Source organism: Sorex fumeus, unplaced genomic scaffold (assembly GCF_029834395.1).
Source record: "Sorex fumeus unplaced genomic scaffold, SorFum_2.1 ptg000021l, whole genome shotgun sequence".
Taxonomy (NCBI): domain Eukaryota; kingdom Metazoa; phylum Chordata; class Mammalia; order Eulipotyphla; family Soricidae; genus Sorex; species Sorex fumeus.
Window position 1 is genome coordinate 5,299,784 of NW_026606078.1, and position 72,089 is coordinate 5,371,872.

Consider the following 72,089-nt stretch of genomic DNA (forward strand, 5'->3'; position numbering starts at 1 on the left):
ATTGAATGAAGCCACTGGACTGAGCGCAGGCAAAATCATCAGAGAAATGACCTAACCAACCCATAAAGTCTTAAATAATAAATCTTTGTTGTGTTAAGTCACTGATCTTTACACTGGTTGACTATGTAGCAAAAAAATTTTTTTTCTTTTTGGGTCACACCCGGCATTGAACAAGGGTTACTTCTGACTCATGCACTCAGAAATTACTCCTGGTAGTGCTCGGGGGACCATATGGGATGCTGGGAATCAAACCTGGGTCAGCTGCATGCAAGGTAAACGCCCTACCAGCTGTGCTATCACTCAAGCCCCTGTAGCAAATTCCTACTGAAAGATTTTTCCAAATCCTACCTCTAAAATATCTTCTCCTTCAGGTTCTCTTGACTTTTCCCCTAGCCACACCTGGCAGATAATTCAGTGAAATGACTGAGACTATGTGACAACAAAGAGCTGTAATCAGCCTGTTCATGAAGTCATTCTCTTGACCACGTGTTGGAATAGTTCATCAATTTCATCACTAGGAAGCAGCTACTTATCTACATTTATGAGGTTTAATGAGAGTGACATTTAAATTATAATAAAATAGGCTAGAGAGAGAAGGTATACTTACCTTGCATGTTGCCAACATGGGTTAGATCCCCAGCATCGCATATAGTTCCCTAAGCTAGGAGTCATCCTTGAGCACGGGCCAGGAATAAGTATTAACACTACCATGTCTGGCCCAAAAACAAAAGAAAAAGAAAGGAAAAAGGAATAATAGGTACAGAAAATCCTAAAGAACCATTCCTGGCAAACTTTAGAAACCATTAGCAGATCAGTGCAACTATAGGATAAGCAAGAGGAAGAGAAGTAACAGGAAAAAGAGTTGACAAGTTAAACTATTTAGCACCTTATACTCTAATATAAGGACTTAGCCTTTTGCTCTAGTTATATGAATAGCCACTAAAACATTTTTATCAAAATTGTGATATGATCCTATGTCCATTTCAGTAGTACTGTTCTCGATAGTATAGTAATTTCAGACTGAAGACAGCCCTAGAAGGATGCCTTAGAGCCTAAAGTTTGTTTTGTTTGGGCTTTGCGTTGAGGGTTTTATTAGTTTGGGAAGGGTTTCTTTGGATTTTGGTTAGGATTTTGGTTCAGGGGCACACTCCACAGTTCTCAGGGGTCTACTCCTGGCTTGATGCTCAGGAGCCATCCCAGTGGTGCTCAGGGGACCATGAGATGCCAGGGATCAAACTAGGATCTCCTGCATAAAAAGTATGTTCTCCAGCCCACTGAGCTATCTCTCCAGCTCAACATAGCATAACTTTTAAATCTTCCCAAGTTCTACCATGAAAACTGATAGTACTGAAACTATATACAACATAGCAAAACAAAAGACTCGTGAACAGTAAGTACCCAGTTTTAATTGATAGAGTTTCTATGATTCCCCCAAAATAAGAAGGTAGGTGAAACCACCAAGAAATAGAAGCCTTGAGTAGTATTGCCACCTGCATAATAGGAAACAGCTAACCACGAATGTGACAAATCTAAAAACCCTAAAATACCTCACAGGTGCCTGAACAAAAACCTGAGAAAGCAATTAGAAAATAACAGCTGAGGGCCAGAGTGATAGTACAGTGGGTAGGGAACTTTCCTGGAACAGGGCTAACCTGGGTTTGATTCCTCCAGTATCCTACATGGTTCCCTGAGCCCCTCAAAGAGTAATCTCTGAGCACAGAGCCAGGAGCAAGCTCTGCTCATAGCCGGTGTGGTCCAAAAAACAAACAAACAAACAAACAAAAAACAACAGCTGGAAGGCTGAAACAATAGCTAAAACTTTTGCCCACTCAAGTAATGTGTAGGTTCTAGGGTGTTGGTAAAAGTGCAAAAAGGCTAAAGTTATTCAAGACAAAGAGTCAAATGGAAGAACCATTTAAAAAAGTATAAAGACCATTTAAAAAGTATAAGGAGATAGTTCAAAGGGTCAGAGTGAATGCCTGATATGCAGAGGACTCAAGTTTGATTCCCATCATGGTACGGTCCTCTAAGCGCCATCAGATTTGATCCTGGTATACCCTAGCACTGCATCACTGGACCTGTGCATTGAGTCATCCAGCCCACATAGGCCAAACCAAGTATCCAATGCAGTGGGGAATGGGTTCCTGAGATCCGAAGCATGGCAAGCATGGCTTAGAAGTCTAAAAGTTAAAAATATAAGGGAAACAGAAGAGGGCAGAGACCTCAAAAAGTAGAAAATAAACACTACATCAAGAGAACAGAAGAGGAAATTCAGTAAAGTCAGAGAAGTCAGGAGATTCAGAAAAACCAATTTCTTATAAAAAATTTTCAGCACATAGCTATAAATCAAATAATAAAGTCATTTAGGAAAAAAATTAAAACCACAAAATCACATCCTCTACAGACCATAAAAGATTCCAGAAAGATATTCACAAAACAAATAAAATCTACTTAGTTTAGAAACATATTTCTTAATGGTGATGGGAAAGTGTAATGGTGGTGGTATTGGTGTTAGAATATTGAATGGAATAGATCATCGTGAACAACTTTAGAAAATAAAATTTAGAAAATAAAAAATAAAGACATATTTATATGTGCTATTTCTATATACTACAAATAGAAGACATATTTCTATAAAATGTAAATTTTAATTTTGCAGACTGGAGAAATGGTGTAGCAGGTAGAGCATTTGCCTTGCAAGCAGCCAACTAGGTTTAATCACTGGCATCCCGTATGGTCCCCCGAGCATCACCAGGAGTTATTCCTGAGCACAAAAATAGGAATAAGCCCTAGGCGTCTCTAGGTGTGGTCCAAAAATCAACAACAAAACATTTATTTTCAAAATATGCTAAAAACTGAAAAGCACATCAAAGTTGGGGGAAAAAAACAAAAGAACAGTATTTAGGAAAAAATTAGGAATGATTTTTCAATCATATCAATTAGACTAAATTTAAAAGAAAAAAAAGTTGTGATGTTGCACTATAATAAAAATTATAGATTTAGTCATCCCAGTTCCTGGCACGGAACTGCTAAAGTCTGTATAAGTTCCAGAGTGATGAGTAGGAGGAAAATCTTTGATTATTTATAATAAGTCCCTTCAGCTCTATTTCCTGACCTTCAAGGAAGAGAAAGAAACTAGGGATTGAGTTCATCACCAATGATGAGTGATTTAATTAATGACATGAATGACATGTCTATGTAATAGGACCTCCATAAAGCCTAATAAAGGGGCTCAGGGAACTTCTAAGTTGGTAAACACATCCTTGCTCCCTTGTTCCAGGATGATGGTGCACCCCAAATTCCTCATGAACCTAAGCTCTGACCTCCAATACCCTTATATCTGGCTATTAAATATTAAATTATTGGGGGTGGAGAAAGAAAACACACCAGTTAGGGAATTTGTCTTACATGTGGTTGGTTTGGTGCCCATATGGTCCCCCAAGCACCACCTGGAATGATTCCTGAAGTCAGAGCCAGGAGTAAATCCTGAGCAATGTCAAGTGTGGCCCCAAGAACAAAACACAAAAAATATATTTATTAAATATTAAATATGTATTTCCTTTGTTTCATGAGTTATAGTAAATTATGGAATCTGGGGAGAGGGTCCATGGGAACTCCTAATTAAAAGGCAAACTGAACATAAATGTATGTGATCTAGGGATCAGGTTGGTATCTGATGAGGAAAGCAATCCCATAAAAATTAACCCTCTTAGATCACAGTGTTTGTACTCACTTCAGAAAGTCAGAATACGTTAAATTGTCAGTCAGCCTGTTGGTGTTGAGAGAGACCTGGAGAGTTATTTGTTGTAGATAACTCTCTATATCAATAGCATGCAAGCCACCAGTGCTGGAAGTCATGTGAATAGAAACAGATCATAACAGGGATAAGAGTACATTTGTTCAGCAGATAATGGTTTGAGAGAACTAGAAAGCATAAAAGAAAGAAAATTAAACCAAAAGAAAGAATAAAAGAGAATTTGAAAGTAACAAATACAGAAGGTAGGAAAAAGAAGTTTCAGCAATTGCATAATGAGTCCATGAAACAGAAATTCAAAGCAGAGAACAAAAATTAACAACTATAACCAAAAAATATTTTTCTGAAATTAATCAGGACTGGTAATTTGGCTCAGAGGTAAAATACCTTGCACATGCAAGGCCCTGGGTTGAATCCCTAGTGCCCTGTGTCCTCCCAAGAATTGTCAGGAGGACCTCCAAACATCACCAGCTGTGGACCCCCACAGGATCTGGGGGAAAAAATGAAACTACACATAAATTAAAAATAAACTCAGAGCAAATAATACCAAAAAATATTCTAGTAACATTTCTAAACTTTAAAGAAAAACTATAGAAAGATAAGTATAATTGTTCTAGAATAGGATAATCTGCTTAAGGGCTAGAGGAGATAGATCAAGTGGTAGAGTCATGCCTAGTAGTTAAGAACCCAGGACTTTATCCTCAGCATTGCATGCCACCCTCAGAAAGATGGAGTGTAGCCCTGGTGGGCCCCAGCATCTGTCTCACCCTCGAAGCCCCTTAATCTTCCTCATTTTTCTGCCACTGATAGATTGCCTATTCTTGTCTCCATTGCTGCATTAACAGATTACCTTAAAACTCAATGACTTGGCAAACACAACCATCTTATTATATACATGGATTGGATTCTGTGGGGCAAGAATTTAGACAAGGCACAGAGTATCATTTATCTCAATCTTCTACATCTAGACCTCAAGGAGAAAGATTGTAAGGCTGAGGGTGAATTGACAACCAAAGTCTGCAATCATCTGATTGTTTCTTCACTCATGTATCAGGATTCTGGGCTTAGCTAATACAAAACTAGCTTTGTGAACTAGAAGTCTCCATATGGTCTCTCCACATGACATAGTTTCCTCGTAGCATGACAGGAAGAGAGAGAACGGATACTTCACTACGTTTCAGAGATTTAAGAGAATTGTCCCAGCAAACAAGACAAAGCTAACAATCCCTTTTGTGATCTAGCCTCAGAAACTGCACGGTGTCATTTCCCCCATCCACTGGTTCTCAAAGTCACACCAAGTCTATCAAGAGAAAAGACATATCTCTTAATGGGAAAAAAAAAATCAAAGAATTTTGTGACCAAGTCCTGCCATATTGCCTGAGATATATTCTCAGTGTGGATCTATTCTTCTCAAGTTTGTTACCAGCTGCCTGTTGAAAGGATTGAGTTCCTTATTGTTCCTCTGTCAACTTAAGAATGTTTTGCTCTATCTCCCCTACCCTCCACTATGTGAATGCTCAGCTGCTCCACTATATATCAAGAAGTCTTCACTTGTTATAAGATCCTGAGTCTACAAGATGGAGAACATCGTGTTTCCCTCTTTAGAGCAGAGCCTCTAAATCTGTCAACAGCCCCTCCTCCATGATGGATAGCCCATCTCCAATTTACAACCTGGTCCCTGTTAATCTTCTGTAACTTCTTGTCAGGACTCCTTAAAGGGATGAAATATTTTTCTGAACATTGAGAATACCACAAAAACACAACAGAAGAGTTATTAAACAAGTTCACAGTGGCTTCTTCACAATACCATTTGATTGAAAATAATTGGACCAGGAAAATTAATTCCAGACTAAACTGAGTAGTTATTTTCCTAAATGGAAAGAAATGCTTCTCCTTCCACCATCAAAGCCCCTAAAAATGCCACCGAGATTGTTGAATAACACTGACTTGAGACAGGAAACCATAAGACTGGAAATCCAGCTGCCCCTGGTTTATTCATATTTACACCCACAGATTCACCCTTTGGCCTGAGCACGCTTGACTCAAGAGCAGAGTTGCATGTGCCGGAGTATCTAGCACCAGATTTTAGTAGCTTTGCAACTGACTGAGAAGTATTTCCCTTGAAGTCAACCTACGGGCTCGGCATGGAATTGTGTGAAATAATGGGAAAGAAAGAAGCAAAGACCACATCCCATAGGGAGATCAAATAAAGCAAAACAAAGAAAGAGAAGGACCAGACCCAAATCCAGACCCCACACACAGGCTAGGATATGGCTTGGGTTGTCTGGAAGTAGTTCCCAGACAGAAACCTCAGTGTGATGAATCAGTTTCCTTGGACATTGAGGGGATAAAGAGTCTGTTGTAGAGACAGAGAACATTTATTCAAGAAATGGCTATGAGAACTGGGCAAGGGCAGAGGCGGGAGTGTGTGGAGTATGTGGTGGGGAAAAGCCACCATGAATCCCCCGTCTAGACACTGAGACCATAATGCCCAAGTTGAAGCAAACCCTCTCAAAGAAAGGACATGTTTGGGAGAAGCTCAGTGAGCCCGATGTAAAATGAATGGTTGTGAGACCAAAAATCAAATGTAACAGACAAGTTCTGATAAATCACAGAGGGGAAAGAGGAGAGATGTCAACGAAAGACAACCTTCATAGAAGCAAAATTCAAATCAAAGCAAAGCAAAACATCAGATTTCACTGTCCAGCTCTTGAAAGAGCAAAGGTTCCCAATTACTAAACCACTTGTCTTTTTCACTAAACAAATAACAGCTCATGTTGCTATTGCATTTTTGTGCCTGAGACTACAACATTTTTACCTATATTTTCTCAGTTGATTCACACACACACACACACACACACACACACACACACACACACAAATCCTGTAAAGGGAAGCATGATGGCACAATTTGGTCTGACAACAGAGACACATCCTTAGTCAGCAGCTCTGCTGTCTCTCATCAGGGAAGGCATCAAAACATGCATCGTGGGACCAGAGTGATAGCACAGCGGGTAGGGCGTTTGCCTTGCACATGGCTGACCCAGGTTCAATCCCCGGAACCCCATATGGTTCCCCAAGCACCGCCAGGAGTGATTCCTGGGTGCAGAGCCAGGAGTAACTTCTGAGCATCACTGGGTGTGACCCAAAAAGAAAAAAAACACGCATCCTCCATAGGATGCTCTGAATGAGGAATTCCTTGGCCTTCCTGAAGCTTTTATGGCCCTAAGGATGTAGGTGCTACTTAATTTGACTAGGGAGATCCAAGAGCAGATCTTTTGTGAACAGATCCAAAGTCAGAGATAAAGAACCAAAATCAGAGAAAAAGATCCAAAGTCAGAGATAAGAGTGAACAGTTTTCCCAAGAACAGATGACTGGTTAAAGAAACTTTGGTACATCTACACAATGGGATACTATGCTGCTATTAGAAAAGATGAAGTCATGAAATTTGCATATAAATGGATCAACATGGAAAGTATCATATTCAGCGAAAAGAGTCAGAAGGACAGGGAGAGACATAGAAAGATTGCACTCATCTGTGGTATATAAAATAACAGAATGGGAGATTGACACCCAAGAATAGTAGAGATAAGGACCAGGAGGTTTACTCCATGGCTTGGAAGCCAGCCTCAAATGCTGGGTGGAAAGGCAGATCAGATAGAGAAGGAAACACCAAGTAAAGGGTGTTTGGAGGCAAGCTTGGGTTGGGAGATGCGAGCTGAATGTAGACTATAGATGGAACACAATGGCCACTCATTGCCTCTAGTGCAAACTACAACACCCAAAAAGAAAGAGAATGCCCTGCCTCAGAGGCTGGATAGGGTGGAGGGGACGGGGTGGGGTGGTGGGAGGGATGCTGAGATCATTGGTGGTGGAGAACGGGCACTGGTAGAGGAATGGGTACTCGATCATTGTATGACTGAAATGCAAGCACAAAAGTTTGTAAGTCTGTAACTGTACCCCACGGTGATTTACTAATGAAAAATTTAAAAAAAGAGTGAACAGTCTTCACTCCTCTAGGTGTAGGGGCCCAAAATGGTTGGAGGTGAGGGGACAGAAGCTGGGAATGCAGCAACAGTGACGTGGAGAGGCCTTGAGAGAGAGTCTAGGATGCATCTTGATTTCAAGGCAAAAATCAAAGAATCACCAGGGAGGGCACCAGGGGTAGCCCTGTGGAGTTGGGGGTCACCCCTTTTCCTTGAGGAGGGTCGACATCCCACTGGTACTTCTAAATCCCCCTACCCTATATCACATTGCTTAGCCACCACACTATCCCAGACACTTATCAGCCCTAGGAGAACTCTGGCATCCCAATATAGATGGGAGGAATAACTCCCACTCCAGTTCTTTTTTTTAAGATTAATTAATTTATTTATTGGGGGGGTCACATTTGGTGATGCACAGGGGTTACTCCTGGTTCATGCACTCAGGAATTAATCCTGGCGGTGCTCAAGGGACCATATGGGATGCTGGGAATCAAACCTGGGTCGGCCAGATGCAAGGCAAGTATCCTACCCGCTGTGCTATCGCTCCAGCACTCCACCCCACCCCATTCCTGTTCTTGAGCCAGAGATCACCCCAAGTCAGGAGCCCGCAGAGTGGACACCTCCCCCGCAGGGGCACTAGCACTGCTCCTTCTTTACTGACAAGGGAGTAGGGCCCAAAGAAGCTGAAAGACCTCAAAGTGATGCTCTTTTGTTATTCTATGTCCTGTTCCGAGTGGCCTATACTCCCAACTACTTGAAGGCCTCGGTTATTTATTTGTAAAATGAGAGAAGCCCTGTGCTCTCTCCAGCCAGGCCTCCCTGGCCCCATGGTGCTAGGCTGGGGCCTGACTAGAAAGAGTCAGCCTGCTCCTTGCTTTTCTCCTGCATGAGGAATGCCTTCCTTGAACCTCCTGGGCCTCCTCTCACAGACTTCCTCTCCTGGGCCTGCTCTGTTAGGTGAGAGACCTCCTCTTCATAACAAAGCCCTTTTAATGCTGGGGGGGAAAAAAACTAAAACCTTTGCTTGGAAAGAGTCCCAGACAGCCCTCACTGTCTCACACAGAGTTCCCCGGAAGCTGGGAGAGCGTTTCCGTGCACCCCAGGTGCAGCCACCCAGGACGTGCTTTGGAGAAGAGGGCCGACTTTGTGAACAGACAGAAGAGGCCTCTTCTGTCCTCGCCTGTGAAAGTAGCAGCTGGTTTATGTTCCTCTGTCCAGGAAACTCATGAACAACTCAGGGAGAATTCAGAGAAAAGCAACAAAGATGATTAATGAGCTCGAAAAGCAAGTGACGGCCTTGGGGGGACATATTGGCAGAACCGGATGGGTATCATGTGTGTGAGAGGGAGCCAGCCTCAGAAAGAGAGAGAGGAACTATTTAGCTGGGCCCCAGGGTGTCTTAGTACTATAGGAGTAATGGGAGTGAAATGGAGAGAAAAGGAGGATGTCAGCTGAGTATCAGGAACAAATTCCTCATGCAGGAGCCCCCCGGGACGGCAGTGGAGAGCACATTGCTGTGTTTGTGTCATGGCGGGCCAGAATAGGCCTTGGAGAATGGAGTTCCAGACAAGCGTGGAAGAGCCCCGCAGAGCGAGGGAGAGTTACAGTCCCACAGTTACAGCCCTGAGGAGACTGGAGCCTCCGGTCAGGGGTGGCTGGTTAAATAGGATAGTGAGAGCCAACAAGCGTCCAGGCACCCCAATTTCTCCCGAGCCAGCGTCCCTCCAGGGTCCAGCTCTCAGAAGGCTCCTTCACAGTCACTGTGATTGACGTGACAATAGCCCACCCCTAGGGAACAAATCTTCCTTTCTTGGTCCACTGAAGTCACTGGAACCCATTAGAGAAGTTTCATCCCTGTCGATGAGTAAATCACCGCCTTAGTCATGCTATGTAGCTCTTAAACAACAGAGGGAGAGTGTTTGTTTTTAATTCCCTTAGATGCTGAAGCATATATGCAAACACTGGCCTGAAAACAGCCTTTGTTCCTATTGTTCTCACGCACACAATCTCCTGGTCTTTGCTTTCCTAAGCAGGCTGCCAGTACCCTAGGGCTCTTGGCGCCTCACAGTGAAATGCCCAAGAGAAAGGCCAGAGGTCTAAGATTTGCAGACTGCTTGAGATCTGTGACCAGACCCTGGGCACATGAAGTTTATTTCTGCCACAGCTCTGACCCTGGGCCCCCTGCCCTTGCTCCCTACATACCCTCCTGCACAGCCGCTGCTCCACCTGTTGTCATTTGTCACCGTCGGCAGAAGTGTGTGCTCTGTGCAGCCCCAAGCTACTGCTGTCTTTTTCCCATCACTCCCCTCTCACTCGTCAGGCTGCTTATAAGAGTCAGGAGAACCAGGTGGGAGAAATAATACAGGTGGAAGGTACTTGCTCTGCACACAGCTTTGCACACATTCCATCCTTAGCACCGCATATGGTCCGCCAACCACCACCAGGGGTCACTCCTGAGCACAGAGCCAGGAATAGCCTCTGAGCCCTGCCAGGTGTGACCCAAAAACCCAAATAAATAGATCAATGTAAAAAAAAGTCTGGGCTAGAGCCATGGTACAGTGGATAAAATGCTTGCCTTGCACAGGCTGACCCAGGTTCGATCCCCAGTACCACATATGGTCATCCAAACCCCACCAAAATAGATTCCTGAGTGCAGAACCAGGATAAGGCCTGATCACTGTCAGGTGTGGCCTTCCACAAAAATATTAAAAGTGAAAGTCAGTAGAACCATAAGGAAGGCTCTTGGCCTACACCTAACTCTCCTATTATTTTTCAATCCAGAAAAGCCTTCTGATGACACCTTTCCTCTGGGAAAGAACACCAGTGTTGCCTGCCCATCTGGAAAGATGTAATTGGGTAAGGATGATGGTGTTCAAGTTGTGGGGTTCCTTGCTTATAATCCTCAATTGGACTTTTGAGAAATCGGTCCCATCTCAGAGAAGCTTCTGGCCTCTCTGGAGGAAAACTTTCCTTGTATTATGTCACATCTAACACAATACTAAGCAGAGGCAGAAGATTCGAATAATTTTGCATGAAGAGAATTTCCAGCTTTCCTATATCCAACGAAGTCTTACTCAATGGACATTTGTTTTCCATTAATTAGAACATAGTAACTGTGCAAATGAGGAAATTCAGAGGTTCAGGGAACTGAAGGAAAATGCCAAAGAGCACAGACTATGGTGAGTGCTCAGGCCAGGTTTCTAGCCCACTCAACCCTGTCCTTCTCCAAAGCTTTTCACTTAACCAATGCCCTGTGCTCTGCAATTAGTCCAACAAAATGTGCTTGTTTCCACTCCTTGGATCAAATTCCCCGAGATACAATGCTTATCTGAAGAGAGTCTTGTTCATCAATGTTCTTAATGGCAACTAGCTTAAGCAAAAAAATAACAACTCAATGAATGAATAGCTCCACTGCGGACAAGTCTGAAAATGAATCCTTGTCATGGCTTGGCTTTGCCCTTGGGGACCTGCATGTTTAAAGGTCTGCTCTGCTTTGCCTATTTGGTGTTATTCTTAGACAGGCTTTCCCCCAAGGAAAGAGAATAGTGCAGATTCATTCTCACCAAGAGATCCAGAAGGAAAAAAAACTCTGGTAAAAACTTGGGTCAGAAGGAGAGAGAGAACAAAAGGGAATGCCCTTCCACAGAGGCAGGGTGGGATGGGGGGATGGGGGTGGGAGGGATACTGGGATCCGTGGTAGCGGGAAATGGGCACTGGTGGAGGGATGGGTATTTGATCATTGTATAATTGAAACCCAAGTACAAAAATTTGTAAGTCTACAACTGTACCTCATGGTGCCTCACTAATAAAAATTTTTTAAAAATTTAAAAATTTAAAAAAAAAACTTGGGTCAGGGCTCATAGAACCAGTTGGCTCATGCTCATCTCTTGCCCTGAGTGGAAGGGTGAAATATAGTGAAGGGGGAGATGGACAATAAGGTCAGCCTGGGCTGGGGGGAAAGGATGTGTTAGGTAGAGGAAATCCAGGCATAGGCATTTGGATCTGGGTGGTCTTTCTTGGGAAGAAGCCCAAGAAAAACACTTAGGCATGAAAAATACAAATTATGAATTAATCAACTTCACTTGTAATCTTTGAAGACCATGGCCATGAGGTTTCTGTAAGTGGGAAGTGTGTGTACAAGGTTCCCGAGAGTACTGCTCCTATCCCATCATTACATAGAGGGAAAGTGAGGCCTTCCAGGTGAAGTGAGATGTCAAGGTCACAGCTAATGATGAGCTCAGCAGGGTGGCTTCTTGGGTTCATCTTTGGAACATAATTGCATCCCCATCTCAAATCTTTGCCCATCTCTAATACCAGAATGTCCAGTCAACTTTACTGACAGGAGTATCTTGCCTTTATCAATTTCTTCCACACTAACCCCAAAACCAAGCCATCATATCCCATTTCACTGAGAACACAGTGGCCCCTGCCACCACAGCAGAGCACCCTTAGTAGCCCAAATCTCACAGTCTCCCCACCACACCTACTTCCTCTCTCTGTGTCCTGCAGCCACCTTGGTCTTCCCCTGTTTCTCTGCTCCCCTGCCCTCTCAGACCTTTACATCCACTGGACTCTCCACTCTTCTTAGTCAAGATGACGCCATGAACTTTCTCATCCTGGGCAACCAGAATGGAACAGGGGAGTTCCTCTCCCCACCCAAATAGAGCCCCAGTAGCCAAAAACCTCCAGAACTCAATCGCTGCTATGCTCACAGCCGCTCTCCACAGGTTCAGATGAGTCTCACCCATGAGTGAATCTGCTGTAAAACCATACTTTAAATTTTAGAATTCCTGTAGCGCACAGCTGCAAACGCAGCCACACAACATCTCATACTTTATACCACAGATGTACCAAGAGTAGCACACCACATTTAATGGGGTTTAAAGTAGAAGGCCGCCTTCTCCAGATGGAATCCCAGTGACCATGAGCTTCTACAAGCACGGCTCTGGCATGCGAGTACTAGGACACCTTTCCCAAACCACACGGCAACTTATGCAGCCGCACGACATTTCCTTATATGCAAATTGATCAATGGAAAGTAAATCATCCAACATTCCTCCCTGAAAATCAGGCTTGAATGGTGTTGGGAAAATCTGAGCAAAAGATAATGCCCAACCGAAATGCATCTGGACTGTGTATTTAACTATGTTGCTATGCCACCCTGGGAGGGGAAGGGTGTCTCTACCTCCGCCTGCCCCCCTCTGTGGCAGCAACATGGTGTCCTGCATTTTTTTAGAGCCTAATGAATAGCCAGGTATGTGACTGCATTGACGAGGCATGTGGGGCCTCATGGGTTGGGGGGTGGAATCGGCCCTGCTCCTTGCCATGACAATGCTCCAGGTTGCCACCCTCAAATGCCTCCTCCGGTTTCTGACTGACCATGAACCCAGAGGCACACATACTAATCTTGGAATCCAGGGGCTTCTGGCAATAATCCCTCTAGGTCTTTTACTAAAATATTAGAATTCCAAATTCGCGTGGCCGCTATTGTGGCCACACAACATCATATGCTCTTCATAATCAACATTAGAAAACAAATTTTTTTTTTTAGTGAAACACCATGAGGTACAGTTGTAAATTTTCAATTTTTTGTGCTTGGGTTTCAATTATACAATGATCAGATATCCATCCCTCCACCAGTGCCCATTTTCCACCATCATGGATAATATCCCCCCACCCCCATCCCCCCTTCCCCCCCTGCCTCTGTGGCAGGGCAATCCCCTGTGTTCTCTCTCTCCTTTTGGGTGTTGTGGTCTACAAAAGAGGCATTGAGTGGCAAACATGTTCAGTCCATAGTCTACTTTCGACATGCATCTCCCCTCTTGGGAGGATCCTCCAAACACCCTTTATTTGGTGCTCCCTTCTCTATCTGAACTGCCCTTTCCTCTAGGATACCCGGCTGGCCTCTAAGTTATGGAGTAATCCTCCTGGTGTTGATCTCAGCTATTCTTGGGTATTAATCTCATACTTTGTTACTTTATATCCCCCAGATGAATGCAATCTTTCTATGTCTATCCCTCTCTTTCTGACTCATTTCGCTTAGCATGATACTTTCCATATTGTACCACTTGTATGTAAATTTCATGACTTCATCTTTTCTAACAGCTACATAGTACTCCATTGTGTGGATGTACCAAAGTTTCTTTAACCAGTCATCTGTTCTTGGGCACTCAGGTTTCTTCCAGTTTCTGGCTATTGTAAAGAGTGCTGCAATGAACAAACAAGTGCAGATGTCACTTCGACTATACATTTTTGCCTCTCTGGGATATATTCCCAGGAGTGGTATTGCTGGGTCAAATGGGAGCTCAATTTCTAATTTTTTGAGAATCGTCCATACTGTTTTCCAGAAAGGCTGAACCAGTCGACATTCCCACCAACAGTGAAGGAGTGTCCCTTTCTCGCCACATCCACGCCAGCATCGGTTGCTTTTGCTCTTTTGAATGTGGGCCAGTCTCTGAGGTGTGAGATGGTATCTCATTGTGGTTTTGATCTGCATCTCCCTGATGATTAATGATGTAGAGCATTTTCTCATGTGCTTTTTTGCCATTCGGATTTCTTCTTTGAGAAAGTTTCTGTTCATTTCATTGCCCCATTTTTGGATGGGGTTGGATGTTTTCTTCTTGTGGAGTTTAACCAGTATTTTGTATATCCTGGATATCAACCCCTTGTCAGATGTGTATTCGGTGAATATCCTTTCCCATTCTGTAGACTGTCTTTGTATTTTGGTCACTGTTTCTTTGGAGGTGCAGAAGCTTCTTAGTTTAAGATAGTCCCATTTATCTGTCTCTGTTTTCACTTGCTCGGCCAGTGGCGTGGCATCTTTGAAGATACCATTAGCTTCAATGTCATGGAGGGTTTTGCCAACTTTATCTTCAATGTACCTTATGGTTTCTGGTCTGATGTTGAGGTCTTTAATCCATTTTGATCTTACTTTTGTACATGGTGTTAGGCAGAGTTCTGAGCCTATTTTTTTGCATGTAGCCATCCAGTGATGCCAACACAATTTATTAAAGAGGATTTCCTTACTCCTCTTCACATTACTTGCACCTTTATCAAAGATTAGATGATCGTATGATTGAGGGGAGATGTCAGTGTATTCAACCCTGTTCCATTGGTCTGCAGTTCTGCCTTTGTTCCAGTACCATGCTGTTTTAATTATTACTGCTTTGTAGTACAGTTTGAAGTTAGGGAGCTTGATTCCTCCCATTTTCTTTTTCCCAAGAATTGCTTTAGCTATTCGTGGGGGTTTATTGTTCCATATAAATTTCAGGAGTGTCTGCTCCATTTCTTTGAAGAATGTCATGGGTATCCTTATAGGGATTGCATTGAATTTATACAATGCTTTCGGTAGTATTGCCATTTTGACAATGTTAAGTCTCCCGACCCATGAGCAGGGGATATCTTTCCATTTCCTCATGTCCTCTTTTATTTCCTGAAGTAGCGTTTTGTAGTAGAAAACAAATTTTCTAATGATGTCTTTGTGGCAGGTCTGAATGTTGGGGAAAATTCCAAATAACAGTGGTGGGTCTTTTGTCGTAATATTGAATGTGACCAACATAGAGAGAGAGAGAGTAAAGAGGAAATCTGCCACACAGGTGGGAGGTGGGTGGGAGGGGGGGTTATACTGGGGTTCTTGGTGGTGGAAAATGTGCACTGGTGAAGGGACGGGTGTTTGATCATTGTATGACTGACCAAGATTATCACAACAAGCTCCCGGGAGAGCACAAGGCAGAGTCTCCTACCCTGTGCCTGAATATCCTCGCCAGGGCCCAAACAGCTGAAGACCTCCAGGCCCCAGCCAAGGCCATACTGAGGCCACTCTCCACACACTTGGATAAGCCTCAGGCATAACAGAACTGGGAGAGGAACCCAGGTGTGTGGGACCCAGGGCTGAGATCTCCAAGCCTGCACGGTTTGGGACTGGACATGTCAGTAGCTAGACAGTTACACCCTCCAACTGCCGTGTAACCCCAACAACGGCCAGGATCCAGAGATTATCACAATAAGCTCCCGTACATTCATGGCCTAGAATGGAATGAACAGGGTGACAGACTGTCTGAGTTCATCATGTCAACCAAAACCTTCCATGGTAACTCACAGTTCCAAAAGGCTCAATCTAAACGTTGGACATGGGAGTCTCCCGATGGACGGTTCCACAATGAAATAGGTAAAGGTAAAAGGTAAAGGCCCTCCCGTTGATCATCGATTTGCTCGAGCGGGCCCAGTAACGTCTCCATTGGAGAATTTGTTGTTATTGTGTCTGGCATATCGAATACTCTCGGCAGCTTGCCGGGCTCTCCGAGAGGGGCGGAGGAATCGAACTCGGGTCGGCCATGTTGGCTGCATGCAAGGCAAACGCCCTACCCGCTGTGCTATGAAATAGACCACATCATATTCAATCGACGGTTTTGCCTAACCGATGTTGCTGTTGTCCCAAAATTCCAAACGGGATCAGACCACCGTCTTCTTCGTGCAAAATTCTACCTCACAGAACGAGGAGAAAAGAATGCAAGGTTTAAGAAGAGGACTCCCAGAACGACCACCAACTGGGAGCTCTTTAACTCTGTTGCGGCAACATGGGAAGATGCCGTCATTGACAACATTGATGAGGAATACGATCGAATGATTCAGCACCTCCATGATTGTGCGAGGAATGCCAAGAGAGAGATAACCACAAAAAACTGCCTTTCTTCGAACACTCTTGAACTTATTCGCCAACGTGGCTTGGCACATGCCTCAGGCAAACACAAGCGAACATCCGAACTGGCAAAACAGTGCAGAGAAGCCATCAAGGATGACCTCAAAAACAGGAGAGCAGCAATACTGGTATATGCGGCAGAAGCTGGGAAAAGCATTCGTAAAGCCCGCCTGTCCTTCACCAACTACAAAACCAAGATGACTGCCCTCCGACATCATGATGGATCTATCACATCTTCCAGAAGGGCAATGGAGAAGATTATTCATGACTTCTACTCAGATTTCTTTAATAGCCACGTCCACTTGCCCACATACCACATACCACATGATGGATATGTCGTTCCCAATGTTCTCCCTTCCGAAATCCAACATGCCATCTCGTCAGTAAAGAAACAAAGAGCGCCTGGCCCAGACAAGATCAGACCTGAACACCTGAAGAACTTACCATCAGTACTCATCAATACATTGGCTCGGCTCTTCACACGCTACCTGTCTGAATGCAAGGTTCCATCCCAATGGAAAACCAGCAGGACTATACTACTATACAAGAAGGGAGACATCCACGACATTGGCAACTATCGCCCAATCTGCCTATTGTCTGTCGTCTACAAACTGTTCACTCGAGTCATCCTGAATAGGATTAGCAGAACACTAGATGAAGGACAACCATGTGAACAAGCCGGATTCCGAAAAGGATTCAGTACCATCGACCATATCCACACGATTACTAAGCTCATTGAGGTTTCTCGGGAGTTCAAGATGCCACTCTGTCTAACGTTCATTGATTTAAAGAAGGCCTTTTATTCTGTTAAGACGGAAGCGGTCATGGAAGCCCTAGCCAATCAGGGCGTACAAACTCAATACATCAGGAACCTTCGTGAGCTCTATTGCGGATTCACTACCAAGATCTCATCATTCTACAAAGAAGTAATCATCCATATCAAGACAGGGGTTCGGCAGGGTGATACCATTTCACCAAAACTCTTCAGTGCCACCCTTGAGAACATCATGCGACGACTGAAATGGGAAAGCATGGGAGTGAAGATAGATGGTCGGCAACTACACCACCTCCGCTTTGCTGATGACATCGTTCTAATAACACCAAACATCAGCCAAGCGGCACAAATGCTGAACGACTTTAACCGTGAATGTGGAAAGGTCGGACTACAGCTGAATCTTACGAAGACAATGTTTATGAGAAACAGCCTTGTTCCTGACGCTCCATTCGCTCTCAACGGAACCACCATCTCCGAATGCAACAGTTATATATACCTAGGTCGAGAAATCAACATGATGAATGACCTGGCGCCTGAGTTGCGCAGTAGGAAGAGAGCAGCTTGGAATGCCTTCAAGAATGTTGAAGAAATAACTAAAAGGACAAAGAACCTCCAGCTACAAGCACATCTCTTTGATTCCACTGTTCTTCCTGCATTAACATATGCCTCAGAGACCTGGATCCTACGAAAACAGGATGAGAACGCTATTCGGGTCTCTCAAAGAGGAATTGAAAGAGCTATGCTTGGAATATCACGATTCACTCAAATGAGAGATAGAATCCGGAGTTCTGATCTTCGTCAACGCTCAAGAATCAGGGATGCTGTCTCATTTGCCAAGACATCAAAAATCAAATGGGCTGGACACGTAATGAGGTTTACAGACAACGCTGGACTAGAGCCATTACTGATTGGATTCCACGGGACATCAGAAGATCACGTGGACACCCACCTACAAGATGGTCAGACTTCTTCGTCAAGACCCTGAATGATCGGTTTGAGGTTCTGCATGTTCCTAGAACGAACAGATACCATTGGGCTTCACTAGCACGCAACTGGGATGAATGGAAACGTTACTGGCACCCGCTTGAGTAAATCGATGAATAATGGGGATTAAGTGATTAAGTGATTAAGTGATGACTGACCAAGACTTGAACTGAAAGGCTTTGTTACTGTTCTCACGGTGATTCAACAAATAAATAAAAAATTAAAAATAAATAAAAAATAATAAAGTAGAAGGCAACTGGGGCTACAGAATAGCACAGAGAGAGGGGTGGGGGCTGGAGCGATAGCACAGTAGGTAGGGTGTTTGCCTTGCACATTGCCGACCCAGGTTCAATTCCCAGCATCCCATATGGTCCCCTGAGCATCACCAGCAGTGATTCCTGAGTGCAGAGCCAGGAGTAACCCCTGAGCATCACTGGGTGTGACTCAAAAAGCTAAAAAAAAAAAAAAGTAGAAGGCACTAATCTCAGGGGGGATATATATATATATACATATATATGTATACACATATATATACAAATATATACATAAGGGTCAACATTTTTTATAACGCAGGAGCACTGCTATTTATTAAGGGTCAACCTTTAACAACATGTTAGTAATTTCTTATAACTTAATGGCTTCAAGATGAAATATAACAATCTTTACACACTTTCCTCTAAGGAAATTTTTTGGATCATTTTTAGCAGATTATTCATAACAAGCAATACCCAATAAATTATTTTAGTTCTGCTTTGGGGGCAGGGTTTGGGGTTCAAGGCTGAAACATTTAAAATATGGTGGTGGGAAGGTGTAATGGTGGTGGGATTGGTGTCAGAATATTAAATGTAATAAATTATTGTGAACAACTTTATATAAATAAAATTAAATTAAAAATATAAAAATATGATGTCATAAAACTTGTACCCTCGGGAACTCCAGTATATGGAGGGTGAGTTAGTATCAGGTAGCTGGCATGGGGGAAACGAAAAGATTTCCCACCCCCACTCTGAGAAAGTCTGGGGTTTTTAGCAAAAAAAAAAAACCCAGTGGAAGATGTGAGGATTTATAGTGAGCCATTTTATGGACACTTAGAGGTATGTGGACGGACAGTGGGAAAGGGGTGGGAGAATACTCAGGGTCTATTCCTGGCCTCATGCTCCGGAGTAACTTCTAGCAGCACTCAAGGAACTGTACTCAGTTCTAGATATTCAAACCAGGGTCTTGGTCACCAAAGTCACATGCAAAGTCACACTCATCTCTGTACTAGCTCTCTGGCCCCATTTTTACTGATACTTTTCTTTTTTTTTTCATCAAGAGTCTCCTTTACAAATCATTGGATGAAGCACTATGATAAGGCTTCTTCCGTAAAAGTCTCACCAAAACCATACAAGCTGAGGACAAATATCTGCCTGTGAGATGAGGAAAGTCTCAGAAAGTGGGTAGAACTCACCAGAGGCATGAGATCGCATGGGAATAGGCCAGAGCAGGGTACGGAGCCCACTTTCCCGAACATGCTGAACCACGTGCCTTCCCTGGATTTACACTGAGTGCCTAGGGAATGCCACACCTCACAATCATCTCAGATACAAATGTAGAGAAAGGAGCCAATAGAAAAAGAATGTGTCCCTTCATCATTGTGAACTAGAAAATGCCTTCTCAACAGACCAGAGGATGAGTACACAGAAATTGAATTTGACCGTGATTCCTCCCGGGATGCTTTCGTTAACTGACTCCTTTTGTTTGCTTGATCCAACAGCCTGGTTCAAGGTCTTCTGCAGAGATTCCTTGAAACCTGTAACAGTTGGTTGCTGGGTGTGTCAGATGCAAAGCTAGTCCTTCCTCATCAGCCTCTGGCACTTCCTCTCAGACCTTCACTGTGAAGTTCCTCTTAAATTTAAAACTTGCTAGTAATCCATGACCTGATTATACATAAAGAGATTTTAAACTCTTTATAATCGCCCACAGGGCAGAGCCTGGCAAGCTACATACTCGATATGCCAAAAACAGTAACAACAAGTCTCACAATTTGTTGTGAGGTATTACTGGTGCCTGCTTGAGCAAATCGAAGAACAATGGGAGGACAGTGCTACAGTGCTATAATGGCCTATTACATTTAGATAGCTTTTTACCATCCAACCCGGGTCTGCCTCATGCAAGGCTAACGCCCTACCCACTGTACCATAGCTCCAGTCCCGTTATGTTATTTTATATTCCACAAATGAGTGCAGTCATTCTATGTATGTTCCTCTCTTTCTAACTCATTTCACTTAGCATGATATTCTCCATGACCATCCACTTATAAGCAAATTTCATGACTTCATCTTTCCTAACAGCTGCATAGTATTCCATTGTGAAGATGTGCCAAAGTTTCTTTAACCATTCGTCTGTTCTCGGGCATTCAGGCTGTTTCCAGGTTCTGGCTATTGTGAACAGTGCTGTAATGAACATACAGGATCAGATGTCATTTCTACTGTACTGTGCTTTTTTGCACCCTCGGCATAAAAAGTGGTATCCTGGGGTCATATGAAAGCTCAATTTCTAGTGTCTATCAGTATTAAACCCTGGCTATGCTCAGGGATTACTCCTGGCTCTACGCTCTGAGTTCACTTGTACCCATCAGGATGTTGACTGCATGATGAAAGTCTAAAAGCCACTGTTTATTGAACTGGAGATTATTGAGAAGGAGGAGAAAGGGAAGGAGGAAGTGGAGAAGGAAGAAGAGGAGGAGGAAGAGGAAAAGGAGAAAGAGAAAAAATAAAAGAGGAGAAAGAAGAGGGAGGAGGAGAAAAAGAAAAACTTAAAATGAAAACAGATGTAACCATGCCGCCGGACCCCATGCCAGGCTGTTTCATTTGGGGTGCCCCAGAGCGTGGTGGGTGAGAGCCCTCCCCGTCCCAAGGGACCCAGACCCGACAGCCGAAAACCTCCAGAACTCAACCTCCACCATGTTCTCGGCTGCTCTCCACATGCTGGGGCTGAGCCTCACCCACAAGTGAACCTTTTCTTGGACCATGAGGCTGCATTCCTGGCTGCGCGACACTTCATAGGACACACCCTATCCATACTCCAAGAGTACTGCACTACATTTGATGGGATTCAAATTAGAAGGCTACCAACCTTAGAGGGAAATATATTATTTTTGTTCTGCTTTGGGGCAGGGGATTGGGATTCGGGATAGAAACACCCGAAATGTGGTGGTGGGAAGGTGTAATGGTGGTGGGATTGGTGTTGGAATATTAAATGTAATAAATTACTGTGAACTACTTTATAAAATGCCTGCCAGTTTTAAACTGGCAGGCTACCGAATGTAACCTGCCCACACGGCAGAGTCTGGCAAACTCCCCGTGGCATACCCAATATGCCAAATACCAGTAACAATGAAGGGTCTCATTCTCCCAACTCTGAAAGAGCCTTGAATATGGCACTTTTTTAAAAAATCTCAAGGCTAGGTCAAAGAGACGTTACTGGGGCCTGCTCGAGGCAATCGACGAATAACAGGATGGTTGTGATTGATTGATTGACTTTATAAAATAAAAAAATTAATGAAAACAAACAAACAAACAAAAACTATTGAAAAGTAAAAAGTAAAACCAGCAATTCAATCACTCCTAAATTGGGGAGTAATTTATTTTAAACCTCAATTGGGGAGTAATTTATTTTAAACCGCATGATCCTGGGCCTGAGAGAGTCACTGAAAGGAAACGACTGAAAGGAGAAAGTGGAGTCCCGGACTTCTGGCTAAAGAAACAAAAAGGAGAGCTGCAAGGAACAAGAATATATTGAAGGGCCGGAGTGATAGTACAGCAGGTAGGGCATTTGCCTTGCTCACGGCCAACCAGGTTCAACCCCCAGCATTCCATATGGTCCCCCAAGCACCACCAGGAATAAATCCTGAGTGCTGAGCCAGGAGCAAACCCTGAGCATAGCCAAGTGTGACCCAAAAAGAAAAAAAGATTTTAAAAAAGGACATACTGAAGACATCATGACAAGGTAGGTGCTTGACAAAATGGCCTAGTAAGGTGGTAAATGAACTCACATGGAGCAGAGATGTGAATTTAGATTTGTTAGCTCTAGAAAACCCCAATCAGAATAAACTCATAGAAATCTGTGCCACACCTCAGAATCAAATGCTAAAAAATCTAAAGGCAAAGAAATAAATATCTAAGACCCAAAAAACTAACACATTGTATACAGAGGAACACTTTGCCTTCAAAAGAGAGTGAATCTCTCACTGGAACCCATGGAGGCTAGAGGGAAGGATCATAATATGTGTTGATGCTGAAAGAAAATACTGTCACACTAGAAATCCATATATAGCAAAAATATCCTCTCAAAGGAAGGGGAAATGAAGACACTCTTAACTGCAGGAAAACTGTAATTCGACAACCACAGACCTGTCTAAGATGATTGGGTTCAATATGAGGGCCCAGGGAGATAGTGACACATCTTTTTTTAAGGTGTCAATTTTTCTAGGGGAAGTGTGTTTGGGCCACACTCCGTTGTTCTTACTTTGGTCCCTGTACTCAGGAATCACACCTAGCAGGACTCAGAGAACCATATGGAGTGCTGGAGATTAAACCTGGTCACAATCAAGGCAGAAGACCTACCCACTGTTTTATTGATCCAGTACATCGATATTTGGGGGGCTTGAAGGAGGGGGAGCTATACCTAGTCTATACCTAGTGATGCTTGGGGAGTACTGCTAGTCCTGCTCTCAGGAATTACTCCTGGAAGTGCTTCGGGGACCATGTGGGATATCAAGAATTAAACTCTGGTTGGCCACGTGCAAGGCAAGTGCCCTAAGCACAGTACTATCTCTTCAGCTCCTGTAAATCTTTTTTTAGCATGACAAGTTAAGTGATTTTTAAGGTGCCAGATGTTTTTGTTTTTTGGGATTTGGGTTTTAGGGCTACAGTCAGAAGTGCTCAGGACTTAGTCTTAGTTCTGTGCTCAGGGATCACTCCTGAGAGGGTTTAGGGGACTATATGGCGTGTCAGGGATTGAACCCAGGTTGGTCAAATGTAAGACAAATGCCCTACCAGTAGTACTATCTTTGTAGCCCTAGCAAATGGTTTTTGCTGTCTTTTCTTTTTCGCCGTACTCTTTGGTTTTCTTCTGTTGTGTGTGTTTTTGTTTTATTCTTTCTCCTGAATAACATCTTCAGTCTGCAAATTGTGCAGACTCAGCAGACTCTAGGACCGTCCCAGATTGCTTTCATTGGAGATGGTGGAGATCAGGAGGGCAGAGGAAAGAGAAGAAAGTCATTGACAGACTAATTTCTCCAGCTGCAATAATGAAGTCCCAAAGACTGGGTGGCTTCCACTACACTTTCCTCACAGTTCTAGAATCTCAGAGATCAAACTGTTGGCCAGGTTGCCTCTTCTGAGATATTCCTCCTTGACTTGCAAATGGCTGTCATTTCCTTGTGTCCTTACACAGTTGTCCCTCTGTGCAGATCTGGGTCCTAATCTTAAAAGGATGCCAGTCATATTGGAACAGAACCTGACCTAGTGACATCACTTTGACTTAATCAACCTGAATGTCCTGCCTCCAAAAAACAAGAATTTCAAGAGCTTTAAGGGTAGAACTTGCAGTAAGGAACTTCAGCGAGACCCAATTCGGTACACAAAATCAGACATCACCCGTTTTACATATTTTCAGATATGTTCCCAGTGATACCATGAGGCAAATTCAACTCTCCCCAGGAGGCTGCATGGTGACAAGCAGTCTGTGCTAAGCTAACATTTTGCATGAAGGGTAATATGCCCATGTGAATCTTGTCCTTGCCCAATATTGAGTTTCCTTTTCTCGATCATGTCTAATATTTCTTTCTAACCTGGTTGTAACTGTTGGCAGAAGTTGGAGATGTTCGCTTTTTCTAGGAAGAAAAAAGAAAATTTGTCTTAAAGGAGTCAAGAAGAATGCTTTAAGGGTCATGTGTAAGACCTGAACAAGTTTGGAGGCCGGACTGGGCCAATCAGAGGGAAGATGACTTAGTAGGAAGTAAAACAAACCCTCTTCTCCCCCTGAAATTCCATTCCAGTCTACTGCAGAATAGCCCAACCTAGATCAGAAGCCCCCAAGTCCTCAGAGCTGAAATGTTTTCCCCCAAAGTTCCTGCATGGAAATCCTAACCCCAACCCCTCAGAATGCAACTGACTTTAGAGAGAGGTCGTTTGGAGAGGATCTATTGGTCCTAATCAAATATAACTTGCCATCTTGTAAGAAGAGATTATGACCCAGAAGACAGCTCATTTCATAGAGCACATACATGTGCGAGGCCCTGAGTTTGATCCCAGCTACCACAGGATGGTCCTGGTGGCATCTGGGGATTTCCTGGTGGCACTGAGAATGTTTCTAATAAAAAGGAAAGAAAGAAAATGAGGAGGGGGCAAGGGAGAGAGAGAAGGAGAGAGAGAGAGAGAGTGGGAGAGGAGTCGGGGAGATAGATCAAAGGGCTGGAGTTCAGGGCTAAAGAGTTCAGGGTGTTTGCCTTGCACACAGCCAATCTGGATTCAATCCTCAGCATCTTATATGGTCTCCCGAGCCCCACCAGGAATAAATCCTTGTGCAGAGCCAGAAGTAACCCCTAAGCATCACTGGATGTGACCCAAGAAACAAAAACAAAAACAAAAAATACTTAGGGCCTGGAGCGATAGTACAGTGGGTAAGGCAAGTGGACAACTCAGGTTTGATCTCCAACATCTCATATGGTTCCCTAAGAGTGCCAGGAGTTATTCCTGAGCACAGAGCCAGGAGTAACCACCGGGTATGGCCCAAGAACAACAAAAATAAAGTGCTAAGCCACCATTAACAGTATTGTAAATCATAGTACTTCCACCAATAAAGATAAAAAATATTTGAAAAAAATGGTGCTGGAGTTCATTATTTCCATGTGGGAGTCCTAGGTTTGATTCCCAGTACTACACAGACACCACCCCCTACCCGCCAAGAACCACCAATTGTGCCCCACTCAAAAAAAAACACACAAGTAAAAGATGGGGCTGGAACAATAGTACAATAGATAGCATCCTTGCCTGGCACATGGCCGACCCAGGTTCAATCCCCAGTATCCAATAAGGTCCCCTGGGTCTTACCAGAAGTGATCCCTGAGTGCAGAGCCAGGAGGAAGCCCTGAGCATGGACAAGTGTGGCCCCACCACCACCACCACAACCTCCAGCCCCCACAAAAAGAAGGTGGGGGCCAAAGGAAGAGAAGAGGTTAGGACACAGACACTCATGGAAGAAGTCAGGGAGATTCCCATCAACAAGCCCAGGAGAGGCATCAGCAGGAAGCAGCCTTGCTAGCCCTGACCTGGGATCTGCAGCACCCAGATGTGAGTATTGAAGCCCACTGTCTGCCCATTATGCAGCGCTTGTCAGCTAAGGCCAAGCAGCTGCTTCAGGCTACTGACACTAGAGAAAGCCTGATGGCAGAGGCTGTCCCCAAGCCTTCCTCTGCCTCCCTGCAGGATTATTCAAATAAGAAAGATAGGTCCTCTCCAAAGAGACCCTCACACGAGCCAACAAGATTCAAGTCTCTGTGGTAGGTGGAAGAGAATGAGAAAAATCCTGACTTTAATTGAGTCCTTGACACGGTTTTGAGATGGTAAAAAGAGAGAAGTGGTGGGGAGATGTGTTTCTATGAGGAACCCATTCACAGCAAGCCAGGCCTGTGACAACTGTCCTCTGGAACACTATCTTTACTGATTTTTGTCTGGGTTTTGTCCTCTAAACTGCTGTGTCCACGGGTATTCTATAACGAACAGGTTTCATGATAGCCAACACACCCAAGTCTTAGAAATTTAGCCCAGGTCTTCCCATTTTGCATTCCCTCTTCTAGTACCTAAGACACAGGCCACTTGTCTTCGTTGCTCAGGTGGACAGAGAAGATAAAAGGATTTATTGCCTGAACCTACCAGAAACTTCCAAACAAATGTGTTCTATTTTTCCTTTCCAGACCAGCTTGCCCACCTCAGCTTAGTTCACACGAACATTGAACCCTTATCAAATGACAATCTGCTAACCCCCAGAACAGGGAATTTCTAAATCAACCCCCTGCTACAGATTGAAAATCCCCCAAACTGTAGTGGGTGTGTGTCCTTGCCAATAGAGTTCCAAGTCACAAGCTCCACTTGTCCCCCTGAGAGCCCTCAACAGTGTGGGTACAGGACTAGCACTTCAGGGGAGTGCATAGAGAAACATAGCCAGCACCCTAAATTGTGGTATAAACTCAAGAGGAAACTCTGTCCCCCTCACAGATGGTTAACCGCCCGGTTCAGACATTCCAGGAGGAGTCCAGTCTAGATTTTAGCCCCCAAAGCCCCTAGATGGACAATCTCTGCAAGCTATGTGGTTCATGACCTCAAAAGTCACAGTTTTTGGCTGCATCAACCACTAGCAATTCCATGACAAAAGCAATAGAATATTAAAAGTGACCCTGGGCACTTTTAATCTAACATTAGGTTTTTCTGCTGTTTAAATTCCAAAGACAGAAGAAGGTTTCACAGGAAACAGTCGAGATACAGAATTCTTGCAGCTCCTCAGACCCCTGGAGAACATAGAGCCATCTTTTTGAGAGAGGTTTTTTTTTTGAGGGGCTGGGGGGAAGACGGTTGGACCATGCCCAACAGTGCTCAGGGATTATTCCTGGCAGTGCTCGGGCCAAATCTGGATCAGCTGTATGCAAGGCAAGTGCCCTTCCCGCTGTACTATCTCGCCAGTAGAGAGAGGCACTTTTGAGAGGGGTATCTTTGAAGGAAGCTCCTTTCCTGCCACCTTTCCTCAAACCTTTGAGGAGTTACTTCAAGATTTTTTGGAGGGGTTATCATGTTATCATGAGGGCAAAGAATGCTGAAGTCCTTTCCCATCCAGGAAAATCCATAAAGAGAGAATCATGTTGCAGTGTATGGAATTAAGGTTCCACATGTAAGAGGTCAAATCTCCAGAAAGTGATAATGTGACCTAGTAAGAAAAAGAGTTTCTGCAGAGGTGATTAAATCAAGAATCTTTTGTGGGGCAGGAATGGGAAGGCAGATACCTCACACAATGGTGCTCAGAACTTACTCCTGGCTCTGTGCTTAGAAATCACTTCTGGCAGTCTTGGGATGCCATATGGGATGCCAGGAATCAACCCTGGGTCAGCCGTGTGCTAGGCAAGCACCTGCCCACTATACCCACTGTACTCCAGCCCCTAAATCAAGAATATTGAATTGAAGCTCATATGTATTATGCCCTAATTTGATCCTCGGCACTGCACACGTATGTGTACACATACACACACAATGTATCTCAATAGCTCTGAGATTAAAGCAGTTCTTTTAGAAATAAATAAGAGTAAAATTTGTATTTAGGAACAGAGAGAGAGAGAGAGAGAGAGAAGCATCTTGATTTTCAGGGGTTATTCAGGTGACCCCTAAACACAACTGCATGTTTCCTTAGACAAAGGAGGTAGAGGGAGATTCAAACACACCCAGAGCATGTGGCACTGTTTTCAGAGAGAAAAAAGTCCAGAGTGATGGGGCTAAGAGCCAGGGAAAGCTGGCAACTCCAGGAGCAAGCAACAAGTCTTTCCCAATAGGGAAACTCAGCCTTTCTGATGCTTGAGTTCAGTCCAGTAAATCTGATTTAAGATTTCTGTCCTTGAAACTCTAAGTGTCATTCTTTTTCTTTAAAACCCTCTGGTTTTGGGGGGGGGGGGGGTAGATGAGACCTCTCCAAGGGACCCAGCCCCAGCAGCCAAAAACCTCCAGAACTCAACTGTCCTGCTTAAGGCTGCTTTCCACATGCTCAGGCCAAGCCTCACCTATGAGTGAACCCCCTGCCCCCAGAAAACCCAGATACACGGGACTTTGTGACTAAGAACTCTGGGTTCAACAGGACTGAAAACAGAGATGTCTGCCCGTATCCCCCTGTCTCCAGCAACTCAGTAGTCACATCCATAAGCCATCCCTGGTTAGCGCCAGATAATCTCATCATCGTCCACCACCCAGGTCATATGTCCTTCTCTCCCAGAAGGGAACATAAATGATGCTTGCCATACCCATGCCGCCGAACTCGGCACCAGGCTGTTTCATTTGGGGCACCCCAGAGGGGATCGGGTGAGAGCCCTCCCCACCCCAAGGGACTCAGTCCTGGCAGCCAAAAACCTCCAGAACTCAACTGCTGTCCTGCTCACGGCTGCTCTCCACACCCTCAGGCCAAGCCTCACCCACGAGTGAACCTTTTCTTTGATGGCCACACAACATTTTCATTCTCAGCTATGCAAACTTCATAGGACATACCCTACCCATAGTCCAAGAGTACTGCTCCACATTTGATGGGATTCAAAGTAAGAGGCAACCAATCTTAGAGGGAAAAATTATATTATTTCAGTTCTGCTTTGGGGCAGGGATTGGGGTTCGAGATGGAAATACCCAAAATATGGTGGTGGGAAGGTGTAATGGTGGTGGGATTGGTGTTGGAATATTAAATGCAATCAAATATTTTTAACTACTTTGCTCGATAGGTAAGTAAAGGCCCTCCCGTTGATCATCGATTTGCTCGAGCAGGCCCAGTAACGTCTCCATTGGAGACTTTGTTGTTACTGTGTCTGGCATATCGAATACTCTCGGTAGCTTGCCGGGCTCTCCGAGAGGGGCGGAGGAATTGAACTCGGGTCGGCCATGTTGGCTGCATGCAAGGCGAACGCCCTACCCGCTGGGCTATCGCTCCAGCCTTCACGGCAGAGCCTGGCAAGCCACCCGTGATGTATTCGATATGCCAAACACAGTAACAACAAAATCTCCAATGGAGATGTTACTGGGCCCGCTCGAGCTTTGAACTACTTTATAAAATAAAAAAATTAAAAACTGTCTGGTTTGCTCTTTAAGACCATGTTCTCCCTTGAATACATATCTTGCTTGTTTGTCTCTATGTTTCTTTGCTTACTTTCATTCTGGAGAAGCCTACATTGTCTCTCTCTCTCTCTCTCTCTCTCTCTCTCTCAATGTAGAGTACTGCTATTTATTCAGCCATTGATTAAGATGATTGAATTGAGCATGAATTCCACATTACTTTTTAAAATTTTTTTTAAATTGAACATCCATGAGATAGACCATTACAAAGCTGTTCATAATTGGGTTTCAGTCATACAATGATCCAGCACCCATCCCTCCACTAGTGTACATTTCCCACCACCAATGTCCCTCGTTTCCCCACCACCATCCCCCAACCCCCCAATTCCCCACCCCCAGCCTCCCTCTATGGGCGGCACTTTCCTTCTTGCTCTCTCTCTCTCTCTCTCTCTCTCTCTCTCTCTCTCTCTCTCTCTCTCTCTCTCTCTCTCTCTCTCTCTCTCTCCCCTTTCCTTTTGTGCATTATGGTTTGAAGTACAGGTGCCAAGAGTGTTTGTTCAGGACAATCGGAATTTTTATCAGGATGGTAAGGCTGAAGTAGCTTTTCAATTGGGTGGCCACTTTGGAGTGTGGATGTGACTGCCAAGGCTTTAGGATGTACAGGGAGGTAAGGGGAGGCAACCCATCCTGACCCCAAGAAAGCCTGGATATTTCAGTCACAAAACCCACATACCCAAATTTTGGTGAGGCTCGTCCTGAGACGGTGGAGTCAGGCTGTGGGTATGGCAATGATTTTGGATTTTGGAAGCAAGTGACTGTGAAGGGCTTTGTCTGGGCAGGCACCAGGCCAACCCACCCACCCCCCCTTCAATTTACCTGGGTCTGTTCAGCCATGCGCAGGTCCAAGATTAACTGTGGGTTTTGATTCTTTCAAGATTTATTTATGGGTCTCTGAAGCAAGGCTTGTAGTAGAACTTATATGGTGGCACTGGAGTTTGTTCGTGAGGGTGACTGCCAGTGCTTCCAGGAGTATTGGAAAGTGGGGGAAAGTAGCCCACCTCAAATCCAAGAAAGCCTGCAGATTTCAGTCACAAAACCCATATACCTGAATTTTCAGCAGATAATATCTTGGTGGGCTGGAGCAATAGCACAGCGGGTAGGGCGTCTGCCTTGCATGCGGCCAACCTAGGTTTGATTCCTCTGCCCCTCTCAGAGAGCCTGGCAAGCTACCCAGAGTATCCTGCCCGTACGTCAAAGCCTGGAAAGCTCCCCATGGCATATTCGATATGCCAAAAACAGTAACAACAAGTCTCACAATGGAGACATTATTGGTGCCCACTCGAGCAAATTGATGAACAATGGGAGGACAGTGCTACAGTGCTATATCTTGGTAAGGTCCTTCCTGAGACAATGGAGTCAGGCCAGGGGTGTGATGGTGATTTTGGATTGTGGAAGCAAGCAGCTGCTGGGGGCTCTGCTTGGCTGGGCACTAGACTAATCAGCACCGCTCCAATTTATCCTGGTCTGTTCAGTCTGCATGGGACCTAGATTAACTGCGGTGTTTTTTTTTTTTAATATCTTTAAAGATTATATATGGGTCTCTGAAATAAGACCAATAAATGAGCTTATATAGCTGAGCTGGAGGTGGTTTGTTAGGCTGGCTCCCACATACCTAACTTTTGGCAGTTCAATTTCTTGGTAAACTTGGCCCCAAGTTATTGGGGTCTGGCCAAAGTCACAGCAACAATTTTGGGGTATTAGGAAGTCTGAAGGCAATATCAGGCTGGTGATCCATTCTCCCTACAGGTAGAGGTTGACCTGGTAGCAGCACCATATCCCCAGCCTGCATTCTCTCTTGAACATATATTTCTCCCTTTCTCTCTCCTCACATCTTTCTAAGTAAGTTTCTATCAAAACTAGCTTGTTTTGGGTTAGAGAGATAGCTCAGCAGGTAGAGTGCTTGCCTCACATGCCACCAACATGGGTTCTATCCCCAGCATCCTATATGGTCCTTAAGTACCGTCACAAGTAATTCTGAGTGCAGAGTCAGGAGAAACCAATGAGTATCACTGAATATGGCCCAAAAGGCAAACAAACAAACAATAAAGCAAAACTGCCTTGCTTCAAAAATAAATCACAATAAATCAAGCAAGCCCTCAAGTTTTGTGGCATTGGTGGAAGCTTCTGGAATCACAGCTCACAGTTAAATACGCAGGATAACTCCTGCTCTGCAGGCTGGACAAAGAGCACATGCATGGTCTTCAACTCCATTCCAGTTTGTCAAGGCAAGTCAGTGTGAAGTTGGGGGCCACATGGAAGGGAGCCATTAGGGTACTGGGGCTGAAAGAGGGAGCCTCAGTTTCCCCTTGCCATTTGCTTAGAGCAATCTCATCCTTGACTGCCAACTGCCACCATCCTACATTTTTAATGTTCCTGTGAATTCACAGTGGGTAGGGTGTTTGCCTTGCATGAGGCCAACCCAGGTTCGATTCCTCTGTCCCTCTTGGAGAGCCCAGCAAGCTACCTAGAGTATCCCTCCCACAAGGCAGAGCCTGGCAAGCTACATGTGACATATTCGATATGCCGAAAACAGTAACAAGTCTCACAATGGAGACGTTACTGATGCCCACTGGAGCAAATCGATGAACAATGGGAGGACAGTGCTACAGTGAATTCCCAGGTTCTTTCTGATAAATAGGAAGTTAATAATTGTCCAGCATCATAAAATTCTGCCCCAGAACTCAAGCTCACCTGGAGCTAAAATAAATGGTAATGCCTAAGGCAAATGGCCAGACCACTCTGACCTTTGCACTCTCCTTAACTTTCTGTTCAACCAATAAAAAATGAAAAGAGCTCAATTTTCATTTAAAATGAAATGAAGGGGCTGGAGTGATAGCACAGAGGGTAAGGTGTTTGTCTTGCACACAGCCGACCCGGGTTTGATTCCCAGCACCCCATATGGTCCCCTGAGCACCACCAGGAGTAATTCCTGAGTGCATGAGCCAGGAATACCCCTATGCATTGCCGGGTATGACCCAAAAAGCAATAAATAAATAAATATAAAATGAAATGAAACACACAGCAACAACAACAACCTTTAATTTTATTTTTTTAATTTTTTTAGAGATCATGCCATATATATTTTCAAATTCCTGATGACCACAAATTCTTATGTTTTGAAGACATATCTATATTATGGTAACATATAATATATTTTCTTTTTTTTTATGTAGGAGTACTGCTATTTATTCAGCCACTGATTAGCTGATTGAATTGTGCATGAACTCCACCTTACTTTTTTTTTCCATTTTTTATAATTTTATGTGGCTGGAGCGATAGCACAGTGGTAGGGCGTTTTCTTGCACGCAGCCAACATGGCCGACCCCAGTTCCATTCCTCCGCCCCTCACGGAGAGCCCGGCAAGCTACCGAGAGTATCTCGCCCACACGGCAGAGCCTGGCAAGACACCTGTGATGTATTCGATATGCCAGACACAGCAACAACAAAATCTCCAATGGAGACGTTACTGGGCCCGCTCGAGCAAATCGATGAACAACAGGAGGGCCTTTACCTTACCTTACCTTATTTATTGAATCACCATGAGAACAGTTACAAAGCTTTTGGGTCTAAGTCTCAGCCATACAATGAAAAACCCATACCTTCACCAGTGCCCATTCTCCACTCCCAACAACCCCAGTATACCCCCATCCCACACCCTCCCCCTACCTGTGGGGCAGATGATTTCCACATTACTCTCTCTACTTTGATCACATTCAATATTTTGACACCAGACCCACCATTATTATTTGAGATTTTACCCCAACACTCAGATCTGCTGAAAAGGCAACAGTAGACAATTTGTTTTCTATTGCTGGTTATGAATAATATATGATGTGGCGTGGCTGCAGTAGTGGCCACGTGATTTTGAAATTCCAAAATTTTCACACTTAAATCTGGAGGGATTTCTGCCAAAACCTGCTGGGTTCTGAGATTTGCTCCTGAGTCTCTGGGATCATGGCCATTAAGCAGCTTGATCAGGAGCCAGAAAGGCCGTTCGTGGGCAATGACTTGGGGGTCTCGTTGGGGTGAGGAGGACAGGATCGGCTCCACCCTCATCCCATGAGGCCCAAAATGTCTCGTCACTGTGGGCCCAAACCTGACTGTCCAATGGCCTCTGGAGGATGATGGCCACCGAGCCGCCAAGGGGGAGCAGGCCAAAGCACAAAACCTATTCCCACCTGGGTTGGCCCAGCACCGGTAACCTACTGCAGGGACCGGAGGCATTTCTGCCAAAAGCTGCTGGGTTTCGAGATTTGTTTCTGAGTCTCTGGGATCATGGCCATTAAGCGGTTCAATCAGGAACTAGAGAGGCCATGCCTCCAATTATATAGCTGAGCCGGAGGTGGTTTGTGGGTGTGTTTCCCACATACCTAACTTACGGCCATTTACTTTACCCCAAGTTTTTGGGTTCTGGCCAAAGGCACAGCAGCGATTTTGGGGTATCTGGAAGTCTGAAGGCGCCATCAGGCTGCTGATGCACTCACCTCACAGGTACAGACTGACCTGCTGGCAGCACCATACCTCTTGAACAACCTTTAATTTTAATCCTAAATCTTTAACTTTCCTGCATTCTCTATAACACAAAGACCCAATTTTCCTATAAATCCCCACAAAAAGAAAGTGCCATAGTTAACTTTGTCCTAAACTAAGTTCCACCTCACATGGGGAGTTCCTTTTCTTTCTCTTCTACTTTTCAGTAAACTTATCTATTTTTCAACTCTGAGTCTGAGCACTTTTATTGCTCAATATTTTTATTCTTGAATATATTGAAGAACCCGGGAATCATGGATCAGCACAGAGACCCGCCGTCACTGATCCTGCATCAGGGCCTGGTCAGCAGGGGCTTGCTGAGGGTCAGAGTCACCAAAAAGTTGGCACTGCCTCCTAGGACCTAAAGAAAAAGTTACAAACGACCACACAGAAAGAACCACCTACACTTGGATCAAATAAGTACAGGCCAGAGGCCCAGAAGATTTGCTTTGAATCCCTGCTTTGTAAGCGCATGTTCTGTTCCTGGTGCTGCCACATGAGCCGAGAGCAACCCTGAGAACCCTGTGGGACTGTGCCTCTCAGTGCTGCAAGCACGTCCCATAAAGTGACACAACCCTCTGGAAGGACCACAACTGAAATTTTAAAATATGGAAAGATTCGTGAGCACCAGGAAGCGCGACCCCTGGCGAGCACATGTGTGTGAACACCAGGCAGCTTTCAGCCATGGGCCTTGCAATTGGCATGTGCATAAGCAACACAACTACAGGCCAGCCTCGGCAGCAAGGATGACACCGCCTCCCCACACACACACTCACCCCCGTCCCTTTATTGTGATGCAACAGCATTACAACAGCAAAGGGAAGACAGTGTACAACCCTTCCGGGAGAGCCCCGTGGGGAAAAGGTCAGCTTGAAACATCAGCCAAGTTCAAGGTCTGCAAAGCCAGCAGCTCTCCCCATGCACTCCAGCTTTCCTCTTCCCCTGGTCCACTCAAGAAAGAGCTCGTGGGCCTACCAGTCCTCCCTTCTCCCGTGGGCATCTACCTTGGGGAGCAGAGCTAGGACAGCAGGTGTCCGGCAAAGCAACTCCTTTCCCCAAGCCAGGCTCCAGCCCTGGGTAGGCTAGAGTTCAACTTGAGAGTTTTGACTAATGTCTTGGCCTAAACATTCGAATTCCAAATGGAGACTGTTTTCCATTTAAAGCAACCTTCGGACAAACTCCTAGGAGTAGCAGGAAAGTCAGCGGCAGCCCCATTTTTCATAGGAGGGGGTGGCCAAGGCACATTCACCCACAGACTGCATTACAAAGGAGCAGCAGAAAGCAAAACAAGGGTGCATTCCCAGAGCTCCCAGCCCTGCTTATTTAACCGACCTGTCCACAAAGGCCGATGAAAATATCTCAGTGGAACCGAGAGAAGCCAGGTTCCTGAGAAAGGGGGGAAAAATGCAAATTTGTTTCCAGTCTCACTCTGAAGTTTCTTGAGTGGAGCCCTTGGCTTGGACTGACTCGCATTGACGTCAGCCGGGGTCGCCATATCAGAGCAGCTGTTTCTCCCTCCCTTCTTCCCCCCGCCACGGCCTCTGGTGCAGAAAACACATTGGTTGTGTTTCACGGGAGATTAAAACCATTTGTTGCTGTGTCCATAATTCACAGCCCCTGTTATCACGAGGACTGGGAACACTGAACCGGAAAATGTCAGCCCCCCACCTGGAGTCCCGGGAAGTATGCAGCAGAGAGCTGTCAGGAAGAGGCCCAAGCAGCAGCGGGCTCCGGCCTGCCAGCACTGCCTCTCCCATTCTCTGGACGCTGGAAGGGACCAAATCTCCACCGCACCTTTGGGATTCTGACAAACTGCTCAAAACTCAATGAGAGGCACAGGCTGTTTCCGGTTTTGTTTTTTGTTTTGATTTTGTTTTTGTTTGTTTTTTTTGTTTTTTGCTTTTTGGGTCTCACCTGGCAATGCACAGTAGTTACTCCTGGCTCTGCACTCAGGAATTACTCCTGGCGATGCTCAGGGGACCACATGGGATGCTGGGAATGAAACCCAGGTCAACCGCTTGCAAGACAAACGCCCTACCCGCTGTGCTATTGCTCCAGCCCAGCTGTTTCCATTTTGTGCTTGTGCACCCAGGAGGAGCTGCTCTGGGGAATGCGCCCTGGGCTCAGGTCTTGCAGGAAAGACAGTCACAAAACAAGAGAAGAAAACAAATTCTCGGGCTCCCCACAGGGATGGTTCAGGGCCAGAGCTGATGGTGACAATGCTGACTGTCACATACCCCTGCCTCCCAAATCAGCTGCCAATACCCCAGCTTCATCCTGGACCCTTGGTCCCTTCCAACGTCCAGCAGTGACTCTAGGTAACCACCTATTGCCTGTTCTCCAGAAATCTTGACAGGATGAATCTTTCAATAAACTTATAGATAGAAACTGCGTTTCACAGCATAATTCATGAGTGAAGCTTTAAAAATATGTATCACTTGGGACCAAAGTGATCGAACAGTGGGTAGGGTGCTTGCTTTGTACACAACCCACCCAAGTTCAATCCCTGATACCCCCATATGGTCCCCTGAGCCTTCTAGGAGTGATCCCTGAGCACAGAACCAGGAATAAGTCCTGAGCATACCCAGGTCTAGCACTAAAACAAATTTTAAAAAAAGTAAATTAAAAATACATACGCATGCACACACTCATGCACGCATGAGCACACAGAGCATATGCTGAACTCAAAACCGGCACCAGAGCCTGTACTTGGGTCTTCACTCTAGACCCAGCAAAAGTGGCCTGAGCACCACAGCAGGTCCAGCTAGTGCTTGCAGTCAGCTACCTCCTCTCCAAGGATCTTTCCCGTAACTTTCACCTCCAGACCGTGAGGGGCTCGGGGGACACTTTTGCGTTCACCTCCTGACCTCCTTGATCTCACTGGTGTGTAGGGCGCTGCGGCCCTTCATAGCAGACTGTAAGACCTGGATGGACTAGGGGGAGGGGCTTCTGGGGGAGGGAGGAAGACTGGGGGGAGGAGTGTTTGGTTGGTGTGTTGGTTGGTTTGAGGGCCACACCTGGCCATCCTGGTTCTGCACTCAGGAATCATTCCTGGTGACACTCAGGTAACCCTACGTAATGCCAGGGATGGAACCCAGGTTAGACGCATGCAAGACAAATGCCTTACCCACTGTACTATCTTTCCACTCCCAGAGGGACTGTGCCCTGTCTAAAGCATCAATACAGAGAATGCAGCATTGAAGCAGGCCAAGCACAGGGAAGAGTGGAGATGCCGGAGTTATTGCTGCTGTTGTATTTACCAAGAAGCAAAGTAACAGGAGTTCAACTTGTTCCCTTATTGCATCTTGGCGAACGAAGATTGGGTGAGTTCCCATTACAGTTCATCTGCTGCAGGTGTACAGTTTTTCTGGACCAGTGCAGACGACAGATCTTTATTTGTAGCTACAAACCTTTCGTCGGTTGTGGCTAAAATATAAGCCTCCTGGGGGCTAGAGAGATAGCACAGCAGGTAGGGTGTTTGCCTTGCATGCAACTGACCCAGGTTCAAATTCCAGCATCCCATATGGCCCCCCGAGCACCGCCAGGAGTAATTTCTGAGTGTGGAGCCACAAGTGTCCCCTGTGCATCGCCAGGTGTGACCCAAAAAGAAAAAAAATTAATAAAATATAAGCCTTCTTTACAAAAGCTGATAAGGAAGCAGGCCAAGAGATCAGAGTCCGCTCTGAGGCTCTGGTTTGGCCCAACATTTTCACAACACAATAGCTCCAGGGAGGCAGAGAGAGAAGGTGAGTGCAGCAGAAAGGAATTAGTGAAACTCTTGTCTCCCCAAATTACCAAAGGCTATTGAAAGGTTATCTTTACACAACCAGCGACAGGACTGATGTGCTGAAGGCAAAGTTGCAGTCATTGTTTCGGCAAATATTTGCTGAGTCTTCGCTGTGTACAAGGTGGACCTGCTGCCCCCAATGCCCCCCCACCCTCCCAGAGCTCCCAGCCTTGGAGACAGAAACTGTCACCCCAGGCTGAACCACTGTCCTGAGCCAGTGAGAACAGCCAAGGGACCTGGACCAAGTCACTCACTGGCTCTCTACCTGACTCTGCCCATTGGGAAAAAAAGACTTGCTGAGCCTGTCTTGGTTGTTGTCCCTAAAAGAGAGACCAGAACTGACCAGTATTGTCCATGGTTCTGAGGTGTCAGCTCTCATTCTTTTAATTTATGTTTTCCCTTCCCTTCCTATTATTTTTGTTTCTTTTTTGATGTTTGCGTGCGTGCGTGTGTGTGTGTGTGTGTGTGTGTGTGTGTGTATGTGTTGGGTGTGGGGGCCATACTTGGTGGCTCAAAGGGCTTACTCCTAGCTCTGCTCACAGGGATCACTCCTGGCAGTGCTCAGGAGACCGTATGGGGTTCCAGGATCAGCTGCTTGCAAGGCAAGCACCTTAACCCCTGTACTATTTCTCCAGTCCTTCCCCTTCCCTTTTTATCACTGTTAGCATTATGGCAAGGCGCTGGAGTTGCACCATTGGTGGTGGTACATGGTGGATTCTTTGCTATGGTGCCGGGGATCACACCAGCAATGCTAGCAATGGCACTCGGTGATGTGGAAAGTGCTGGGCCTGAACTCTTGGCTCACTCACTCCTGCCAGGCAGGTGCTTTACCACCAAATTATGTCCCAAGTCTCGGTTCTCATTCTTATGAACTCTGACTCAGAGGAGGCGTCACAGGGGGGAAAGATTCCAGGTGCAACATGAAGACTCACGAAGAAGGGAGGCAGGGAGGATCTGGTGACAAGGAAACATTTAGAAAGGTACCAACATCCAGAGTGGCTCTTTGAGTGGCAAAGACCCAACAACTCACCCCACCCCCAGCCCCCCACGCCCCTTACCCCCAGCATAAGTGAGTCACCCGCTCTGGAGGCTTGCTGAGCAGTTTGCATAAAGGGTTAAGAACTTTCTGTAAGGGTCAGAAACTCAGATCAGCAAGCTTCCCAGCTTCTCTGCAACTTCTCTGCCCTGCCATTGTAGTCAGAAGCAGCCATACTTAAAAAATAAGTGCGTGAACTTGGTGCGCCGGTGGAACTTTTTTTGCAGGCACTATGATTTACAATACTATTGATATAGGGTCACCCCAAAAGCCTCCGTCCTTCTCGGAGAGCCCAGCAAGCTACCGAGAGTATCCCGCCCGTACAGCAGAGCCTGGCAAGCTACCCGTGATGTACTCAATATGCCAAAAATAGTAACAATGACGGTCCTCATTCCCTTGACCCTGAAAGAGCCTCCAATACGCCATCAGGCTACACTAGCATGCGACAGGGACGAATGGAGGCGTTACTGGTGCCTGCTCGAGCAAATCGATGAACAACGGGATGACAGTGATACAGTGATGCGGTGATAGGGTTTCATGCATCAACATTCCAGTTCTACATCCTCCACCAGAGTATCCACTTCGCTCCACCAGTGTCTCCGCCCACCCCCTCCCCTGCTGTCTCCCGGCCACGGTAAGCTTAGTATGTAAACCAGTTCTCCGGTTCTATTGCCTTCGGTCATTTGTTGTTCCTTTATTATTGTTTTTTGGGGGAAAGGAGCACACTCAGCAGTGCTCAGTACTCATGAATCACTCCTGGCTGTGATTGAGGAAGTGTTTGCAGTGCCCTGGATTGAACACAGGTCAGTTATGTGCAAGGCAAGAGCCATACCCATTGGATTATCTCTTCAACCCATTACTATTTTCTTTATATTCCACATATGAGATCATTCTGGATATGTCTCTCTCCTGACTAATTTCACTCAGCATGATACTCCAGTTCTATCTATGAAGTAGTTAGTAAATCGCATAATTTCATCTTTTCTTCTAGCTGAGTAGTATTCTATTGGGAATATGTACCATAGTTTCTTTATCCAGTCATCTCTTCTTGGACACTTGGATTGTTTCCAGATTTTGGCTATTGTGAATAGTGCTGCAATTAGCAAAGGAGCACAAATGTCTTCTGGAAAAAAAGCGTTTGGGGGTCCCTGCGGTAGATGCCCAAAAATGAATCTGCTAGATCATATGAAAACTCAATCAACCCTAACCCCACAGACTGGAAAAGAATATTTTCCCACAATCATCTGACAGAGATTAATATCCAAAATATATAAAGCACCTGTTGTTTGTGTTATTTTCTATTTGTGTTATTTTGTATAACACAAAAAATGGAGGAAAGCTGTGACGGAAGAGATACTACAGCAGGTGAGGTGCTTGCCTTGCATGCAGTTGACCTGTGTTCTATCCCTGGCACCCCTTATTGTCCCCAAAACATGCCAGAAGTGATTTCTGAGTACAGAACCAAGAGTAAGCCCTGAGTACAGCTAGATGTGGCCCCAAAACAAAACAAAATGATGGGGAGAAGAGATGAACAGAAATTTCCTTAGAGATTTACAGAATGCCATATGAAAAAAATGCTCTGCATCACTGATCATCAGGGAAATGCAAATCAAAACAACAATTACCTACAACCTCATGCAGTGAGACTGACACACATCAAAAAGAACAAAACAACCAGTGTTGGTGGGAATGTGGAGAAAAAGGACATTCCCACCATCCACTGCTGGTAAAAATGTCAATTGGATCAAACTTTTTGGAAAACAATCAGAATACTTCCCAGTAAAAATTTTTTGTGGTTGTTGTTGTTTTGGGGCAACACTCAGTGGTGCTACTCAGGAGTTACTCCTAGCTCTGCACTCAGGAGTCACTATTGGCCAACATGGCATATGGGATGTCAAGGATTAAATCTAGGTCAACCACATGGAAGACAAGCACCCTACCTGCTGTACGATTGCTCCAGCCCCATGAATTATTATTTTTTTATTAAAAATGGGCAACAGGTGCTGGAGCAATAAAACAGTAGGTAGGGTGTTTGCCTTGCATGTGGCTGACCTGTGTTTGGTTCCCAGCATCCCATAGGGTCCCCCAAGCACTACTAGGAGTAACTTCTGAGTACAGCACCAGGAGTAACCCCAGAGCAGCACCAGGTGTGGTCCAAAAGTAAATCCAAAAGCATTAAATTAAAAAAAAATTAAGACCATTTAAATGCCATTACAGTCATGATCCAGAAGCTCACAAATGAATCTCGGAACTGAGCAGCTCACTGCAGAGATGCCTCCGAATTTTGCCCAGGCCCATTTCACCAGGGAGCCTCAGACTGGAGCAGGAATCATCCCTCCACCTGCCCCCTATGAATCCTGGCTGCCACAAACTTCCAGAACCCAATAACAAGTCCAGGTACACGGGACCAGTGACTGCAAACTCCAGGCCTCAAGGACTCAGGGAGGGGTCTCTCCTTCCCAGCAACCTGCACCTTCAGGCTCCTGGCAGTCACGCCCACAAACTGCCTTGGGTGCTATTTAAGCACATTAACGGCCATGATCCAGAGACTCACAAATGAATCTCGGAACCAAGCAACTGGATGCAGAGATGCCTCCAGACTCCAATTATTTGAAATTTTAGAATACCAGGAGCGTGTGGCCACTTTTGCAACCACGCAACATCTCATACTTTTTTGTTTGTTTTTGTTGAATCACTGTGAGGTACACCCTTACAGACATCTCACACTATTCATAACAAGCAGTACAAAATAAATTATCTAGCATCTGCCTGTTGGGCAGGCTTGAGTGGTGGTGGAAAAAATTGAAATAATAGTGGTGGGAAGGTGAATGGTTGTGGGTTTGGTGTTGAGACATTAAATGTAATTAATTATTGTGTGAACAACTTTATGAAAATAAAATTTTAAATAATTTAAAAATAGAATTAAAATTAAATTGAAATAAGTAATGGGCAAAATGCACAGGCAGTGGCACATTCTCACTAGGGTATGGAAACAAACTTGCATTTCTCTAGAACAGAGTCTCCAGACTTCTGCTTCTCTTCCCCTCCATCCCACGTGCCTGCAGGGAACACTTTCTTCTATCTTTATCTCATGTCCTCGATTCTAAATGCTAGAGACTGGAATGCATTATAATTATCTGCTGGGGCCAGAGAGATAGTTCAGTGGGTAGGGTGCTTGCACCAGCCGACCAGAATTTGATCCCCAGCAACCCATATAGACCCCAGAGCACTAGCAGGAGTAATTCTTGAGTACAAAGCCAAGAGTAAGCCCTGAGCATTGCTGGGGATGGCCCCAAAAAATTACAATTAAATAATTATAATAATGCTCAACCCAGAGAGATCAGTTTGTCAGGAGTGCTGAGCTAGTAATCACAGGAAACTTACCAAGCACTACACTGTGTCACATATCATAAATGTGAGGAGTAGGAGGTGGGGTCCCCACAAGCAGCCCTGCTACGTGTAAAATTCCCACTGCTCTGATGGTCTAAGTTCTAATCACAGTTTTAATCGTGTGCCATGTGCAAACCTTGAAAACCACATTTTCCATATCGTAATCTGTATAATGAAGAAATTCAACTAAATGTCCACTGATGCTGGGGTGTGTATCTGAGGGTTTCTGGGGCCAGAAAGATTTCCTAGAGCATCTGAAAGGAAATGAGCAGCTCACTGCAGAGATGCCTCCGGACCTTGCTCAGGCCCATTTCACCAGGGAGCCTCAGACAGGAGCAGGAATCAACCCTCCACCTGCCCCCTATGAATGCCCATAGATTGGCCTGGAGGGGTCAGGCTGGCTTTCTTCAAGGAAGGGACAGCATGATTCATGGTGGACAGGAAGTGGAGGTGGGTAACAGTGCCAGGGTAGCAATACATGCAGAGGGTACAGGCAGGGAAGGAAGCAAATTGGGAGAAACAGATGAAGCCAGGCCATTAAACAGTTGGTATCATTGCAAGAAAGAGGATATTTTCAGAACTGTGGATCAGGAGTCAAAACCTCAATGTGCACAAGTAGTAATGAGTCCTATTGGGTTGGTTATAACCATAGGGAACAATAGGGACAATGGCAAACTGGCAAGTATGTGCCCTGACTGAGATAGGTGGTGGCATTTAACTCTACCAGATGACTGTTGTCCTAGGTCTTGAATGTTCAACATGGCAACATGGCAGATTTTTCTTTTTTTTAATTTGGGCCACACCCAACCGTGTTCAGGGCTTACTCCTGGCTTGGTACTCAGAGATCACTGCTGGAGGGGTTCAGGAGACCATACATGGGGCTGCAGCAATAACACAGCAGGTAGGGCATTTGCCTTGCATGCACGCAGCCAATACAGGTTCAATTCCCAGCATCCCATATGGTCCCCCGAGCACCGCCAGGAGTGACTCCTGAGTGCAGAGCAAGGAGTAGCCCCTGAGCATCACCAGGTCTGACCCAAAAAGGCAAAAGGAGACCATACAGAGTGCCAGGGATCCAACCCAGGACAACTGCATCATGTGAGTCAAAAGTCCTACCTGCTGTACTGTACTGCTCAGGGCCCAAATTTTTTAAAGACAGAATTTTTTTTTTTGCTTTAATTTTTTTTAATTAGTGAAACACCATGAGGTACAGTTACAGACTTACAAATTTTTGTGCTTGAGTTTTAGTTATACAATGATCAAGTACCCATCCCTCCACCAGTGCCCATTCTCCACCACCACAGAGCCCAGTATCCCAGTATCCCTCCCACTCCCCATCCTCCCATCCCACCCTGCTTCTGTGGCAGGGCATTCCCCTCTGTTCTCTCTTTTCTTTTGGGTGTTGTGGTTTGCAAGAGAAGCATTGAGTGGCGATCATGTTTGGCCTATAGTCTACTTTCAGCATGCTTCTCCCATCCCGGGAGGATCCTCCCATCACCCTTTACTTGGTGCTCCATTCTCTATCTGAGCACCCTTTCCCCTAGCATGTGTGGCTGACCTCCAAGCCATGGAGCAAAATTCCTGGTACTAATCTCGGCCATTCTTGGGTGTTAGTCTCCTATTTTGTTAGTTTATGTTCCCCAGATGAATGCAGTCTTTCTGTGTCTATCCCACTCTTTCTGACTCATTTCGCTTAACATGATACTTTCCATGTAGTACCACTTGTATGTAAATTTCATGACTTCATCTTTTCTAACAGCTACATAGTACTCCATTGTGTAAATGTACCAAAGTTTCTTTAACCAGTCATCTGTTCTCGCGCACTCAGGTTTTTTCCAGATTCTGGCTATTGTAAAGAGTGCTGCAATGAACAGACAATTCCAGATGTCACTTCGACCATACATTTTTGCCTCTCTGGGATATATTCCCAGGAGTGGTATTGCTGGGTCAAATGGGAGCTACATTTCTAATTTTTTGAGAATCATCCATACTGTTTTTCAAAAGGGTTAAGCCAGTCGGCATTCCCACCAGCAGTGAAGGAGGGTCCCTTTCTCGCCACATCCACGCCAGCACCGGTTGCTTTTGTTCTTTTGGATGTGGGCCAGTCTCTGTGGTGTGAAATGATATCTCATTGTTATTTTGATCTGCATCTCCCTGATGATTAATGATGTAGAGCATTTTCTCATGTGCCTTTTAGCCATTCGGATTTCTTCTTTGAGAAAGTTTCTGTTCATTTCATCGCCCCATTTTTTGATGGGGTTGGGTGTTTTCTTCTTGTGGAGTTCAACCAGTACCTTGTATATCCTTGATATCAACCCCTTGTCGGATGTGTATTTGGTGAATATCCTTTCCCATTCTGTAGACTGTATTTTGGTCACTGTTTCTTTTGAGGTGCAGAAGCTTCTTAGTTTAAGATAGTCCCATTTGTCTATCTCTGTTTTCACTTGCTTGGCCAGTAGCATGACATCTTTGAAGATACCATTAGCTTCAATACCATGGAGGGTTTTCCAACTTTCAATGAACTTTATGGATTCCTGTAAAGACAGAATTTTTTTTAAGGACTCCAAGACTTTTCTCAGAGGACGTAGGAGGATGTATTTCCAGCAATATTCTGCAACATGCAGGCCAGACTTCTGTTGCTTAGACCCAATGCTATTGTACTGTTCAGTTCTAGCTAATCTAGGATCATCAGAGCTATATTCTAGTGAGGACCATCCATGCCAGGGATTGAACCCAGGACCATGCATGTGCAAAACATGCACTCCAGCCCCTTCAGCTATCTCGCTGGTCTCAAGAATGGCAAGAATTTAGGCCTGTAAGTGAAAGCTCCTAATTTTAAAAAATCCACTAATTTTTTTAAATCAACCAAACATGGCCAATTAAAATCTGTCCACCTTGCCACTTTGTAACCCTAAAAGTAACTGGTGATGCTGATTTCAGAAAATACTATTCAAAGCCCATAAAACTGATAAACAAATCAGAATCCAGTCCCAGCCGCTGCATATGCTCCTCCAGCGCCAAACAAGTATCTTCTTTATTCACTCATATTTTGACAGGCACGTAAGTTGTTTCCACAACTTGCCTATTGTGAATTATGCTGATATTCCTATTTTTGTTTACCTTGGGCATATGCCCAGAATAAATTTTTAGGATCACATAGTAGTTCTAAGTTTTAACTTTTTAAAGAAATTCTATAATGTCTTCTAGAGTGACTGAACAAACTTTCATTCCCCTGAACACTGTACAAGGGTTCCCTTTCTTTGGCTTCCCCAACAGCACCTACTTATCTTTTGACTCCTTGATGCTAGCCATTCCCAAAGGTGTGAAGTGATTTATATCTCATTGTAGTTCTGACTTTTCATTTCCCTGATAAGTAACAGTGTTGGGCATCTTTTCATGTACCCATTGATCATTTGTATGTCTTCTTCAGAAAACATATCTAGCAGTGTAGCAGGTAAGGCAATACTGGCCTTGCATGTGGTTAAAGAGGCTGATCCTGTTAATCCCTGGCACTGCATGGTGGAGGAGTCACTCCTGAGCACAGAGCCCAGACAGAGCCCCTGAACACCTCTGGGTGTGGAAAACAATTTAAAAAACAGGAAAATGCTCATTGAGTTCATATGCCCAGTTTAAATCAATTTTCTTTTTACTGAGTTGCATGAGTTCTTTGTATATTTTGGATAGTAACCCTTTGATGTATGGTGTGCAACTGTTATCTCACATTTATAAGTTACCTTTTCATTTTGTTGACTGTTTTCTTTTGCTGTGCAGAGAATTTTATTTAAGGTCTGGGATCACATTTTGCAATGCCATGGGGGACAGTGACTCTAGGCAGTGCCCAGCGGACTATATGGTACTGGGGGTTGAACTAGACTGGTGCATGCCAGGCAAGCTCCTCAACCCCTGTACTATCTCTTGAGCTTGAGGAAGCTTTAAGGCTCATGTGCCCAGTTTGTTGAATTTTGCATTGTGTGCGTACGTGCGTGTATGTATGTGTGTGTGTGTGTGTGTGTGCGTGTACTTTTGGTGTCATTTCCAAGAGGTAAGCACCAACACCAGTATTGAGTGGTTTTCTCCCTAGGGTTTTTTCTAGGAATTTTATAATTTCAGATCATATGTTTAAGCTGTGATCCCTTTCAACTAACAACGTATGAGTCGTGTAAGATAAGGACCCAGAGCCATTGTTCTATGTGTTTTTATCCTGTTTTCTCAAAACCAATTGTTGAAGAGTCTACCCTTTTCCATGTACTAGGCTCCCTTATCAAATAGTTACCATAAAACGAGGTTTCATCCCAGGTTCCAAATTCTCCTTTTGATTTGCGTTTTGCCACTCAGCTTTGGCTGCGCTGTTACTGCTGCAGGGAGCGCAGAAATGGGCCTTGGTGAATGTAAAGTATTCCCTGAACAGCTCAGGGAAATCGGGAGCAGCTCCAGCAACCCTCCAGTGTCCTGAACATCAGGCCCGAACACAGAGCAGGAAAGACCTCCCAGCATTCCAAGGCAGGAAATGGAGCCTGGAGCAAAAAATTCTTCATTTTATCTGATTTCTTCTCTACACTGCTTAGAGGATGACCCAAAATATGTAGTTTCAACATAGAAATGCCACTGTCAGGTGCTTATATCACACACACACACACACACACACACACGCACATCACCCCACACATTTAGAGATCTCTGAAGGTGGGAAGATGGCTCAGGAACTTAAGTGCATGCTTTGTATATGGAAGAACTGGGTTTGATAACCCCCTGGCCCTGCCACCATGCCCTGAGAACCAATAACTAGGGCCCAAAAAATCAAAATATTTTAATTTAAAACTAAAGGAAGGACTGGAAAGTTACACAGCAGATAGGCCACCTGTCTTCCTTGTGGCTGACCCAGGTTTATTCACTGGCACCCTACATGGCCCCTTCCCCACAGCCTGACAGGAGTGATCCCTGAGCACAGAGCCAGGAGTTAGCACTAAACACAGCCAGGCGTGGGCCAAGAGCAAACAAACAAATATTAAAAAGTTAAGTTAAATTTGCTCGCATTGGGAAAAATAAATAAAGGGGCTGCAACAATAGCACAGCAGGTAGGGTGTTTGCCTTGCACATGGCAGACCCCGGATTGGATTCCCAGCATCCCATACGGTCTCCTGAGCACTGCCAGGAGTAATTCCTGAGTGCATGAGCCAGGAGTAACCCCTGTGCATCGCCAGGTGTGACCCCCCAAAAAAAGGAAAAATAAATAAATTGTGATATTCTTTTGCTAGGACTGTGTTTTACACAGGGTGGTCCGTTAACATTTCTTGTTTCATTCTGGAGACTGGGAAGTACCAAATCCAAGCAGTTTCATTATCTGGAGAGCTTCTACTTCTGGTGTTCACCAACTGCCTTCACACTGTGTCCCTCTGCCCCTTCCTGGGATCCGGGCTGAGGTGGAGCCTAGGGCTCTTTTCCCAAAGATACTAATTTCATTCTTGAGTGCTTCACCCACTTGACCCAATCATCTCCAAAGGCTCCACTTCCTAATACCACCCCTTTGTTGGGCAGGTTTTTGAGACAGGCATTTTCAACGTAGGAATAAGCAATCCAGTTGTCCTTCAGGATTTGATATTCCTGTCAATGGAAGGCAGCTTTAATTCGAAGGCTAAACAGAAGGCTTAAATGTGAAAAAAAAATACTTTAATACTTTAATACTCTTTTCCTGTGAAACTCAACTACAAGATAAAACCCTTTGAACTTGGCAATGCCCCTATGTTTCCAGGTGGTTTGGTGCAGCTACACTGACTGCACGCATCCCCAGAGGATCCCAAAGGAATCAGTATCCTTGTACAGGTGAAGGAAAGGCACACTCATCGCTTATGTGACCAGGGTCAAGTCTAGATTTCTAGAAACCTTGGCATCCACCTGGCTGTTCCTTCATAGCAGTTACTCCAGGAATAGAAGTAAGCATCGGGTGTTCAAGGGGCCTGTGGGTAAACTAATGTCACCAAGACACCTTTGCCATAAGCTCTCCTAGCTGTGGGTCTGCATGACCTGGAGAAGAAGAGAAGGTCATGAACTTGATGCCTTGTCACTGGTATTCCTAAAGAGGTATAAGGAACCAGTTCAGTCATGACCCAGTTCTTGATAGGAAGCTACATGAACTGAGGGCAGAGAGGGTTTGTTTCTATGCAAGGGAGGTCTTCTAGGGATTAGCCTCTTCCATCTTTTTTTCCCCTTTTTACTTTATTTTATTTATTTATTTATTTATTTGGTATGTGGGCCTCACCCAGGACAGTGCAGTAGACTGCTCAGAGGCTGGTCGGGGCCACTTAGGGGTCACTCAGGGGTTGCTCAGGTCTGGTGCGGGAGGTTCAGGGGTCACTCCCAGCAGTGCTTGGGAACCATGCAGTGCTGTGAATCAGACCTGGAGGTCTAGCATGTAAATCATGCACTCCAGGCTCTACATTATTTCTCTGACCCTCGTTCCCTCTGCTCTTTTCTTGCTCTTTCCATGAATGGTTGTAGGATCTGGAGTGCTGTGTGCTAGATGCTGAACCAAAATGACAGAAACAGAGGGTCCACCACTGGATACTAGCAACTGCCCTGTGCTAGGGCCTCCTGGACTGTAGGACTGGATACAGTCCTGACCACCACATGACCAGAAAAGATCACTGCAGGAGGATGACTAGAACAGTCTCTGTGTCATTCAAATGATCCCAGATCAGAGATCCTGAAGCTGGACAAATGTAAGAGGTTCATGAAGGTAAAGCACTCCCCTGACAGAGCAGGAAACTGCACCATCCAACGGAGAGCCAGGCCTCCCAGACTCCCTCAAACAGCCCAACATCCCAGACCTCCAACACAAAGTCAATGTTCCCTGATCTAGCCATTTGATTGATGAGGTTTTTTTTTTTTTATGGTAATGAATTGGGACTTAACACACACTGAAATGCAGTGCAAATCATTGCAAGGCACAACTTAGAAAAAAAAATGCTAATCTCCTTCCAATATCTGCAGCGACATTCTCCTGAAACTACCTGCTCCAGCAAGGTTCCTGTGGGTTAATTATTGCTCCAGAGGAAATTGCACTGATTTGCATCAGCTTTCATCGACTAGAACCAGCAAATGTCAGTCCTGCAGGAACAGGCCTGGGTTAACCTCTCGGCCCCACCGCTGACAGGCAGGAGAGACTTGGCTTTGCCCCCTCCCACCCCAGCCCTGCTTTCAGTTATCACACACAGTGACTTCACTGTGAAGGGGCCCCTGCAGAGATCTAGTTACCTGTTCACCTTTCCTGCTTGCATCTGATACTCTAGGGGCCTCCTCACCTGCTCTTCGCTGCAGCGCCAGAGAGCCCAGCTCAAAGCCTAGCATTTCATTTGGCCTGTTTGAAAAGTCCCATTCGTGCCTGGTGAGCTCATCAATAACTATCAAAGACACCTTTCTTCCCCTCCGAGTTCCAGGCCTTTTCAAATGAATGGCTTCCCAAGGTAATTTCAAAATCTGGCTAGCTGCTGCTGAAACCAGCGCCGCCTCTGAGCACGGAAACCAGGCCCACTTTGGACGGCAGGGCGAGTTACGAAACCAAATCGCTTGCATGCAGGGAAAGCAGCTGAAAATCTCTCTGCAGGTCTTAGTCTCAGGGGCTCTGAAGCCCTGAGTCCTCTGTTCTCGTATTGCAGGGGATTGGAAAGGTCTCGGCTGTTTGTTAGCCGAGGTATGTAACTGGGCACCTCCTAGTTCTGAGAAAAGAAAAAGTCTGTAATCCATACATTGATATGCAAATGTGTGTTTACCCAGGTGAGGTGCCTTATGAGAGATGCACCTGGGAAAGGTTCCCATCCTGCACTTCACCTTTATTCCTATTTCTCAGGGTAAGCCAGAGAGGGTTACAAAAGAGAACCTCTGGGGCCTGAGGTAGGTCAAGTGGTAGGATGTAGGATGCATTCTTCACGTGGCTGAGGCTCTGGGCTGGACCCTGGCTCAAAAAAAAAGGCGGGGGGATAGGGGGAGCTGAGAATGGATAAAGAAAGTTGTAGCTGGTCTACAAAAACCTTTCACTGAACCACGTTTTAACAACAACCCCCCCCCAAAAAAAACCACTTTTGTTCTCTATGCATTTGTACACGTGGGGTTGTCGTTAGGTGCTTTGATGATAATAACGGCACCAAGAGTTTCACATCTCAGTAGCACCTGCCATGGAAGATCCCGCTGGTGCTGAGGAAATTCATAAATAGAGTGTTTCATATTTACTGATGACAGGCCAGAAGCCACTGTATTTTCTCTATGAAAGGGTTGAGCAGCTCTGTACCGATACCGCTGAGGGCCCCGAGACTTTGTTCTTGCAGCATTTCGCTCCTCCCTGTGGTTGCTTTCATAACCTCTGAAAGTGGGGGATGATCCCCAGAGAGGTCACTGCACCCGAGCAGGACAGAGACTTGCGCGTTTGAAGAAGCAAGGAGGGAGTCAGACAGAAGGACAAAAGAGCAAATTCTGTCCCACAGATAAATACAGATGTGAAGCGGGGTTCAAGGAGACAGCCAAGGCTGGGGCCTTCACTTGGCATGAGTTAGGTCCCAGATTGGCTTCCTGGTGGCCCCCAAGAGTATAGTATCACCAGAAGTGGAGTCTAAGTTCCCTGACCACTGCTTGGGAAATGCAGGGGAGGATGAACCACCAAAGTGGGGAGAAAGACAGCAGCCATTTGTGTACCCCCATGTCCCACTCCGAAGGTCTCTTAGGAAAGAGGTGTGTCCACCTGATGTCTGCGGGATGGAGAATCTGCAAGCGGCAAGGGCCTGCTGGAGAGCCAGTCCCTGACCAGCTGTCACCAGTCTGGCTGTGACATATGCAGTGTGACTCTCACTCTGGCTTCAGGAGAAAGTTTGTTCAAGCCGCCCAAACCCTGGAGACCAATAGTAGTGCCCAAGGTCACACACAGCTCGACTCTGAGCTACACGCCCGGTGTCCTGCCATCCCAAGTTGTTCATGCATCTATGGCTAGAGCTGACGGCCATCCCCAGTGACCCCACTTCCGAGGCCGTGTGATAGCCACCTGCACCTAGAGCTCATGAAAGGCGCCTATGAACCCCCACAGCCCCTGGCTCACACACCTACTCACACAAAGGGTGACCTATCCACTCTCCAGACACCCCCAGACCCCCAGCTCACATGCCTGCTCACACCCACCCAACTGTCGCCCTGCCCCCTTCCCTAATTCTCAGTCCCACATTCTCCCACCCAACCACCACCTCCCACTCCCCCACACCCCCACACCCCCCACCTCACCCCTGCCCCAGAGGCAGTGCTGACAAATTCACTGAGTCTAAAATGGAGTCCATCCACCACCACAATTGGTTTTGGTTTTGGTTTTGATTTAGTTTGGTTTGGGGCCGCACCCAGCAGTGGTGGGGACTGAGGGGAGAACCATACAGTGCTAAAGATCAAACCTTTAGCACCGTACGGTTCTCCGTATGGTGGGGCTGGAGCGATAGCATAGCGGGTAGGGCATTTGCCTTGCACGCGGCAGACCCTGGTTCAATTCCCAGCATCCCATATGGTCTCCTGAGCACCACCAGGAGTAATTCCTGAGTGCAAAACCAGGAGTAACCCTGTGCATCGCCAGATGTGACCCAAAAAATAAAAAATAAAGATCAAACCTGGGGTTCCCACGTGCAAGCTCCCACTTGCTCAAGTCCTTTCTTTGAGCCATATCCTTGGCCCTAATACCACCTCAGCCTTGTGGCTTCCTCATATGCCCTGAGACACCCCAAACAGTGCTATTACCTTCCACAGCCATTATCCCAATAGAGAAATACAGCTGTGAGTGTCCTAACCATTACCAGCTGAAGCCACATCCTGGACTTGATGAACTGCCATGCTCACACACACAGGGTCTAGTACACAGGCCTGCAAGACGGAAGCACCGCAGGTGCTGGTGGAGCAGGAAGAGGCACTGTGGTGCTCCCCGAGCCTCCATCCTTCTCACAGTGCTCTGTGCTGCGTTGTATCTCCAACCCGTTTCCTTCAGTGAAAATGTCTCAAGAGACGTCTAATCTGCAACTACATGAAAGGCAAAGCAAGTTTCGGTCTTCTGCTGAAAGAAAAAGGGATGGGGGGAAGCAATCACCCTAGAAAAAGAACAGGGAACTCTGTGCTTGCTCCTGGGTCCCTGTTAGAATTTTCTCTTGGGTTGTAACTGACTGTGAAGTGGCATAAGGTTCAGGCCAAACTGTGGATTCTTGATAATTTTCTGGACTATTTGAGTTCTCAGCTTCCCGCTATGTGCTCTATTACTCTTAGAAGTGGGGTGGAATGAATCAAAATTTTAAAAAGAGATACTGCCCTCAAGATGTTTCCAGTAGATGAAGGCAGCAGGGATACAGATAATGCCAAGGATGTTCCCAGGGGACATGACAGAGGTCTTTGTGCATTCAGGGTAGGGAGAAGGCAACACATTCTGGACATGTGCTTTGATCCCTGGTGCTGCCTAATCCTCCCCACCCACCCTGCCCCCAGCTCTTCTGGGTGTTGGTAGCTCTGGTGATCCCTGCTGAGCACCGCCAAGCCAGAACATTACCAGGAGTGGCCTCCCACTAAAATTAAAAGACAAGTAAGAACAATTAAGAGACAAGTAAGTATATGCAGTTATATGCAGTTCAGAGGAGTGCAACTGATTCTGTCTTAGAAAAGATATTGTTTTTGGAAGAAGTTGTCTGCAGTGACACAGTGTGAGGGTTTTGTAGGGTGAGTGGGAATTTTCCAAGAAAATGAGGTATTGGGAGCTATTCCTGGCAAGGGGAATCATTTCCACCAAACAAGTAGGCCTGGATATCATGCCAATGACAGAAAATACATATTGCTCAGTACTTTTCAGAACAGCAGGAAACAAGGTCTGAGACATAAGTGAGGCCCAGGTCATGGAGTCAGTTTTGTTCTGTCACTGTCACTGTCCTCCCGTTGTTCATCGATTTGCTCGAGTGGGCCCAGTAACGTCTCCATTGGAGACTTTGTTGTTACTGTGTTTGGCATATCGAATACATCACGGGTAGCATGCCAGGCTCTGCCGTGCGGGCGAGATACTCTCGGTAGCTTGCCGGGCTCTCCGAGAGGGGCGGAGGAATCGAACTCGGGTTGGCCATGTTGGCTGCGTGCAAGGCATACACCCTGGGTTGGAGCCATAGCACAGCAGGTAAGGCGTTTGCCTTGCACGCAGCCAACATGGCCGACACAGGTTCGATTTCCAGCATCCCGTATGGTCCCCCGAGCACCGCCAGGAGCAATTCCTGAGTGCATGAGCCAGGAGTAACCCCTGAGTATCGCCGGGTGTGACCCAAAAAGCAAAAAAAAAAGTTTTGTTATGCCATGCTAAGAGCTTAGCTACAACTCAACCTACTTTCCCTGACTTTTAATCAGAATAATGAAAGAACTTCAACAGAGGAGCACACACTCAGACTCCCACTTAAGATGTACACTCTGGTCACATTCTGAAGATCATTTTAAAGAAGAAATGTAATAAATGGGACTAATAGATCAACTGGGCCATAGCCCTAAAAAGAGAGCCATGGGCCTACACACAGGGACAACAGTATGGTGGAAGAGAGGAATGAATGGCAACAGAGGCCAATAAAAAGCAAAACTTGGGGCTGGAGTGATAGCACAGCAGGTAGCGTGTTTGCCTTGCACGCAGCCAACCCAGGTTCAATTCCCAGCATCCCATATGGTACCCCCAGCACCTCCAGGAGTAATTCCTGGGTGCATGAGCCAGGAGTGACTGCTGTTACTCATCACCGGGTGTGACCCCCTCCTTCCCCCCAAAAAAGAAGCAAAACTCAAGCACACTCAGCCTCTTCTGCAATAGAATATGGAGGTGAGGTGAAGTCAAGGATGACACCACATCTCGATCTAGGGCATCTGATGAGCTGTAGCTCCTCTCACTGGCATAAGGAGTGCAGGATGATGAGCAGATACTCAGGGAAAGGAGCTGACACTGTGCCCTGCCTTTTTGAATTAGGGGCAGTCCTTGGGAGGGCCCTGTTCGTCCTGCACCTGGATATGTAGGTGTGAGAAAGAGTGCAGAGAAAAGAGGTCAAATGGGAAACCTTGGTGAGAGGTTTTTTTTTGATGCCAGAGAGGTAGCACCACGGCTAGGGCTCTTGCCTTGCATACAGCTGACTAGGGTTTGATCCCTGCAGCCCCAGATAGTCCCCCAAGCATGCCTGGAGTGATCCCTGAGCACAGATCCTCAGTAAGTCCTGAGCAGGTATGATCCCAAAACAAAAAATTAGAGGTTTGGGTGGCATGGAAGAGGAGCGAACAAGGGAGAAACAGTGAAGGCCAAATGTAAACAACTCCGAAGACAGTGCAGTTAATCATGAAGGAAAAAAAGAGGCTGGGCCCCTCAGGGTCACAGACAAATAAACCTCCTTCAGGTGTGAGAGCACTATAGTCAGGAATGAGGAACCTTCAGGTGCCGGGAGCCAAGAGGAGCTGTCAGGAGGAAAGTGTATTCTCAGTGGAGAACATGAGGGCCAGAGCGATCATACAGCAGGCAGGGTATTTGCCTTGCATGCTTCCCACCTGTGTTCAAACCCAGCATCCCATACGGTTCCCCTAAGCATTTCCAGGAGTAATTCCTGAGTGCAGAGCCAGGAGTAACCCCTGAGCATCACTGGGTGTGACCCAAAAAGGAAAAAAAAAGAACATGAGACTGTGTTAGGGCAGAAGGAATTTGGAAAGCAAGACAAAGGGGGTAAAAAAGAGGACCAGGGTGGGAGAGGAGAGAGGAAAAGTAAGCTCAGGGGAGTGTGATTCACTTTAGGAAGGAGGAGACTGTCCCAGACTTGGGGCCATAAGGAATATGAGCTCCAGATGATGACTGACCAAAGCTCAGGGGGCAGTTTGCGTACTTAAATTTCCGAATGAGACCAGATCCTCTTCCCAACCCATTACCTTCTTTTTGGCATGGGGAGAGTGGGGGCAATGTTTAGCTCACTCCTGGTGGTGCTCAGGGAACCATATGTGGGGATTGATGGTCCCCACAATTCAGTGCTGGGGATTGAACCCAGGGAAGGCCATTGTGCAAGCGCAAGTGACTTCCCTGCTGTACCATTTCTCTGTGACCCCATCATCTTCTTTTTCAAAAGGTCCTTTGTACTTTTCTTCACTTAGAGGAAGAGTTTGGTCTAAAGTGAGGCTGCTCCAAGCAGAAAGCAAGTGCTTGTCAAGACAAGTCCTGTGCTGGAGCGACCGATGGAGAAGGGCCAAGAGCCCTGGAACCACTCATCCTGCAGTGCCCAGGCATGGCAGGGCACCAGGGTGCCTCCCGCTCTGAATCAGAGGAAGGGCATTCTTCTACTCTTACCAGCTCTTCTGCCACCACCAAGACAAGCCAGGCCTTTCTCTTTCCCACGTTCCTGGGTCGAGAAGCAGGTGTGGCCAACTGTGTCAGGTTTACATCAACGAAAAACACATTCCTGGCCACCTTGGTGCTATTGACACGTGCAGTTTCTGAGGCTGAGTTACACCTGACCTCCAGGTCATCCTTGTTTACTCACCCATCAAGTTGTGACTGAGCCCATGGGATGTGTCCTCCAGGGGCCCCTGAGAGCCGCTGCAGGGGTCCCAGTGCTCTCCAGCTGCTCCACACTGGCCAACGTTGCCTCCAAGCCTCCCTGAGGGCCCCTGTGAGCACCTGCCCCTCTGGGAACTCACCTAAATGGGAGCCACTTTGCCACACTTATTCATTCATTTATTCTCTCCAAGGGTGGGTAATGAATGTATGCTCGCTGCTGAGTGTGGGAGTTGGGGACATAAACTAACAGGCATGAGAACTTGCCTTGTGGCTTCTTTCCTTTCTATTTATCAAGGCGGGGGCATTCCAAAGACCCAGGGGTTACTCCCCGCAAAATCTGAGCAAACGAGGCAGCCAGTTCACTAGTCGGGTCCCCAGTCATGAGATGTTACTCAAGACCACACACAGCAGTACTTGGGGACCTCCAGGGGCTCCACCTGGTGGTGTTCAGTGCTGGGGGTCATGGGATACAGAGGATCAAAGTCAGGGTCTCATGCATGCGAGACCTATGCTTCAGCCCTTTGAACAATCTCCTCAGCCCACCTCTGCCTCTCTGTGAAAGGCGAAGTCAGAAGCAAGCAAATCAAAGAACCAGTTTCTGGGAGTGACAAGCACTGTGGAGAACATGAAGCTCAGCAGCGGGAGCTGATAGAGAGGGGGACAGGCCTCTCGAAGGAAGGAACCCCGAAGCTAAGGTCTGAGCAAGAACCTGGCCCTGCCAGTCATCTGCAGGAGAGCCCCAAAGGATGCCAGGATGGAGGACCCATGGCAGCAACTTAGATGGAGGCACAGTGGCACCAGGTGCTGTCCTAGGTCTCCAGACACGGAAAGACCAGTGTCCAGGCCCCCTCCCAGGATAGCCCCTCCACCACTCACCCCGCACCCCCCAGCAGCTTCCTCCCCTGCACTGTGACGGATACAGGTGGAGGTGAGGAGCTCAGGACTCCCTGACAGGACAAAAAAGCAAGCAGGGCCACTAAACCAGCAAGAAAGGCCTTCTGGGTGAGGACACTCAGGAAGGTCACAGTCAGCCCTACCTTACTGAGGTGACAACAGAGGGTCAGGAGCTGCTGGCCTGCTAGTCATGCCTGTCACCGTATCCAAACGTCCTCAGCCAGTGACGGCAGCCAGTCAGTTCCTGCTACTTCTCCGTGACCTCACACCCTTGCCCCACCTGTAACTTTGACCCCCTCCCCCTCCAATGTTTGGTCCCTTTCTCCACAGAGAGGCCGGTTCAGGCATGACCGGGGGCCCGAGGGTCCTGGGCTTTGGGCCCCGTGAGCCCTGCACGGCCGGGTTTCCAGAAGTTGCTCTGCTCCCAGCCACCCGGGAAAGCCGCCAGGCCCCTGCGCAGGCTTGGCTCGGGAGAAGCGGACCGCCCTCTTGAATGTTGCAGCTCCGCATGCTTCCTGAGGTGACGAATGACCTTGAGTGGTGAAGTAATGGCTTTCTGCCCCGACCTTCTCCTCCACTGGTCATGTCGTAAGGCAGCCTTCCGGGAGCCAAACGAGTTCCCAGCAGCCAGCTCAGGGAGTTTTCACACAGCTCCCAGGCGAGTCCCGCAGTCAGTCCTGATACCCTGCACCACCTTGGCTGCTGCCACCCAAGGCCCAACTGCGGAGTGGGGAGAGGGAGGAAGAAGAGGCTAAATCCCTGCTCTCCTGGGGATAGTAGGATGTTGGCTTTTTTCTTGGAATTGGTTTTTGGGATTTTTAGTTGTTTTTTGATTTTTGGTGTTTTTTGCTTTGTTTTTGTTTTGTTTTGTTGGTGGTTATGGTGGTTGGTTTGGCTTTTTGCTTTTGGGGGGACACACCCAGTAGAGCTCAGGGTTTAGTTCTGACTCTGCACTCAGGGATCGCTCCTGGAGGTGCACGGGGGACCATATTGGTAAGCCAGGAATCGAACCTACATTTGACGGCATGTTGGAAAATTGCCCAGCGTTCTACATTATCACTCTGGCCCCAAAGCTGTGTGATTTTGGACTCTGCATCTGAATGTTCCCAATCATAATGTGAGACGGGAACAGAAGCAAGGGGACCCTGAGGGACTCTTGTAGGCCCATGTCCTGTGCACATGATAGCCATTCTGGCCAGATCCCCTTCTGAATATTGAGAAAATTTCTGGGTTAGAAGTTATATCCTGAAATCCAGTCCTGGAACATGAAAGACATTCAAGATAGCAACCCTATGCCCGACTGTAAAACTCTTTGATAAGATGCCAGGAAGCCCCCATTTATATGCATATCAGGACACATATCCAAGGGTTCCTTGGTGGTCAGAGCTGAAATGTAGACTTCATGAAGGACTGGGGTTGACCCTGCTATAAGATAGAGCAGGTGGGCCCATTCAGGCTGTTTTCGCTAGTGCAAGGCTACTCATCGCTTCTAGTTTTTACTACCAGGGAGGAAGGAAGAAAAATTTCTCCAAAGTCACGTGCCAAGGCAGTGGCCCCAAAGAACCCCAGCTTTCCTGATGCAAGGACCCCCTCCTTGCTATGTTCACCCAGCCAACCCTTTAAAATGCCTCTTAGAAGAAGTTATTCATTTTTCACCATTTCATTTTAGCTACCAAAGGAGAGGCAAAATCGGTGTCCTTCTTCACCCACGGGTAACAAGATCAGCCTAATCGTGGTGCTTAAATCTAAATACCAACGGTTTGGATGTGAATGGTGATGGGTTGAATGGGAAGAGTGAGGATCATCAGGCCAGCATGGCAGGTGCCAATCTCTATATGGCATCTCTATACCCAGTGTGACTGGTCTCCTTCCCCAGGAAGTGTTGGAAGGCACAGATGAATTCAAATCTACTGTAGCAGAATTCTGACCTTCTTCTTCATGATCTGAAAGGGAAAGGTTAAGAATTATTCGTTTCTTGGGGGCTGGAGTGTTAGCACAGCGGGGAGGGCGTTTGGCTTGCATGTAGCTGACCTGGGTTCCCAGCATCCCATATGGTCCCCTGAGCACCACCAGGAGTAACTCCTGAGTGCAAAGCCAGGAGTAACCCCTGTGCATCACTGAGTGTGACTCAAAAAGAAAAAAGATAATAATTATTTGTTTCCAAGCCCTATTTGCAGGGATGGAACAATAGTTCAATGTTGGAGTGAACGCTTTGCATGCAAGAGGTCTGTCTTCTGTCCCTGGCATCACACAGTCCTCCATCACCAGGAGTAACCCCCAAACTCTGAGCCAGGAGTAAACCCCTGAGCACTGCTAAGTGTGGCCCAAAAACAAAACAAAAGTTTAAGCCCTATTTGCAACTACCAGAAGTGACCTTCTCAAACTCCTGTGTCCAAGCCCACCCTCTTCCTTAACCCTCACTCACATTCTTTCTCAGTCTTTCCTAACTAATCAATAACTCCATCTTCCAGTCAAATAAATACCTGGAAGCCATCCTTAATTCCAACCCACTTCATTCCCACAACCAGACCATCATCAAAGGATTTCTTCCCAGGAAATCCTGGACTGGGGCCAAGGAAAAAGGACAGGGATTAAGTGCTTTCCTTCTATGCAGTCACTGTGGTTTAATCTCTAGCACCACATATGATATCCTGAGCACCGCCAGAAGGGACCCCTTAGCACAGAACCAGGAGGACCCCCTGAACACCTCTGGGTATGTCCCCAAACCACCCCTGCAAAGAAAAATAATACTAAATAAATAAATCCTGAACTGGGTATGGTTCAGTGGCCTGGAACACCTACCTGCCTTGTAAATATAAGGCCAAGAGTTTAGTCCCCTAAACTACCATGTGTATCAAGCACCATCCTGGCCACTCCAGCCTGCGATCCCGGGTGTCACCGTAGCTTCCAGTCACACCCTAGTCAGGAGAGGGAGTACTGAAACTTGAGGGGTATGGCTCCCCAGTGAGCACTGTTGGACAGTGACAGCACAGCCAGGAAGTATGTGACAGCACAGCCAGCAAGTATGACCTCTGCGAATACCCCAGTCAGGCATGTGTGTAACCCCTGGTCAGCAGAGCAAAACCAGAGGGAAGAATAACCAAGGAAGTAATGCAGTAATGTTGAAAGGGAGTTAGGGAGTTTCTTTTTTTTCTGTCGGGGGGGTCATATCTGATGGTGCTTACAGGCAGATCAGTCCTTGAAGATCACTTTTGATAGTTCTCAAGAGAGCAAAGGGATCCAACTTGGCCTCCTACACACAAAACATGCACTCAGTCCCTTCAGCTATCTTCTGGGACCTTTAATATTAAAAGTTTGTAAAAATTTGAGGCTGAAAAAATAGCACAGCAGGTAGGGCGTTTGCCTTGCACACAGCCAACCTGGGTTTGATTCCCAGCATCCCACATGGTCCCCTGAGCATCGCCAGGAGTGATTCCTGAGTGCAGAGCCAAGAGTAACCCCTGAGCATCACCGGTGTGACCAAAAAAGCCAAAAAAAAAAAAGTTTGTAAATATTCATAAAAAAGACAGTACACAACCTACCAGGGTTCGATCCCTGGCATTCCATATGGTCCTCCTGAGCACTGAGTGCAAAGCCAGGAGTAACCCCTGAGACTCCAGGTGTGACCCCAAAAAACAAAACAAATGAATTCATAAAGAAAAATCCTGAGCCATAGACACACCACTACCCAGGGCCTACCCCTCCCAGTGCCCACCCCACCCCATGCCCCCAGCATTTAGAATCCCACCCATTTTCCTGGTCAAGAAACAGCCCAAGGATCAGGGGGTGCCACTCTCCAGAAGCAGGTCCTGCCCCCTTCTTTTCTCACAGGCCAGCCTCACACCCTCTCAGAGCCTTTGCTCTGTTCTTTCTCCCTCTGGAATGTTCTCGTCCTTTCCCTCTGGGATTAGTTCTAGACTCTCCTCTGGATTCTTTTTTTTTTTTTTTATTAGTGAAACACCATGAGGTACAGTTGTAGATTTACAATTTTTGTGCTTAGGTTTCAATTATACAATGATCAGATACCTATCCCTCCACCAGTGCCCATTTTCCACCACCATGGATAATGTCCCCCCCACCCCCATCCCCCCATCCCCCCCTGCCTCTGTGGCAGGGCAATCCCCTGTGTTCTCTCTCTCCTTTTGGGTGTTGTGGTCTGCAAAAGAGGCATTGAGTGGCAAACATGTTCAGTCCATAGTCCACTTTCGACATGCATCTCCCCTCCCTCCTGGGAGGGACCACCAAACACCCTTTATTTGGTGTTCCCTTCTCTATCTGAGCTGCCCTTTCCTCTAGAATGCCCAATTGTCCACTAAGCTACGGAAGTCATGAAATTTACATACAAGTGGTACAATATGGAAAGTATCATGCTAAGCGAAATGAGTCAGAAAGAGAGGGATAGACATAGAAAGATTGCATTCCTCTGGAGTCTTTATCTGGAGCTGATCCTCTTTCACCCCCCACCCTACACTGCCAGTCATATTGTGTGCTTTTACTTGTCTCTTCTCAGGACACCTTTTCAAATGCTTCATCTTTATCTTAGGTGTTGATGAGGTGTTTTGGCCTGGAGCCTTGTCGCTTCCTTTGCCACTTTATCCCTGGCACCAGGGACAGCAAGCAATTCAGACATGGGATCCGGTTCCCAGATAGGACTTGGTATCCACCTCCAGCCACTTCAAGCAAACCAACTCAGGCAAAGAGTCTGGTGTCCCCTGAGGTCACCAACAAACAACATCCACCCCTCGGACGGACAAGAGCGAGGCAACTAAGTCCCGGATGTGTGCTGCCTCTGAGGCCTCTTCGGTGCTGAGGTAACAGCCCTGAGTCCTTGCCCGAGAGGCTGTCCCCTGCCCAGCACTGGGCCTGAGGGTCAGGTGGTGATCCAGGCCTTCCCTGTCCAACAGGCCTGGGGTGGGAGAACACCTTCCTCCCGCTCTTGGCCACGCCACCTGGCCGGGCAAGATTTTCCATTTCCCCATCTGTGAGGCCGGGACAAAGACTGCTTTGTACCACACCTACTTCTCACGGGTGTTATGAAACAACTGTTTGCTCGGAAAACACTTTGAGCAACTTGGGGAAAGGTGCCTGTGGCTCAGATGACGCCTGCCGCGCTCAATCCAGGCCAGGGTGGGCAGTGCCAACTAGTCATCCGGTCACCGCCTGGCCCGCGGGGGGGCAGGGGGGGAACCGGCGGCGGGAGGCCCATGGCTCTCCTGTGTCACCCAGCCCCAGTGGCCCAGCCTGTTGGCTACACTGTGGCCCCAGAACATGCCCAGGAGGCGTATGCGCATTCCTGGGGCCACCTGACCTCCTGATTTCAGCAAGAATAGGAGTTCTCCCTGGGGCTGGATGGGAGTCAGCTACCCTTTTGTCAGAAGAGGAGCTGTGAGGGTTACCTGGGGATAACCTGACCGGGCTGAGGCTTTGGGGAGCAGGGCTGCGGCTTCCCTACCAGCTTGGCAAGCCGAGAGCTGGGAACAAAGGAACGCGCGGTCTTGGCTCCCGGCCTAGGGAGGGCAGATCTGAACCTGCAGGCACGCAGGTGCCCCTCACACCGCAGCCACCACGTTACCATGACAACACACTCAACAGCCATCTCTGTCCCCCCAGAGGGACCGCCCTGGCCCAGACCCATCCTATCTGGAGAGGTCCCGGAGCAGCAGGAGGCTCAGCGGAGAAGGACCAAAGTGCAGGCAGCGTGGGCAGGGTGGGTGGCCATTCAGTCCACAGTCAAGTTTTTGGCTTGGGCTGGACACAGGACCGGGAGCACCACAGGTCTTTCTCCCCCCCCCCCCCCCCCCCCCCCCCCCGCAGCCTTGAGCCCAGGGGCCGCTGCTTCCCCCAAAGCGGGTGGCCAGGCATGTAGCAGACAGAGAACAGACAGCATGTATGTTTAATTATAACTCTCCGGGATAGGAAGGGCTGGTTATATACAGTATGTCTGCCCGTTACTAATTATATTTATTTTCAAACGCAGAAAGGGGAGTGGGGGCAGGGAGGGGGAAGAAATCTTCTGAAAATGAGTCAGAAAAAAAATCCTTCATTGTTATGAAAGCAGAGGCAAGTCTCCTGAGGCTGTCTGTACCGCATCGCTGTCACCGCCTGACAATGGAAAACCTGAGTGCAGAGCCAAGGAGCCGGTAAACACCTCTGGTGGCTTCAAGTCAGTGCCTGAACGGCATGCCAAAGCACAATCGATCTGAAAGGCCTTCGCCCTTCCCTCCTCCCCCGTGTGCCCCCCTCCTCCCAGGCGCGTCAGAGCGGGCGGAGCAGCCTCTTCCTGCAAAGCTGGTGCCACCCAGCATCTGCTGTCACCTTAATTGGGAGGCAGCGTTCCAGTTGAAACGCAGCAAAGGTTTTTCCCCTCATCAAAGGCAAAGCGTTCTGACCAGATGGCTGAAATGAAAAGGCTTCGTCGTCAGCCCCCACCCAGCCCACGGTGTTATTAATAACAACACCCGAGAATGCCACAAATCAAACGAGAACACCTAGAAACCCAAAATCGGCACCCACACGCCCAGCAGACGCCATCTGCACCCTGGAAGAGGTTCGATCCCTGGGCTGTCTGCCTTCAGCCGGACAGGGACCCGTAGCCCTGCACGCGGGTGTGTGTGGGCGTGCGTGTGTGCGCGCACGAACATGTGTGTTGGAAGCTGGCATGTGCTTCCAACAGGAGACCTATGCAACGAGCCCCCTCAGCGACCTCCTCCTCCAAACAGTGCAGCCGTCCTGGCGGCCTGGACCCGCCGGTGGGGTCAGGAGCAAAGGGAACTGAAGGTGACACATCCGCCCAGGAGAGCCATTCCAAGCCCAGTGTGCAGGACGGGTTTTCCAATCATGTTTTAAATAGTCGCCCTGGCTTTGTTTGCTTTCTTCCAGGAAGGCTGCGCTGTTTTGGAAAAGGAGGGGGAGGGGAAACAGTGAGTTCATTTCCTGATTCAGAGCGTTTCTCCATCCACAGAGCTCTGGGGAGCTGGAGCTGAAGGGCAGAGCGGCCGCGGGGGTGCAGCCCACAGGAATGAAGGTGGGAACTTGGCTCGTGCACGCTTGTTACCGCCGGCCCGTGGGACGCCTGGATTCGGCAATGGGAGAGCACTCGCGCCTCCTTGCTCCTAAGAAAGTGGTCTTCAGGGCTTGGGAATGGGTTTCCCTGTGGGTTCAGGCAAGGTTGAATCACCAAAGTCAGGATGCCAATGGAAAAGGAATCTGAAGCCGGGTAATCAGGGACACAAGGAGAGAGTTCTGAGGTCACGCTGCACAGGCAGTTCCCACAGTCATTGTTCTCCCCAGGACTCCTGGCAATGCCCTGAGGCAAATGGTGGTGTGCCCATCTTCCAGGGCAGGCCCTGAGAAGCCAGATGGCAAATCCAAGGGCACTACACCCGCTCTCACACGGTGCCATCTTCCCTGGCATGCACTCTCTTAACCATAGTCTCTCTCCTTTATACTGCAGCTGTCTCACAAAAGATATGTGTGGTGGGGCCCAGAAAGATAGTACCATGGACAAGGTGCTCGTCTTGCATGTGGCTGACTGGGGTTTGATCTCTGGTATCCCATACGGTCCCCCAAGGACCACCAGTGATGATGGCTGAGTGCAGAGCCAGAAGTAATCCCTAAGTATCGCCAGGTGTGGTCCCCCAAACAAAAAAAAAAATGTTTTTATGGGATGAAGGAGCCCATCCACCTCCCCTGATAAGGATGGAAGTTCACCTTTCTCACAGATGTATGCAGTGGCCAGTATGGAGACCGGAACACAGTTTTGCACTAAGCATTTGTCAGATGAATGAAGGAGTGAAACAGAAACTCCTGTGAAAAGCAGGAAGGAAGCAGAAAGAGGCAACCTCCACTTCCTCTCTAAACCAGTGGTGAGCCAGGCGGAGGACTCAAGTGGTAAAGCATATGTTTAGCCTCTGTAAGACCCTCGGTTCTATCCCCAGCATCACAAGACCCAGAAAGCACCACTCTGTGTAGCCCTGGTGTCCCCAGCACCACCAGGTCTGAGCCTGGTACCACCTGGTACCAGACCCAAACCCAAACCATCAGGCATGTATTGTCCAGCTGAGCATCACTCCTTAGTGACCCTGCTTCCCCAAGTTCCACTGGGTGTGGCCCCTATAGGCACCTCAAACTGAGCAGACAGCCTAGTACAGAGAGCCTGGCTCCCAGGCAGTGAAGCGGCATCTGCATTTCCTACCAAAGAGCAGAGAATGTCACGGTACATATGTGCCCTGCGTGTAGCAGATGGAGCCCCAGCTCCCTTTGGATAGATGGATGCCCAGGAACTCCAATCCCTGCAGCCACTCCTTCATTAAAGGAGCCATCTCATTCCCAGAGTAATGGTTCTGCTTCCGGTTTTGCTTCACAAAATTACAGCTGGCTACAAAAACTTAGGAGCTTGGAGACTACAGAAAGTTTCCTGTCTCCCTTCTGGGCTTTTTGGCTCTCCTCCCAGAAACCAGGGTAGCCTCCAGGGACAGAGAGACTGAGGAAAGAAAGGAGGGACCACCAAGAGATGGAAGGGAGGGAGAGTGAGGTGGACCTTTCCGCTGCCACCAGCAGCCCCGGTTGCTGCAGGCTGATTTTGCTCTCATCTGCACCTTTCATCCCGATTTTAAGCAAAAGCCTTTCTAAGCACTGATCGTGTTTCTGCCTTGCCTTCAATTCTAGAATTCCTGGGGCAGACCCAGGGCCCTGTCCAGGGAAGGCTCCCTGGCTTGGCTTCTGTGAGAATGTTGGTGGGACGGAGGGGACAGCAGGTACCACCCCGGTTCCTCGAGGTGGAGGCAAGGATTTCGAGTGTCGCCACCTCAACAAGAGCTAGTTCCTCTAACCGTTGATTCTGCTGGGTCAAGCTTGGCGAGAATGTCAATCCAGTCATTCCTAGGAGGAAATAACGGGAAGTTCTAAGGAAACACCCTTCATGAGACCATGTTCTGCTCCCAGCCCACTCAGGGTAAACGCTAAGGACAAGACTCTTGTCATTCCCTTTCCTCCGAGAGGTAGCCCTCTAGGCCCGAGACAGAGATACAGCCAGGATGGCCTGTGGGCTTTTTTGGGTTTGGCAGAAACCCCAAACCCCACTTGTGAAGGTGCCTCCCCCACCCAACCTCCCCCTAAAGGCCACTTCACTATCACGTCTCATAGGGCATGTTCTTAGAGCTACATTTTAAGTGACAGCACATAACGACAATGATGACTTATGGCCTTCTAAAATTGGCAGCAGAAAAATGAACAAAGGAAGTAACGGGGGAAAGCCACAAATGAAGCCACTCCATATTATGCACAATTTCTGGGGGGGGGGGGGGTGCGTGTATGTGTGTGTGTATGCACACACTTCCTTCCTAATCATCAGTGTGGATATGTGTATGTATGTTTTTGAATGGCAGAATACATTTTCCAGATATGCTTCCCGGGCATTCTCAGGCGCATATATTTATGCCAAGTTTATAAAAAGCAGCTGCAGACAAGGTTGATGGAAAGGATGGCTGCTGTCTGGTTTCCAGAAGGTGCTTGGGTTCTCACTTCATAGCCAGGCACGGACTCACCTCCTAAGACTCCCCGAGCTCTGCCTCCTGTACCCAGCAGGGCCACGCACCATGGCTCGGGCTGCCAACCACGCTGTTCACCTTCTGCTCTTCTGCACTTTTGTATCACACCTTGCTTTTGCAAGGTGTTTCGGTGACATGTGCTATTGTCATTTTTAGTCATTCAACAGCCTCACACAGAGACAAAAAGGAAAGTGTTCCAAGACTCATTTCACACATCTCTGGATGCCTTGGCAGGGCTGAGTGACTCGAGCCTAATTGCACCCATTTTCTGAATTGTTTGGGAGAGAGGGTGCAGCTCTCCTAGGTAAACCTGGGTCAGACTTTGCTTCCATTTTCTTACTCTGAGTTGGTTCATTCGCAAGTTGCCCTTTCCCACTGGCCTAAGACTCTCCTTCCCCTTCCCCCACCCCTCACTGGTCTTCTCCCATGTGCCCAGTGAGAAGCGCTAGTCTCACGACTTTGGTGCATTTTGTTTTTTTGTTTTCATTTGGGGGCCACACCCGTCAGTGCTCAGGGGTTTCTCCTAGCTCTGGACTCAGAAATCACTCTTGGTGATCTTGGAGAATGGCATGGGTGCCAGGAACCTAGGTCAACCTCATGCAAGACAAGGATCATATGCACTGTACTATTGCTCTGGCCCCTTTGATGCATTTTTGATTCATCACGAACTGCCTTCGGGGACCCTGAGACATCCTGAATGGCTGCTTGCCTGCACTGAAATCTAGAGTCTTGCTGGCATGGGGATGGGGGCATTGAGGATGCCCCATCACCTCCCTCCCCCACCACAAGCTTTACCAAGACAATAATAAGCTGCTTTGTAGCCCTCCTGGAGGTGACTAATTGGTTAATCTTGGGAAGACTCTTTGAAGATGAAAACCTGGGTGTAATTCATGGGGTTAAAGGCATGCACCTGCCCCAATGTGAGTCTGAGTCAGTGGGGTGCCGCTTGGGGTCAGGGTTGGCCAACAGGAGAGGTTAAGCCCATCCAGCATCCATCCAGGAAAAGTTCAGAGGCCTGAGCACCCCATGCTATGGAAGCCAACCCAAGTTTGGGGACTGGGCCTCACTGGCATTTACACAGTTTAGCAGCCTTCAAACAACTCTGCCAAGGGGTCAGTAACACACCAAGAATATCAGTCAAGACACTGTTTCCTGGTCATTGTTTTGGGGAGAATGCTTTTCTCACAGCTAATCCCTCCCAAATGATGGCGTTTTGCTCTTTCCTCAGGAGGAAAAGAGCCAAGCAAGGCCAACTGGGGGTGGAAGGCCCTGAGCTTTGTGTTCAAGGAAGGGACAGCTAAGCTCTCTCTCTTCGCCAGCTTCTGGGACCACACTCACATCTCCCAGGAAGCAGAAGTAGCAGCGAGAACTGGGAACAAATAGATGAAGGCCAAGGGGTCCTTGTGACCATGTCCCACCCACCCCTGACCGGGTCATGAGGGGTTGACCCGGGGGCAGCTGGGAAGCCAAGAACAGAAAGCCTTTAAGCCGTGCAACCTAATGCCAAGATTCCTCCCGCCGAGCTAGAGCCCGTTTCCTGCCCTCTCCACACATTCCTCCCATTCCTCCCAGCACCTTCTCCCAGTGACCCCTCTCCACGCTCTCCCCACTGCTGTTTTCCTTCTTCTAGAAAAGAAGTAATGCAGCCAAGAGAATGATTTCAGACCCTTTGCTTTCTTAGATCCCCAGACTTTTAGTGAGGGTTTTTTGTTTGTTTGCTTGTTTGTTTTGTTGTTGTTGTTGTTGTTGTTGTGTGTGTGTGACCCCTTCTCCTTCTGCAGATTGCTGGGACCCAGAGTTACACACACACACACACACACACACACACACACACACACACACACACACCACAGAACGATAAAGATCTGAAAAACAGAAAAGAGGGATAAGAGCCGGACAGGAAAGAGGACAGAGGAGCTACTGAATCTTTGATCCCAGGCAGGGGCCAAGCATCGGGGTGTGGGGACACACAGAACAGCAGCAGGAGGTTCTGAACCGATTTTGTTCTCTTCTGTTGGGAAGGAGGTGGGTGGAAATGACAGTTTAGAGAGAACTGGAAAGGGGCGAAGGGACTGTTTCAGGGGAAGCAGACTCGTTTCTCCAGTTCTAACAGTGCCATCAAGTGGCTCTACGAGCAGGCGCAGGGCCGGCCTCCAAAACCAAGGCAGAATCAACAGGGCTTGGCTGGGGAGATAGTACAGCAGTCAAGGCACTTGTGTTGCAGGCAGCCCACCCGGGTTTGATCCCTAACACTATATATGGTCCCCAAGGACCATCAAGGATGATCTGTGAGCAAAGAGCCAGGAGTAGCCCTAAGCACTCTTGGGTATAGCCCCGAAACCCAAGTAATATATAATATTATTTTTAAATTGGGCTGGAGTGATAGCACAGCAGGTAGGGCATTTGTCTTGCATGTGGCCGACCCGGGTTCGATTCCTCTGCCCCTCTCGGAGAGCCTGGCAAGCTACTGAGAGTATCCCGCCCACACGGCAGAGCCTGGCAAGCTCCCCATAGCGTATTCGATATGCCAAAAACAGTAAAAACAAGTCTCACAAAAGAGACATTACTGGTGCCTGCTCGAGCAAATTGATGAACAACAGGAGGACAGTGCTACAGTACAGTGCTATTTTTAAAATTAAGGGGCTGGTTAGATAGTACAGCGGGTAAGGCACTTGTCTTGCACACAGTTCAACCTGAGTTCAATCCCCAGTACCTCATATGGTCCCCCAGGCACCACCAGGAGTGATCCGTGAGCACAGAATCAGAAGAAAGCCTTGAGCACAGTCAAGTGCGGCCTCCAAATCAAAAATAAATAAATACATAAAGTGGAATAAACTTATTAGGTAACTGAAGCTACAGGGTTTTGCAGGGCCTTCCCCTCCTTTTGATCATATAACCAAAGACCTTCTCTAGAGAGGTCTGTGAGAGTGGGAAGCCATCTCAAGATACCAACACTATCCCAGTGCATGCAGACAGGCAGGCACCTGTACAGTGCATCATGCCCAAACACAAAGGCATCACTGTCCTGTGAGGATCCCACTTTCAGACTGAGAGGGGTCCAGGGATCACAGTAGCCTGTCTGGATCTTCAGAGTCAAAGGACACCTAAGAACCGAGGATGGAACCATGGAGAGAAGCCTGGTCCAGAGGCCTCACCTGAACATATTTGAAGCCTGGACCTATCTTCTGCCTTTTGGGGATGAGGCAATAGTGCAGTGGGCAGGACAATAGCCTTGCGCATGGATGACCTGGGATTGATCCCTAGCACCCTACATGGTTCCCCGAGCCCTGGCAGGAGTACTCCATGCCCAGAATCAAAAGCAAGCCCTGGGTACTGCCAGGTTTGACTCAAAAGCAAAACAACAAAAACACAAAATCATCTACTGCCTTTCTAGTGACCTTACTGACATTCCTTTTTCAGTATATTCCGAAAATCAACTCACCTTAGGAATTCAAAATCGGGGCCAGAGTGATAGTGCAGTGGGTAGGACCCTTGCCTTGCACGTGTGACTGACCCGGATTTGATCCCCAACACCCCACATAGTCCCCCAAGAACCACCAGGATTAACTCCTGGATACAGAGCCAGGAGTAACCCCTGAGCATTCCCAGGTGTAGCCTGCCCCCAAATAAAACAAAAACAGAAATGCAAAATTGATTTTCTTTTCAAGGAGAAGAATTTAAAATAAAAGGAAGAATTTTATGGCAGGAATTTCCATTAAGCGATCATTTCATTTGAAATTATAAGCAGAACCCTGATTTTCAAAACTATACTCTTTACTGAATCTGCTGAAAAACCCAGGTATGCAGGACTTGTGACTGAAATATCCAGGCTCGCATGGAGTCAGGAATGGGGACCTCCCCCCATCTCTCTGCGCAGTCACCCAGGAACCTTCTGGAGCCATATAAGCTCAATAACAACCATGACCCAGAGATTCACAAATAAATCTATCGGAAAGAGAGCAACACAGAACACATCGCAAAGAGGCCTCCAGACCCTAAAGTCACCACCCAGACAAAAAAAAAAAAAAAAGAAAATTAATTAACCTCAGCTATATCATTATATTTAAAATTTTAGAATTTCTGGAGCACAGAGACACACATCTCATACTCTACATCACTGAGGTATGAAGAGTAGCACACCACATTTAATGGGGTGTAAAGTAGAAAGCAACCAATCTCGGGAAGAATATTTATGTATATATGTATATGTACACATACATACGAATATGTATGAATATTTATGTGTATATGTACATATATATATGCACACAAGGCTCAACTTTTAACAACATGTTAGTGATCTCTTATACAAGGGTTTAATGGCTCCTGGATGAAATATAGCAATCTTCTCACGCTTCCCCCTGAGAAAACTTTTTTGGATCATTGTTAGTGGATTATACATGACAAGCAATACAAAATAAATTATTTAGGTCCTGCTTTGGGGGCAGAGTTTGGGGATCAGGGTGGAAAAACTCAAACTATGATGGTGAGAAGGTATAATGGTGGTGGGATTGGTGTTGAAATAGTAAATGTAATAAATTATTGTGAACAGCTTTATAAAAATAAAATCAAAAGAAACTATACTCCTCAGACCTCAGGGAAGGGGTGCCAATTTGGTGGGACTTTACCAGAACAACCCTGCCTTTATCCTTCTTTCATGTTTGGCCTTTAGGTGAGATCTTATTTGTTTTGCCTGGGGTGGGGGAGATACACCTGGAGATGCTCAGTGCTTACATAGGGTGCCAGGAATCGAATCAAGGTCAACCACATGCAATGAAAGCGTCTTAACCCTGTACTATCTCTCCAGCAGCTAGATCTCATTTGAACAAAGAATCCACAGCCTTTTGTGTTTTGTTGAGGGCCACAATCAGCAAGGCTCAAGGGCTACTCCTGACTTTGTGTTTGCTCGGGGGCCACTCCCAGTAGTGCTTAGGGACCATGTGATCCTGGGGATCAAACCTGGGTCTCTCTCCAGTTCTTTGAGCTATTTCCCAACCCACTCCAGCCACTTTTGAAGATCTGACAAACCTAAGATTCACAGAACTCTCTGCTAACACAAAGTTAAAGCCCTAACACTGTTTATATGTCAGGAACTCAAACCCAGACTACTGTTGGTTGTACAGTTGAGGAATACCTGCCCCAGGTGGGTCAATCTGATCCTACCTTCCCAGCCCAGGTTTGAACTTGGGTCGACTGGTCAAAGTGGATCTCCTGGGAAAGCCCCGCTGGCCACTGGGGCAGTCATCTAGGACTGCCTGATGGAGTAGTCCAGAACTTCCCAGTCTTGGATCCCAAATTCCCCTGCCATAAATGTCCTCTTGTTAAAATCTTTGAAAGACCCTGACAAGATTGTCAGGGCGTTTGCCTTGCAAGCGGCTGATCAGGGTTTGCTTCCCAGCATCCCATATGGTCCCCTGAGCACCGCCAGAGGTAATTCCTGAGTGCAGAGCCAAGAGGAACCCCTATGCATCACCGGTGTGACCCAAAAAGCAAAAAAAAAAAAAGAAGAAAAAAAAAGAAAGAAAGAAAATAGAAAAAGAAAAAGAAATAATAACATCATACTGACCAATACAATATATTTCATCTCCCCAGAGTCACATTTTGTTCTTGAAAATAAAAGGGTAGTTTCTAAATAGATTGTGTAATACCATACATTTGGCTTTTTGGATCACACCCGGCAATTCTCAGGGGTGAGTCCTGGCTCTGCACTCAGGAATTATTCCTGATATTGCTCAGGGGACTATATGAGATGTCGGGGATCAAACCTAGTCAGCAGTGTATGAGGCAAATGCCCTCCCCACAGTACTATAATTCCGGCCCCCACCTTAAAATAAAAAAAAATGCAGGGGTCCAGAGAGATAGTACAGTGGGTAAGGCACTTTCCTTGCACATGGTCAGCTGGGTTTGGTCCCAGCATCCTATATGGTCTATATGGTCTCTTGAGCAACCGAATCACAGGATTCCTGAGGGCAGAGCTAGGAGTAACCCTGAGCACATAACTGAGTGTGGGCCCTCACGAGAAAAAAAAAGTTCTCAGGTTTCCTAGGAAATGGACAACCTAAACTTACAGCATCAATAAATACAGTACAGACTGTAAAATAATTTATTTGCTTCCTTCTGATTCTATGGATATGATAGTGGGGATAGAGCGAACCCAGAGCCTCACATTCAGTCTGACCTGCACCACTGAGTCATATTCTCATGATTTTCTTTATTACATTTTCTTTTTTCTGACTTTGTTTGTTGCAAAAATATCTAATAAAATTCA